Below are 72,089 nucleotides of genomic sequence, written 5' to 3'. Positions count from 1 at the left end.
GGAATCTAGTAATAGTCTGCAAAAGAGGTAGAAATTACATTATAAATCAACCAGAGGTCATCACATCAAGAACAAACTCCCTAGATGGGGGGTTGCTAAATGCTTGTTCATAGGGAATTGTCTAATTGTGGCCAAAATTCTCGTGGAAGTAGCAATTCTTGTGAACCCCCCCCCCCCCAAAAAAAAGTAACAACAACAAAAACAACCAATGAATATGGTCTTGAACTTGGGCACAATTTTGCTTAAAATCCATCAAGTAATCTGCGTCAAGTTATTACTATTTTTCAAAATGGAGCCGCGGACACCTTACCATCACATTAGCCCTTCAATCAGACCTAAAACAACATGTTAACACAGATAAATTCGACACAAATTGGAAATAAATTGGATATTAATCAAATAAACCAGCTTTAAGCATCAACTAATTGTTGTTTGTAATTCTTCATAAATACAGTGCTACCCTTCAGCCTCCTAATGTCAAAAAGCATTTGCCCCCTTTTTGATTTCCATTTTTTGTATGTTTGTCACACTTAAATGTTTCAGATCATCAAACAATTATTGTTTTTAATGTTATAAAGAAAAAATGTTTAACTGTCCAGTTTTCTCGATGTTATGATGCTTCTACTGCTGGTTTGTCATTATTAAATCAGACTTTGGTTGTCATGTTTTGCCATCGCAAACTCAAATGCTGGACTTTCACGATGAAAGCAATGCGTTTATTTACAGAGTAATCCACAACAATAAATCCCCCTGACTCCCGTGCCGTGTCTTCTCCCCAGTGTCCGTGCTCCGTAACTCCACTTCCAAGTGTCCGTGTACCCATGCTCGCTGCCCTCTCGTCTCCACACTCCTGCAGGGAAAACACAGAGGCAGCTGTTAGTACCTCACACTACAAACTCACGCTCACTGACTTCTAGCTGGGAAACTGACTGGAAGTCTCACGCAACGATCCAGCATCGAGGAGAGCTCAGCCACACTGCTAAGTAGCTCCCCCGACGAGGCTGATCAGCTGCAGGTGTGTATCATTGTCCTTGGGTGTGGTCAGCCACCTGGCAGGGTACACTCACCAGGCCTGATGGTGCCTGTAAACCGGCCTACCAGATACACCAGCACACATGCACACACACAAACCTACACACAGTCAAAGGAGCTTGCAAAGAAAAGCGTCTGGACTTCTTTAAGTTACTTGAAGACGTTTCACCTCTCATCCGAGAAGCTTCTTCAGTTCTAAGGTCAAATGGTGGAGAGTCCCAGATATAAACCTAGTGGGAGTATCCCCCCACAGAGGGACAAAGGACCCCCTGATGATCCTCTAATCGCCTGAGCCAAGGTGTGAAACTGGGTGTGGGTCCCAATCAGCCAGAGTTTCGGGTGTGTTCATTGTGAAACCTGGCCCCACCTTATCATGCGAATTCCTGAGGTCAGATGGCCCAGGATGTGAGTGGGCGTTAAGGCGTCTGGGAAGGGATCTCAAAACTGGATTATAGATGGCAGAGAGTTGGTGTCGTAAACCACCGCCTCTGTTCAAAGATGGTCGCTCACAGTGGACATAGATGGCTTCTTTCACTCCTCTTTCAAACCATCTGTCCTCTCTGTCCAAAATGTGAACATTCGCATCCTCGAAAGAGTGTCCTTTATCCTTAAGATGCAGATGGACTGCTGAGTCTTGTCCTGTGGAGGTGGCTCTTCTGTGTTGTGCCATGCGCTTGTGAAGTGGCTGTTTGGTCTCTCCAATGTAGAGGTCTGGGCATTCCTCGCTGCACTGTACAGCATACACCACATTGTTAAGTCTGTGTTTTGGAGTTTTGTCTTTCGGGTGAACCAGTTTTTGTCTGAGCGTGTTGCTGGGTCTGAAATACACTGGGATGTCGTGCTTGGAGAAAACTCTCCTGAGTTTCTCTGATACACCGGCTACATAGGGGATGACAATGTTGTTGCATCTGTCTTTCTTATCCTCCCTCGCTGGTGTCTGATCTTCTTTTCTGTGCCTCTTTGCTGACTTTAAGAATGCCCATTTAGGATAGCCGCACGTTTTGAGTGCTTCCTTTACATGTGTGTGTTCCTTCTTTTTTCCTTCAGGCTTAGAGGGAACATGTTCTGCCCGGTGGTGTAGGGTCCTAATTACTCCAAGTTTGTGTTCCAGAGGGTGATGGGAGTCGAACAGGAGGTACTGGTCCGTGTGTGTGGGCTTCCGGTAAACTTCGACGTTGAGGTTGCCATTCTTTTCAATGTGCACAGCGCAGTCCAGGAAAGGCAAACAGTTGTCCTTTGTGTCTTCCCTGGTGAAGTTGATGTTTTTATCCACAGCGTTAATGTGCGCAGTGAAGGATTCCACTTCTTGTGTCTTGATTTTGACCCAGGTGTCATCTACATATCTGTACCAGTGGCTGGGTACTCTTCCTTTGAAAGAGCCAAGAGCCTTCCTTTCCACTTCCTCCGTGTAAAGGTCGGCTACAATAGGTGACACAGGGGAGCCCATGGCACAGCCATGTTTTTGCCTGTAAAAGCCTTCGTTGTACTTGAAATATGTAGTGGTGAGGCAGAGGTCTAACAGTGTGCAAATCTGATCGGGTGTGAAGTTGGTCCTGTCCTCCAAGGAGCTGTCTTCTTGTAGTCGTTTTCTGACCGTCTCCACGGCCTCCGTGGTGGGTATGCAAGTGAAGAGAGAGACTACATCAAAGGACACCATGGTTTCATCTGGATCCAGGGTAAGTTTCTGGACCTAGTCGGTGAAGTCGGTGGAGTTCTTGATGTGGTGTGGGGTGTTCCCCACGAGAGGAGCAAGGATGGTAGCAAGGTGTTTAGCAATGTTATAAGTGGCTGAGTTTATGCTACTGACTATGGGTCTGAGTGGGACAGCTTCCTTGTGGATTTTAGGAAGTCCGTAAATGCAGGGTATGGCATCCCCTGGGTAAAGGCGGTGATATGTAAGGCGGTCAATAATTTTGTCCTTTTCAAAGTCTTGAAGGCAAGCTATAACTTTCTTTTTGTAGCTGCTTGTGGGGTCTCGCTTTAAGGCTTCGTAGGTATTGTTGTCACTGAGGAGAGTGGTGATCTTAGGATGGTAATCTGTAGTGTTTAGGACCACGGTGCATCTCCCCTTATCAGCTGGTAAAACAGTGATGTTGTGGTCTTTGCTCAGGGAAGCGACGGCCTTCTTTTCCTGTATTGTGAGGTTGGATGGAGGGACTTTGGCACTGGAGAGCGTGGCTGAGACTTTCATCCTGATTTGCTCTGCTTCTGTCTGTGATAATTTATTAATCCGTATGGCAGATTCTGTGGCTGTGATGAGGTCCACCATGGGCAACTGTTGTGGAGAAATGGCAAAATTGAGGGACCCACACCCAGTTTCACACCTTGGCTCAGGCGATTAGAGGATCATCAGGGGGTCCTTTGTCCCTCTGTGGGGGGATACTCCCACTAGGTTTATATCTGGGACTCTCCACCATTTGACCTTAGAACTGAAGAAGCTTCTCGGATGAGAGGTGAAACGTCTTCAAGTAACTTAAAGAAGTCCAGACGCTTTTCTTTGCAAGCTCCTTTGACTACGATGACCTGGATGACTGAGAACCTTCACAGACATATTGCCGTATATTTTGGGAGGAACACCCTTCAACTGGTGCGGGAGTATGAAAGGGAATCAAGGAAACTAGCGGATTATAGGAATCATCTCCGTTTCAACCTAAGATGTAGACAAAGCACAGTTGTTCCTAAGAGCCTGTGCCTTGGATCCACTGTCAGGGGATACAGAGCAGACTTGATTCTACAGAGAGCACAAAATCACCTTTTAAGTGAAAGGATAAGACAGGTCCATTTCACTATAGATGCCCTCCAGATCAAGATCAGCCAGACCCTGCAGGAACTGGAAACCCTTCTACCCTCTCCAATCTTAGAAGAGGTTTACAAGTTTGTAGACAAGGCTCAGCGGGCCCAACACTCTAAAGGAAAAGAAAGACAACACAGGAAATTTCACACCTTGCTTTCAAAAACACACACTCCTCATCCCGAACCTACACAACCCAGAGAAGAAAACACACCTGAAGTCAGTCAGGAGAAATGGGTTAAGAACTTTTCAGACAGGATTCTCACTGAACCTGAAAAGAGAGTATTAGCCAAAGGAGGCAAGCAGGAAAACCAGGGACAGCAGCACAATACACACTCATGCCATCACAAATAAACAAGTCCATAGACTGCTTATGAACCCTGGGTCCCTCAGGCCCTAGCTTCAACAGAGTTTGTGTACATTATTATTTTAGTGTGTTAAAGATTTTTGTTGTGTTTCTGGTCACATTTGGCTTCATTATTTGTTTACAGCACAGCTACAGTTCCATATGACTTCAAGTCAAAATGATGTTACGTGTCATGGGCCAGCAGCAGCTTTTATTATGTTTGAATATTGCTGTAATATGTGTGTTACGTCTCACTGTTACGTCCACAACTTTTAGAGCAGAATAACGACAAAAAGAAACAAGGGAGAGTGGATATGTAGTTATAAATCCAAAGTAGCTTCTGTTTTGCCCACACACGTTGATGATGATTTCACATCACTAAGCAGGGTTATCAAATGTGGACAGAATATTAGCAGAATCTTATCATTCTCATAAGATTCTGTTTTTGTGTCATTGAATACATGTTTGTGTGTGACTGTCAGAGCAAAGAAGTAGTGAGGAGGATGTGGAAAGTAAGAGGACAGTAGATTGTAGAAAAGCAGAAAGAACCAGGTGATCGAATGTTGGCAGATAGTTAAGCTCAGTGGAAAAACATGAATTATTTTTCACAAAATAAATAACATACTGATATGAATCGTAGTATTTTATGGGATTCTAAAAATGGCTGCCATGATGGCTGCCACTACACTGATGTGACACACTACAAACTCTTTGAATTAGGGTACACAATGCTCTGTGCTGAGTCCACACAATAAAAGATTGTTTGTCCGAATTCAAAAACTTTAATAACAAAGCTGCTCTTTTAGCAGTTTGCTTCTTGTCCACATGTATAGAGGGGCAGTATGATGGCCCTCCATACACCTGTATGTATGGAGTAATGCTGCTTTAAGTACTAGATGATTTGGTCGACTGCCTCTACTGCATGTGGTTCAGGGACTGAAAAAGTGTCTGATCAGCATAGCTGCATAAATCTAAAGGTTTTGATTTAACTCCCTGTTTTAACTGAAGATGGTTTTCTTTATTGTATTACTGATGATAAAGACACTTTGGTTTGGTTTCAGTCAATGCTAATGCAGAAAAGCATAATTTGCATTTCATACCATATTATGTGATATGAAACAACTAACACTGTTTGAAAGAACCAAGACAGAAGACAGTTTGGCTGCTGAATCCACACTGGAAGCAAGATTACAAGATTATCTGTTCTGCAAGAAATCTTTTAGTGTTTGCTAGGCTGCTGCAAGGGCATTTGAAGTTAAAGGCACTATAACTTGTTTACTCATACAAGAGCTGATTTCTCATTTCTCATTGGAATTAATTCTGAGAAAGGAACAAAGAACACTTCCATAGCAAATCCTCACTTTGCCATTGGTTTTGCCAGTTTTTTATCTTACACTACTTGATAACAGCTCTTTTCTAATAACATTAAAGATGCCCTTTAACTGCTTTTCAGCAGTAGTGCCCTACTAATTTAAGACATGTTACATATAGAGGAACTTTATTAATAATAATTTTAAAAAAGATACATTTAAAAAATACAACTTAATTCTCTTTTAAGACATGAGCAACCTGTCAGTGATGACCATTCATGCATCGCAACAATGATTGCACTGTGATAAGAATAGATGGTTATGGGGTCAACTTAACCGTGTGTCACAAATGAACAACACAGTTGCTCTAATGACAGTAAGCTTTTCCGAAATGCCTGGCAGATCTTTATTGTAAGAAATGGGATACATGAAGGACTGCGTAAAGAAGTAAGCTGTGGCTAAGAGGAGAGGGCAGCTGTCGCTAGCTAAATCCATTTTCCCACAGCTTTATCAGTGTCAGTGTTGTGATGTGGAAGGAGAAATATCAAACCACACTCTCACCACACCTAATATCCTGAATTACCAGCAAGCATCACCTACCGGCCCAGTTGGTGTGTTTCATGGGAAAAAACAAGATAATGTGTGTTGTTTTGTTTCCAGCCTATGCTAGAATTGTTTTTCAAGGTTGGGACAGAGAAATATGTGAAATTCTTGCAATGACAGGCCCGTTTTTCATGGGTGGTCTCGTAGGGTGTCTTGCATTGAAATCTGCTGCAATGACCCGGTTACTGCGTTCACCAGATATCAACACAATTTCGATCCGCTCCTCACGTGTTAACCTCTTCAACATGTCAATGGCTGTGGACAAAGAGAAACTTGTAAATAACTCATGAAAGAATAAAGTTACGTTGAAACCAAGCACACCATTGTTTTTCTTGTGACATTACCAATAAGTTTGATGTGTCACATGGCCCTCTTCCTATTGAAAAAAGAAAAGTTGTATCCAAGATGGCCGACTTCTAAATGGCCACCATGGTCACCACCCATCTTGAGGAGTTTGCCCCCTCACATATACTAATGTGCCACAAACAGGACTTTAATATCACCAACCATCCCATTTTATTACGGTGTATCCATATAAATGGCCCACCCTGTAGATTTTGTGTCTTCACCCTGAGTCCATCCTCTGTCAAGCAGCACCTGTGATTCTGCGGCTGCTTGCTGATGAGGTGACAGATAAGTAAATCTTTTCTTGGATCTTATCCCCTTCATCCTTACCCTATCACCTCTGCCTCCCACAGGACGCCAGCCTGCACTGACCAACTGGACAGCCCGGATTTGAGGCCAAAACTGCAATTTAATGGACCCCTGTGTGAATAAAGAGTGAAACAGAAGGAAGCATTGCTTTGGTTGTCAATAACAAAGGAGGCCTCTTTATTATCAGCCATTGATTATATGCGAGCCATCATCTGAGACCTGAGCCAATGCTTGTTCCACTTGCGTTAGCCCATTGCCCTGGATTGAATGATGAATTACAGATCAATACGAGCGGTTTGAAGAATATCCAATCAGAATGGCACAGAATGCAGATCCCCCCCTTAATTATTCTAATGTCATGGTAAGTATGGCTCTTTGCCCCCCTTTCCGTCTTAGCGAAGCCAGGTATGAACCGTTAGAAAGCTAAAAACTGTAAAGCACTGCTGCTGATAAATAAATAATTACCAAAGCCCAGTAAGGCGGAAATGGTTGTAATATTTATGATGCTGGTAAAAACATGTGAAATATCACCATTTCACTATGTGCAGCAGTCAGTTCATTTGGTTAAGTGATCAGTTTGAGATGAAATATCATGGCATGGGCGTGGGAGTCAGAGCTCACCAGGCTTACCTACCGTTGCATTTAAAATGCCCTGTCCTTCTTTATGCTATAAACTCATGAACTAAAGGGCCAATTACAAAGATTAAAAGTCGTAAAAGCACCCGGAACTGTCCTACCTCTCAAGGTTTAAGCAAAATTATGTTGACGGCGGTTGCAAAGGCCCTCATTAAAGCATGATAACATTAAGCTCCTGGATCCTTTCAAAACAGTTCAGGTGGCACTGCTCGTTTCCCTCCGTGCCCTCTCCTCCTCAAGGAGAGCCTCGGCCCCAAGCGTGTAAATGCAATTATCCAAATGACTGAGGTAACCTTTAACTCTTGCATAATCACGTTGTCGGTGTCCCATTTGTACAATTTGTCGCTGTTAATTACATATTTAAATTCTGCGCGCCCTTTGGATGCATGAAGCGACAGATACGGCCCTGATATCCACGTCTTTGTGTTTCGGAAGCAAACAAAAAATGGTTAAAGAGCTTCATCCAAAGCTTCCGTCCCTGCAGGCACGGTTTGAAACTGGTTCTTTCTCCTGCGGGTACACTCCAAAGAGAATAATTTCAATCTTTTATTCATGCTGTTTAATGTAACCCTTTAATCTGGGTGGAAGCCCAGGGGGCCTCTAATCCAGGAGTGCCAGCCTGTGTGAGTGTGTGTGCTGTATACCACTCTGGGTACATGAGCCCCTATTGTGGTGCCAATCAATCACACACTCATTACACCGGCGCTATAAATGCCAAGGCGTGCCAACAGTTATGCCCGAGGCCCCAGACAGCAGCTTTTCTTCTTCATGTTCCTGCCAGGCGTACCAGTGTGTGGGCATGATTGTCACCTTGCCAACTTGGCGATATGCTGTGTCTATATATGTCCTGAATGTGCCAATGCTTCATCATTTTGACGCATGGGTGCTGTCTGATGCTGTCATACAGCAGCGCTTTTAGGCTCTAAAAGCCTGCTGGGAATCCCAGTCGATGTTCCAACCACTTGCAATTATCCTCTCTCATTCTGGTGCCAGTAAATTCCTTGCACGAAAGAAGAAATGCATAATGTCCATAATGTGCATGATTGATGTTTTTATTGACAAAGGTTTGTTTCTGTAATTCAAAGGTAAAGGAAGGCCTCCAACATCAGAGGTGCCAGCACTTTTGTCTTAGCTGCACAGTTTTCACAGCTGGGATTTTCAAAGGGACATTTGCTTCATGGGCAAATTCAAAACCACTAAAACATCCTTTGCTTTTTGCTGTTTCTTCTTTATTGCAGTTGTTTTCAGATCCTCAGCAAAGTGCTAGGCACACATCACTGCAATTAACCTCCTCTGTCCTCGGTAGTACCAAGCTGCAAGCTGACCAGAGGCTGTTAGACAACAGGGTAGTGCAGGGAAGAGAGGAACAAAAGGCCAAATCACAGTAGAATTGTCTCTGTCAATGCAAAACACTCTGTTTAGTGATGATCTTTAACCTCTCCTCCTACTGTAAATCAATCAGTGTACTGTACACAGATGATGTTAAGAAATAAGATGGAGGGCTTTCAGGTAAAAACACATTTTTACTACCTTCCATAGGTAATTTTAAAGGGTCATTCTATGAAGTAATTTGCATTTTAGGGAGAAACAAAGAGGTTTTTTTGTTTTTTCAAAATATTCACTAATAGATAATTGTCCTCCTCACGTGATGGTACATGTGCTTTTATTATCGGCCTGGTTAGCCTTGTATTAATGAGGTTAACCAGACCATGAGTAAAAAAGCAAGATCAGACTGTTTAAAAATTCACTGAAAGCTGGACAAGAAACAGAGATATTTACTTTATTTGAATTTAATTTCACTGTTTAAAGAGGAAAAAAGGTTCAAAAATGAAAAGTGACATGTGATTTGGAGTATTATATTATTGGGTAATGTTAATGGGTCATTTTCTAATACTGATGGGAATTCTGGCTCTTTTTAGAGAACCGGCTCTTTCGGCTCGGCTAACTAAAAAGAGCTGGCTCTTTCGGCTCCCAACCGGCTCTTCAGGTTGTTTTGTTGCTTTAATTAATTTAATATCAACAAACATATAAAATTATGCACAAAAGGAATTACTAATGTAAAAAAAAAAAAACCCTGTGGTTTTATTTATATATGTTTATACATAAATATATACGGTGGCCATTAGAAACAAAGCACCTACAAACTCCAAAGCACGTACAGAGCTACCTAGATCACTTAAATTACACAATTGAAAGCATATGTGTATTGTTTGTGTATTTATACACAAACACTCAAATATATTCAAATAATAAAAAAAAAAGTTAATTCACCTGTTACTACCGCACACCAAATCAGGTCGTTGGTACTTCCTGGCTTGTGTAGCCACTAAGTAACAAGAGCTTAACACTAACCCTAGCATCCTGGAGCACTTCTGTTGTGTTTTGGTAGTTTATACGTGCTTTGTCTCTAGGGGCCACCGTAAATATACTTTGATTTTTTAACGCCACATAAAATGTAATAAATTAATTATAAGATACAAAAACCAACTCGCATCGTTCACTTCAAAGAGTCGGCTCTAAGAGCCATTTCGTTCGCAACTGACACATCACTATTTTCTAATAATATATGCAATAAATGTGAAAACATGGCACTTCTAGTAATTTATACAGAGTGTAAACTTAATGGGCAGCTGCTGTCATGCTACTGCAATAGTAAAACTGTGCCTAAAAGATTCATATATGTTAATCAGGGGTCCATCTACAGTTACAATAATCACTACTTACTGAATTCATTACCTTAATTTTTTTCAAGTTTTTGTGTAAAGCAATGTAGCGGTCACGAAGGATAGTAAAAGTTCTTTAATATGTAGGAGTTACATCAGTTTAAGTGAACTGTAAAATGAATTCAGATATTTTAATTTACAGTTTACACACAGACATCCACAGATTTTGACGTCTTTTTTTCATTTTTTAATTTATATTTTTACTCTCACATAATTTCCACCATCTTACTCAGTACGTCAACTGGTATCATTAACATGTAGCCTTTCAAAGACAGTATCAGTAGTGTACCTTCAGAAAAGTAGATTAAATTAGTTTAATATAATTTTGCTGCTTGGCTTTGTCATTTTATAATGCTTGACCAAGCTCACTTGAACTGTTCTGTAATAAAGCAACAGCAGAGACGTTTTTCATAAGCTGCTATGCATGTAGGCTATATTGTGGCATGTTTTAAGCTAGGTGAGCTAAAAATTTAAAGCTAACATTGAAGTGGATAAATGCACTAATTAACCCATTTCTTGCTGTTTTTGACCTGTTTTATTAGCAGAGGTGGAAAGTAACAAAGTACAAACATTTCAAGACAAAATAGTGTGAGATAACTTCATTCAGAGATGAAGGGAGGTGTAGGAAGACAGAGAGGACAGGAGAGAAAGAAGAGAGGTTAGATTCAAAGGTAAGGACTGCTCATCAACGCTTGATAAACTGCAAATTTATTTAAAGATTACATTCAATGTCATCATTTTATTCACATATTGCAGTACTGTGGTGAATTTACAGTAAAGCGCTGTGTTGGACTGGTGCACAGTGGTTGTGATGGTCAGTGTAGCAGAGAATTTGATTTTAAGCTGATGATGCTTAGATTCATTCACTGGATGCCAACTTTATACCAAGTTTATACAGCGTAGTATAAAGATAGTACATGCTATATTGTGCCAGTGCAGGCGATGGAAATTAGTCAGGAAAGCTCGAGTAAACTACGTACATATGGTTGAATTCAGTGTGTAAATCGGCAAAGAGCAGGACAGCTGATCACAGTCTGTACTCAAATAAAACTGAAGCTCAGATACTGAATCCCACTGCAACCCTTGACTGTACTCATTTTACTGTTCAGGTGTGAATGTGTGCATGTGTCCTAGATAACAGATTCAAGCTGAGTACATTCATTAGAGCTAAAATATAGATTTGAATCATATTTGCATTCTTATGTACTAATATTGTTGTTATATTAATATAGCTCAAGATTCAGTCGCCTTTGCACAAAAATTCTTGGTAGAATTGTCCCATAAATAGATACAGTTAAGGAAAGATTTGTGTTTTTGTCCCCTAATGGTCATAAAAAATGATCAGTTGTATGGTTTGTGATATATGAAAATGGAATCACATTGAATTTCCTTTTAAATTTAAGTAAAAACAAAAACAGCAACAGGTTTAATAGTGTTAAAACCATAAAAATTTCACTATATATATTGTTAAACAATTTTATCTGCTGAGGCATGAAATTGTATCACTGAACCACCGATCTTTGTTCAATTTATCTGCCTGAACAATGTATTTCACAAAAGGCTGCCTCAGTTTCTTTGCTGTTAATTGGACTGACAAAGTAGAAAGTGGAAAGTCAGAGAATGTGCAGGTTTGTAATACATAAAGGCTTAATAGCTTTTACCTTGAATGTTCAGCTATGGCAGAGTAAATGGTGTACCTTGATGGCAGCGATTTAAATGAAATAGGAAGGAGTCCAACTGTGCATTTGGGAGATAAGATCAATGCTGGAAAAAGAAAAAGACTGACAAAAACTCCCTTTAAAGCTACAATCAATACATACATTCCCATTAACACAATTTCCCTTTTTCCCCATTACAAGGTTGTGCTTCTTTCCTTTTTAGCCCCCAACCATGGAAAACGAGGTCAAGTCTGACTCATAATCTGCTATTTATTTTTTTATTTTTCTCCAAAGTTTATCCTCTTCCAGCTCTCCAAACCCAGCGGGAGCTGTTCAATTCTTTTTTTATTTCCTTCCCTCTTCTTGTGACCTGTAGCTTGTCACCCCCTGGAGGCGACTTTGGTCACCTCACGCACTCAGTGGTCAACTGTAAATCCCCCCCTTAGGAGTAGAAACACAGTAAGCTTAAGAGGATTATTCAAACACTTTTGTCTAAAACTGTTAGTCCTTACAGCTGCTAATAGAGGCTTGATTAAAAAGTCATCTTTTTTATGTACTGGTGAGAACAATACTCAGGCCTCAATTTCAGTGCTCTTCTTGAAGACTCAAAATAGAGACTATTTTGATTGAGGAACAGAATAAGACCAAATAATGATTATGCATTTAGCTTATTTATGATGTCTGTGTAGAGTGCTGTCTGAGCATGTCAGTCCAAGGCTCTGGTAACTGGGATCTGGTAACTGTTAAGGACATTTATTGTTTTAATCGTTTCAAAACACATCGTTTTAAAGGGAGCTGTTCTGATTTTAGACATAAAAATGTCTTTAGAGTGGTTGTGAAGTACTAGTCGACTACATATAAGCTTATTTGAGTAAGCTTTGATAGAGAGTGAGTAAGTAAAAAAAAAAAAAAAAAAAAAAGTTCAAGGCAACATTGGCCTCTTCTAATGTGACTGCACTGTAGTCAAGCGGCAATATGTTTTGTAAAGAAAAAAAACTGTTTGTGGAATGAAAGATATTTTTGTAATGAAATATTTATTCAACGTAATCTTTGCAAACATATGTGGTAAAGCGCGATAAAAACAAACTACACAAAAATTTCTGTTATTCAATTCCGGTTTTGAAAAATTGGGATGCAGTGTTAAACACATTTAACTTAAAGCTAAATGATTATTGCAGTATTTGCAATATGCTGCCTTTCAAAATAAGAGTTTGTAAAGAAAATACCTGCTTATTACAGCAAGACTATGTCAAACCACATGCAATCATTCCATAGCACAAACGGAGGCACCGAAGTACTAAGCAGCTTAAATCACATATCAAGCAATGATTTTTTTGAAAAAAATCTTGTCACATTCAGGGGAGGGACTCAAGCGCAGAGCAGAGTTCAATACAAGGAATGACGTTAGTTTACACAATCACCAAGTGCAAATATATACAGTGGGGGAATTGTGGGGTTCCAAGGAAGGGAATCTCATTCACACTCGCTCTCCTCTTCACTCACGTTCACACGGTGGCAGTTCACAAAGCTAGAGATTCACTAATGTGTCTCACACAGTCATCCAGCAATGAGACCGTCTGTGTCCCGGCCTTAAATATCCAACACATAATTGCAGGCTGATGAGGAGCAGGTGTGTGAGCCAAGGGCGGGAGCCTGCAATGAGCTCCGCCCCGGCGGAGAGGTGAGAGGAGAGAGTAAACAGAAACACATGTGGCCTTGTGGAGCCGGACGGGCAGACATGGGAACCATGACAAATCTTTTAAACCAGCAGTTCCCAACTTTTTCCATGGACCGGTTTGATGTCAGACAGTATAAGATGTCGCAAATAAATACAACAAAATAAAATGATACGAGCAAGACAAAAACTGCGGTATTTTGTAAATATTATAATACATGCGAATTCACTGTGTAATTGTGTAACTTTATTTGCAGCGTGCTCCTGAAATGCCCCAACAACATTGAGCATAACATCCTCCTCTCTGCCCCTTAATGCTCTCTGATTGCTATGGTAATGCTTAAATATTTCTTTCAAAATAAGACACACAACTACAACACAGGAAAAGACCCAGGGAAACCAAGTTAACAATAAAACCCCTGAAAACCATAAATTTCACACCCGAGCCTCAAATCTCGCAGCCCAGTACCAAACGACCGGTACCGGCTCCTCAGGCCTGGTGATGAACTAATCATTTGATTCAGGTGTCCTGCAGGTGATATCTAAAACCTGCAGGACACTGGCCCTTGAGGCCTGGAGCTGGACACAACTGGTGTTAGAGTGTTGCAAAACTAGCAAGTGCTGCAACACCTAAACAAGCCCATTCCCAACTATTGCGTTTTAACAGTTCAACGATATAAATAGTCTACATCTTGCAAAATGTTCATACATTTACATGCATGTTTATTTGTAAATTAACCTCTATAGAAACTAAAAGAACAAATGTCTTAGCATGATCAGACTTATGCACATGATCATGCCTAAAACCTTCTGACCCATAAACATTTAAAATTATTAACTGTAGAGGATTTTTTGGCATCTTTTATTGACACCTCTTTTATTATTGTACATGGACAAACCCGGGGAGTATAAAGAAGACCATTTCCCTGCCTAACAATGGCCCACTGACACCAGTGATTAGTGTATTTGTGTTGGTGACCAGCCCAGCACGGGCCTGAATGAACTACGGTGATCAGCAGAGATCAGCCAAAGAGCATGTGACTTAGCTAGCTATTAAAGCGAAGCAGCTGTTGATGAATAAAGTACTAACTAACCACAGCACAGACAGTTTAGCCTCAAAAACTCAAGGACCAGGTGATCTTCCCTGGAGTGCTTGTCATTTTGACCTTCCAACAGTCACAGAGATTGTTAGGATAAGCATGACTGCAGTGCTAAAAGGGATTCTGTAAGGCCATTTTGCTGTTGTGTTCCCCCCAGCACCCTGACACACAGGGACATTGTACAAGAATTCAATGACATGACTCTTTCCCCATTCAAGCCTTTAGGATCCTTCCTGATTGATATTATTGTCTCTAAGAACACCAGCTGTAAGTGTTTTATCATTTCAATTTTAGCGGTTTCACCTATCGTATTGTGTTTAACTGCAGCTGGGAAAGTGTCTCAGCTTTGCCAATGGAAAATTAGTTGAATTCCAATATTTCTAACATTCAGCACAAGACCGGCAAAACGGCTGATGTATCAAGGGTACAGACAATGTCAGCGAAGTTGTATTGGCGGCATCCCGCACGCTTGCCAAGTCTTAGCCCAGCTTTAATGGCTTTTCGCTCAATAACAATGAAGCGACAGAGAGTACCATAAAGACAGAATCAGCCAATCCTTTCTGAATCTTAATAAGGATGGGCGCATTTTAATACAAAACGGGCCTGCTTTCCATGACGAGCTCTCACGCGCTGCCAATCAAACAAGTTGCAAGTCATTTACAGCCTGGAAAGAGTTTGGGGAAAATAGCCCAGAGGAGTTCCAGTTACAGTACGCTTTGCTGAATGAGCGAGGGAGCAGAAAGGCTTTTCTAATTACAGACGCTGAGCAGCAAAATGTAGCCCAAACAAGTCTCTGCTGTAATCAAACCCAGAGCAGCCACGCCCAGCCACACCATGCAAGAACAATCAAAACATTCATGCGATTTTTCATGCTTTAGATGACATATCAGGCCGTGGACAATCACTCACTCACTGTATATCAGTGGAAGCCGGTGTTCACAGAGGGGAGGGTGCGTGTGGCCCTTGTTACTCAAGTTAAACTGTTCATACATTATTAGAGCAGTTGAACATTAGAAACAGCTTGCGTGCAAACTTCAGCCAAAGCGTTTGCACTTTAGCGGACATGTGGCATGCGAGATACATGCGCACGTATATACATACATATATATATATATATATAAATAGGATATGAAGAGAGTGCAGATATAGGCAAGCAGGTGCTGTGAGCAGAACAGCAGATGCCGCATTGCATGGCTCAGCCATGGGCCATTGGTATGGTATAAAATGGGTCAGTGGGTTGGAGGTTCACCCTGAAAGGAACCATATACTTTTTACACAGGCTAGCTGTCTGTATATATTTATTTATTATCTTCAGACTCTAGAGGTTGAGTTAGCTTCAACATCTAAGGGGTATTAAACATTCCCATGCAATGATGGGAGGGCATTCAAGTCACAGAGCTTGAATTCAACTCTAGTTTCTGTGCTTTCCTTGGGGTAATATATAATGCTGTGGCAAAGCAACTCTTAAGAGAGGAATCAATTATCAGACACATACTGTATCCTTTTGGGAAAAGACTCATTTGTCTGGGGGTTTGAATCTTCATTGAAGGTTTGCTTTGCCTGACGCATTTGTCATTTCCAAGAGATGAAATCACTCCTGACTCACTCTCAAATGATGCGACACTGTTTGGAAGCATCATTACAAAGAAATTATAAGCTGCAGCTTCCTATGTGTGCTTTTAAGTTGACACAATATAAGCAGTAGGCAAAAGTTTGATTGAAAGTTTTCATGCCTTCCAACATGATCAGGTTTCTGCTAAAAATGGTGCGGTGCATTGTATAGTAAACAGATAGAGTTTACCTCTGAGGATGGCTTTTCAATACGCTCCAACTCCGGCAGTTAAGTTCCTAGTTCTCAGAAGCAGCCACACCTCCCATTCATAGCTCTGCACATCTTTGACTGCCCTGCAATCTCGTCTATAAAGGTTCTGCTGTTGTGTTGATACCGCTTATTCCTTTACAGTGTATGTTGTGTAACAGTTGTCCTTTTTAAGAGGGGGGAAAATGCCCGGGATTTTAAGCATTAGATTTTAATATTTAGCTGTGATTTCTGAACCAGATTAAATGTCTGTTGCCTCCAACAACAGCAGTTTTGTATTTAAATTAATCTCGTCTACATGGACATCTTTGTGTCTTCCTGAACAACCTCTGTAGGATGGATGGTAGTAAATAATCTTAAAAAGACTATTAAATTAGACTAATTGGGGTGAGAATTTGATTTAAAGCACTGCTCCTGTACTCTCTTTGGTTTTAAAGCCAGCCCCCCAGCTTGTCCCTCTCAGCTGAATGCAGAGGGCAACAAATTGCGACCCATTTCCCCAGTGTTTGTGTTTCTGCAGCGAATTGCCTCATCTGTTAAAAATGGGTAGGTGATGCATCAAGAGGGATGAAACATTTATCGGAGGATGATTTTTCATTACGGCAAGGGGAATGCTTCCATCAATATTTCAATGGGCCTGCCCACAAGTGTGTGCAAGTGCTACCATGTGTGTTCCTGCACATTCTGTAGGCACAAACATCTTCACAAAGATAGGCAAAATTCTTATTTTCCTAAGAAAACCACCGCCAATAAACAAAAGCATGTGATTTTCAGAAACACACTGATATTTCCCTTTTATTTCTTCTGGGGTTGCTGATAATAGAGATGTCAGTGTCTCAGAGTACCCTTTGCGGTGACTCAGCCCGTGCCATGCTACTACACACTCACGTGCTCTCTTCTTCCTTATTCCTCCCTCTCTAAGATGTCTTTCAGAGTAGCAGCCCTCCCTTCATTTTGCTTCTAGATGGCTGTTGTAAGCTGTTCTCCTCCGAGCATTTTCCGCTGTCACACTTTTTCAGAGTTCGCGACGCTGGTTTTAGTCCTTTGTATGAAATATTCATAGAGGAAGAGAGGCAGCTTTGCCACGTGCTTTTCTGCCCACCACCCATATGAATTACATCCCTCTCTTCAGATGCACCTTAAATCCTCTTGACTCATTTTTTTCTCTCCCTGTCCTGCTTGCCCTCTCCTGTTGTTGTCCCTGTTGATTTGATCTGTGGGGACTCCTGAAAGCACAGACGTGGAAAAGAACAAAGACAAATTGCTAAATTACCCGTATGTTCTACTGTAAAGTACATAAAGTAATGCAAATACTAACTGTATGATTTTTTTTATCCTTGTTTGCATTGTGCATTTGCCATGTTTTCCTTATAGTAAAGCTTTATTAAATATTTTAAGGCACATGCTGCTTCAGCACAAGCTCGAACCTATGTCATTGCATTATGTTGGTATTGCAAATGTTGCAAACACCCAGCAACTACAACCCCAATTCCTTAAAAGTTGTAAAACTGTTAAATTAAAAAATATATAAATTTTAAAAAAAGATTTACAAATCTCATACAGCCATATATTGTTCATGACAGAACATAGCAAACATATGCAGGGCATCCATATTTACGGCACTTCACTTGTTCCACAGTTTTTATGCATTTTTCCAAAATGAATTAAATTCATTTTTCATCTTAAATTTCGACACACAATACTCCAAAATGACAACGTGAACAAAGTTTGCCTGAAATTCTTGCTAATTTATTGAAAATTGTACAAAAGTGTTCACCACCTTTTGCGACGACACTCACAACTGAGCTCAGCTGCTTCCTCTTTCCACTGATCATCTGTCAGATGTTTCTAAGACCTGATTCAGTTGGACATGATTTGGAAAGGCACATACCTGCCTGTATAAGGTGCCATAGTTTACAGAGTATGTCAGAGCACAGACAAACCCGTAAAGTCCAAGAACTTGTCTGTAGACCTCTGAAACAAGATTTCATTGAGGGACAGAAACATTTCTGCAACATTGACGGTCCCAATGAGCACAGTTGCCTCCATTATTCATATAATAATACAAGTTTGCAACCACCAGTACTCTTCCTAGAGCGGCCCAGCTAATCTGAGCGAGTTTGTCATTATGGGGTGTTGTAGTTTTGAAACAAAAATTAACTTTTAATTTCCATTTTGGAATAAAGCCTGTAAAATCAGTAAAATGTGAGACAAGTGAAGCGCCGCGACTCCTTTCAAGAAGCAATGTACATATCTTACTACTAGGTTATTTAACATATTCTCTGATTGCTTTTTGGTATTTAGATAAACTGAGAAAGTGCATGTTTCGCTACGGGTTAAACTGTATTGTTAAAAGTAAGGAGGGAGAAAAGACATGGAGAAGATGTGTTTTAACTTAGCATGCTTCACTCCTACACTGCTGTTCTCAGATTTCAGCCTCCAGTATGATCCAGCAGTGCTGTTTTGTCCTCGCATGCATATCATGTGGCAGAGTGAGCATTTGTGCTGAACTGCTACTGTACCATAACCTACATCAGTCAAAAAAAATGAAACCAGGAACCACAAATTGCTTCTACCTAATGTGTTAAATACATGCGAAGTTCCACCTATACTCTATACGTCTATCCTAACATACACTATGCCGCTTTCTAGAAGGATATGTAACATTGCTCATATTGTCAGTCTGTTAAAGTGATGGTATTCTGTTGCTCAGAATGTTCACTTTTATGTGAATATTTTTCACGGCTTCATTTGAACGTACCCATGACAGTGACAAGGAGAGCCACACCATATGTGCCATATTTGCCATATGCACAAGATTGGACAGTACATCGTTAAGGTTTGCCAAGTCTCTCAGTCTCACGCTCTCATGCTGCCCAAACAAATCTCATGCCAAATAAGAGGAGGCCTCAAAGGCTCTTTATTAAAGAAAAATGTTTTATACAAGTGCAGACAGACAGAATCAAATCTGAACATTTTTTAGCATTTCATCACATCGGTTCATTAACACTGACGCAGACTATGACTTCAACATTTGACATGGTAGAAGTGTTCCCTCTGACTATGTCAAATACCTACAAAATGAGACACATTTGGTACAGCAGCAGCATAAGCTCATTATAAATCAGGCAGAATGACATTCGCTGTTCACTCCTTTCTTACAAAGTGAGTCTTCTTAATAGAGTGAAGCTAGTGAGTTAGGTCATGCAAGTGACTCAAGCTGAACTGCACTCCATACACCCATAACATGCCCCACACTTCTCACATACCATATGCCATATATCATACACCGAAGTCATTAAAGTTTTTTTGTTTTCATTAAGTTTTGACTGCAGATCAGATTCACTTATGCTTTCCAGACTGAGTTTGTTCTCTTATTACTTTTAGAGTCATGTTTAATTGTTATTATAATGTGGTTGGTACAGTACACAGTACTGATATCTTAGTCACAGCGATGTAGACATCCCTGGTTCAGGAAGCATATGTGCCAAAGCATTCTGATGCTGATTGTGATGACAAATTTGACCAAATCATAAAAAACTATAACTAGGATGACTGATGTATATGTTTAGTCTGTTTCATTATTTTTGTAAGTATCAAATAGTTCATTTTTCTCTAAAGCCTGCTTAATACAAAAAATACACTTAGTTTAGTTTTTATTATAGTTTAAGTATCTCCCAGTCTACTTAATTAATATTGCTGCCAGGTTTCTCAACCCCTCCGCCACCCAACATCCACCTGTAGACTCTTACCATCATAAGTACATACTTATGTGGTGTTAGTCCAGTGTATCATATTTGCAGGGGAGTATCAAATGTCCTTTGAGCCTAGATGCCAAACTTGTAAGTGTATTCTGCTGCTGTGATAAATCAGTCATTTCAAGTGCAAGTTGTCTCGGTGTACTCGGGCCATTTTTGCTGTTTCTGCTGTTCTCAAAAATACTACCCAGGCACATGAGTGACATGCACATTCGTAGCTGAGCATGTCGATCTGATCATGTGACTACGTGCATTTCAGGCTCGTGTCATGCTGAAAGCGATACCTTACGTAGGCTGCGAGTGATGTTGCTCATGAGCGTGTGAGCAGACTGAGGGATGTGAGAGTTCAAGTATGGAGATGGTGGAACATATTTAGGGTGAACGTTGGAAAAAAAATAAGGGTGACGATGAAAAAGCTTGTGGGGGAGTTATGGAGCCCGAAGTGGCACGATGTGGGGGTTAAGCATACTGAGTACCAGAAAGATGAGGAGGGTGCATGAGAGATATGTTTATAGAGAAATATTTTAATTTATGGTGAGAGAGGTTTTGATGGGGATGGTAGGTGAAAGTCAGGGGCGGCTGGGCTGGAAGTTCTTCCTATGAGCATTGCTGCAATAATATTTACCTTAAACAAAGCACAGTGGGACAGCAGTGGCAGTGGGGAGCAGAGGAGAGACGTAAAGTCCTTCCATCTTCCTTCTCCCTTAGCCATTTTTTCCTTATTCGCTGCTTGTCAGATAAAGTGGGTCAGCATTACACATCAGCACAACCCGCTGGAGTGGAGGAAGGGTAGGATTTAAGAGACAGATGGGGGCGATGGGAACGAGGTAAGAGAGAGTGCAGAAAGGAAGACAGAGATGCTGCAAGCAGACAACGTTGACAAAGAGAGTAGCTGTAGGAAAGTGAGAGAGAGCAGGCATGGAGGAGGGGAGGAATGAAGAGATAAGCCAACAATTCATTTATCTTTATGTTTCAGTGGACCACTATGGTAGCTGCCAGCTTTAAGAAGCCCTTCACGATGGTGAAGGGCTTCATCATCGTGTTTAAAGCACTGTTCTCATCCTCCTCCCCTCTTCTCACTCTGGCTCCTGATTTAGATCCTCAGGTTTATGTAGTTTTGTTTTTCAGTGTGGGAAATGATGCTAGAGAAGAGGAAGAGGAGGTGAGCCAGGGGAGGGAGAGAGAGAGGGTGAGAGGGGCAGATGAAGAGACTGAGAGCAGGATTAGCTCAGCCATGTGTCAGCCTGTGCCTGTGAATGTATTTGCCCGTATCCAGTATCTCCAAACACATGTTTACCCACCTCGCAGGCATCCGAAAGCAACGACAGTAGACGTCTCTGCCTGCCTCACAGGCCAGCCTGACATCAGAGCAGGCCCGAATAGCCACTCACTGTTTGTTATTCTGGGCAGAGGAATCGCTGATCCAGATACGGGAGGGTGAAAACCCACCAGGGAATGCTTTGTACTGAAGCTAAATCCATATAACTCATCTTTTTATTAGAGGGGAAGAGAACAGGTACGGAGCTGGTTATATTAGTTTTAAACTGCCGCTTGACTTCAGAAAGAAATAGTTCTTTCGCATAATCCTCACAATTGAAACTGAGCACGTTTCACAGGAACTACTTTCTAGGAAATTGTGGACTTGAAGTATCAAGAGTAACAAGGACAGTGTTTATGAAAGAAGCAATTTACAGTCCTTAATTACAAAAATGTTAGCATATCCGGCACGCCGTGGAGTCGAGTTCTTGTAGGACCCACTATTTCAGATGCTTCAGCCTGCACACATTTGCTGCACATCTGCAAGCCACTTTGCAAATTTACGTCCAATTCACACTGCATCTGACTTAACCAATGCCTCATCTGTTGTCATCCATGCCTTTACTCTGGGTATCCATGTGGAAGAGCAGAGAGTTTGGAGAACACAGTCTTCCCACAAAATATGGTGGATGTGGATGAAAATAAAACGTCTTCTTTATGTTTAGTGGTACTGACTGAAACAAGGTTGCCATTAGCTTAATTTCATTGATCTAAAGGTGTTTCAAGACATTCTGAGCTAGTAAATCTTGAAGAAATTACAGATAGCAAATAGACTATCCAATGTGAGTGCTGAATTTATAGTCATGTCAGGACGGCATGGTGGAATGGGGGTCAGCAGTGTACAAATCTACCATCAGGCTAGAGCCTTTCTGTGTGGAGTTTGTATGTTTTCCCTGTGTCTGTAGGTTCTCTCGAGGTATTTCAGCACCCTAACAAAGCTCAAAGACATCCTGTTAGTTGGGTTAATTCGTTTTTCTAATTGTTAGGTGTGATTGGATGTCTGTCTCTCTGTGTTAGCCCTGTGACAGACTGGCAACCAGTTTGATACGCCTTTGATAAACATGCTTCAAACAAGTTCACCACTATAATAAGAGTTTCAGACAGAGAATGAATTGAGAAGCTGCATAGATTAAAGAGGCATTAATTTAAACTAGTGAAACATGCAAAGTACCCCAAGTATAAAAACATGGAGTTTGAAAAACATTTAATAATTTTTGTGGTGTTGATTTTGTAAAATCCACTGAAACCCACCGAGAGGGACGCATTTTGTACATTCTGTCTAGTTTCCCCTCCTCTCTGTTTTACGCCGCCTCACCTCTCCCACCCTCTGTTAAAGCATCTGCCAAGACAAGTGCGTCTCAGGCTGTCCAATCTGTGCAAACCTCAGTGAAGTACCTGTGACTCATGCCATCCAAACCCACCTTGGCCCCCTGTGAGCCTGCCAGATGAAAACATTGAGAATTTTCTCAGGTTTTTCAAAAAATGGGAAAAAAAACAACAACTACAAAGCAAAAAGGTCTTTTTGCTTTGTAGTTTGGCGGCAGTACACCTCGTCAAGATCCTCAATGACATCAAACGCTTGGCAGAGGGTTATCCAACCAGCTGGTGCAGATGGCTAAACTCAAGCGGGACATTCTAATGAGGAGCAGGTAGAGCATTAGTAGTCTGGGCAGAGTGGCAGCGCCCAGGAGACAGCAGAAACACACATATACATGCAGCTCTAACCAGCAATATGCAGAGAGGAGGTGTGGAGGTTTTGCATGCTTTAAGCAGCTAGGAAGGGAAACTGTGGTGGACTCTTGACAACTTACTTCATCCCTCAGACATACTCACATATTTACAGACGTGCACATCCATACATAACTATCTCATAGTCTAGTCTGGCAGCACAGCATGTCAGAGTTGAAACAGCATGAGACAGGCTCATATCTCTGTTACAGTGCTGGGAGCTTGAGGATTCTCTTGCTCTGGGGTGGAAAGTGGGGGTTAATGGGTTCATCAACTGAAGTCAACAGCAGGCTACTACTGCCACCTAGTGGGATTATTGGATGACAATCTACCCTGCTTTGAGATAATGGGGGTATGTAAACAGAGGGGGTGCATTATCTGGTGGATACTGCGAGGTGCAGTAGTGAGAAAAATGGTTTTTTTCTCATTTGGAGAATCAGTTCTGTTCATAACTCTTGCGGTGTTTGTAAGGCTTCATGTTGGATGAGATTCTTAAGGCTGGTATTCTATACAGTCTCACAGGTTAAATTTTCCTTTATAAGATGCAGAGGCATTTTTAATATATACATTTTAAATAATAAAAGGCAAATCAGAAGAAAATGTATTACTATTTAAATGTTAATACTAATGCAAATTCTGTTAAGAGGTCAAAAATAGTATACCCTATTTGGTGTTTTCAAAAAATCTTTTTACTAGGGTTAGGGTTTTTCATTAGGTGGTATTACCTGGCACCAGGTACTGTTTTAGTACCTACGCGGCCAGAATGCCAAGCAATCTGAGGCGCTTCTAAAATGAGATGTCAACAGACTGCATGGCACTTATTGGTTAGTCAGTGGCATGTTTTTAAATCTGATATTGGGTCTGTACATGTGACACTATGCTTTTTCATATTGTGAAACCTGCTGCAAAACAAACTGAGGTAGGCTAACTGTTTTTTAAAGGCTGCAAACTCCTCTGCAGGTTAGTGCAGGACAAACAGGTTTTCTGCAGGGGTGGGTTTAAAATAAAGAACATTGTGTGACTGGTGCACAGCGGCTGTGGTTTCATGGTCAGAGGTAGGTTACATCAAGTGTAGCAGAGACTCATACAAATTTTAGCTGATGATGCTTAGATCCATTCATCGAATTCCACCTTCATACCAACTGTATAGGGTACACTATAAAGACAGCATAAACAAGTACTGCCAGTGTTGGATGGAAATCACCCATGACAACCCGTGAAGCATCTGGTCACATCTGGTTGAATTCAGGTGTGTACATCCACAAAGAGCAGCAGGTCAGCTGATCACAGCCTGTACACTAAGAAACATACTGGAGCTCTCAATAGAAATTATTGTGAGTTATGATTCTTTTTCCCCACACTGAGCCATCACAACCAATTTTAGGGTTCCCCCACCTGCTGAATCCACTTTAACCCCTGACTGTTAAACCCCTCTACAGTGTAGGCAACAAAAACAGATATATTTTTTATTTCCCTTCTTTTTTTTTCAGATTCAAGCTGAATATAATTAGAATTTTAAAAAGTTAGACTAAAGCTTGTATTCCCACTCTTCTCTACTGATATTACTTTATCATTATGTTAATATAGCACAAGGCTTAGTTAGCTTTGCACAAAAATAGAAATGTCCTCCAAAGAGCTACTTTTTACTTCCCTACTTTCAGGAGATTTCAGAGTTTGTACTTTTTTTCTTTATCTTGAGTAAAGAAGTTGAATCAGTAATTCAGCTTTATTTTTTAGCAGTAGTATTTGTACTTCTACTTAAGTACAGATTGTCTGTACTTTTGCCAACTCTGGTAGCCAATCCCAGGTCTCCTCGACATCTGTCTGTAATGTCAATTTCGTTCCTTCCTCTTGCTGTGCTGTGTATCTGCCCCCTTGATTGTGACTTCCCTCTTTTATAAAGTGACTGAGCACTTGTTGATAATTTCCTTGATTAGGGAAATGTGAGTTTGAAGTGGTAACTTTTCAAAATAAAAGCATGCAACATTATATAAAAACATTCAACTATAAATGCAAACTAATAAAACAAACAGAATAAAACATTAAAACTGCTTCCACAACATGACAAAAAAAAGAGAAAAACTCCAACAGAGCTGTATTTTAAAGTATCTGTTCCTGTCAGAACCCCTTAGAATATATCTGTGAACGTATCCATCGATCCATGTATTTTCCAAAATGCCCCTAGGGCCTGGAGCCTATCCCAGCTATCCAAGACAGCATGCAATGTATAGATACGTTCACCAGGGTGGATCTACTGTGGTGCCATGTGCCACCCTAAAATAATCTGTTGCCAACCTGAGCACTACCCTAGTTTTGCAGTTTTGTTTATTAAAATAAGCTAGGATTGATGCTTTGAATTTTAAAACTGAATATGTTACATTATCTCACCTGGCTTTGATTTTGTCAGCCCATCTGATTTCCATGCCACCCTAAAAAAAAGAATCTAGATCCATCCCCTGATTGTGTGACGCTGCTGTGAATTCAAGTTGTTTTACATCAAGTGGCCAGCAGAGGTCAGCGTTGAGTAGTAAATGTAGTTTAGGAAGCCGGCAGCAGCAGGCTTTGGATAATGCTGATATCAAGTAAGTTTTAAGGAGGTTACAACTCAGTGGATGTGCTGCACAATCGCGTGTCTTCAGTTGTTTTGATTACAGATGGATTTCGTATTGCTGTCATTATAAGGCTGCCTCCTTACTTTAGACTTGAGTTAAAAGACCTGCCAAAAGAACAATTATGAACAAATGTTAATCTGTTTTCCATTTGCATTTGTAAAATGAAACAGGGTGACTATTCATTCTTAACAACTTATTTATCAGAAACAAAATTTAAACTGCTTTCAATCATAATTTTTCTTTTCACAATTTTAACTGAAATCTAGGACACTGTTTTTGTTTGTTTGTTTTTTAATCAACCTAACTGAGTTTTTCTTGTTTGACTTATTATATTTTTATTGCATTTATAGATAAATCACCAAACACTCCAATTCTGTCTGTGTTGTTGCATCTGAAGGTGTTGCATGATTTCAGTTTTAGTCTTTGACACACTTTCTGTAGTTTTCTGTCTTGTAGGCTGAGCATGTGCTCAGCATGGCTCACAGGTTGAGTTTTCTATCTGTTAATAATTACAGCCTTGTGTTCTGCCTTCACCAGGACTGGATTTATTGGCTAGCCAATACCACAAAAACCAAATCCTGCCACAGTAATCTGATCGATGTCGGGGCGGCCATATGTCAAAGCAGCTTATGATTAGCTGTCACTGTATGAAACCGTTGGCACAAGCCTGTGGATTTTTGTGAGGTCAGTGGATAAAATTATGGAAATGTTTATGAACATGATCACAAGTGGCCTCAGATGTTTATGGAGCGATTATTTTTCTTCATGTACAAACAGTGGTCAGTTTGGTTTGTGTGTTTTGTTTTGATATGTTGAATCTGAAGACCTCCCAGGGAAAATATTCTATTCAAGCACTCTCCAAATTAATGCAGTGTATAAAGATTTAAAATATATTCTGTGTACTTTACTGTTGTTTCCTTCTTTTTTATAAAAGAAGATTTCATTAAGATAGACTTAGAAAATAATTTTTTTCTTACTTGTGTTTAAACTATGGAAGGTTTCACTCTTAACCCATTTTTTGGTACAGAATAAAAATCAATGCAAATTATTTAATGAACATTTAAATTGTGGCCTTTTTTTATGTTAAGAAAAAGACTTAAGGGAAATCCATCACATAAAACTGAATAATGATCTTAGTCGCTAAACTGTGGCTTTTTATCCTCGACCCATGTCTTCTGTGGCCCATAAATTGGGTTGAGCTCAGTTACTGTCTGTCTAAGTTAAGTCAGCCAGAGAGAGCTGATGGGCTTTAGGAAACCATTCATTGTAGCAAAAGTACACTTTTCAGGCCTCATTGAAAGAGTGACCTGCTGAAATGATCTGAGGGCAGAGGATCTTCTCTACTTACAGCTCTCTGCTCCCTCACTTGTCTTTGTTATGCTTACCCCACCTTTTAAATTTAATTGAATGTGGATTTTTTTTTTAAAACTCCACTTGAAGTTTGTTTCTTTTAAGTAATTGTGTGTCTGGTTGAGTAAAATCTCTGCTTAAAAAATGAGCACATGTTAGCTATAACTTTATGGCTCTCTGCTAGCAGCGTTTAGCAGGAACAGCATATAGTGCACATAGAAATACATACTTTATCAATTTGATAAGTGAGAATATAGCAACTGTTTCTGGGTCCAAGCCTCCACAGCACTGGATGAGACTCTTACCTACATGGTGTAATGCTTTGTCCCTTGTTTTTTGAATAGCTATCAAAAACTATTCAGTTGCCATTTGAGGACTCTACAGCCTTTATAAGCACTTTAATGTGTAGCAAGCCTTTAAGGTACATTTTTAAAAGGCCATTCTAGACAGTGTTTCTGTTCTGATAGTGTAAAAACCACTGTCCATTAGGATTTCAGTGTGGACTGCAACCATCCATCTATTTTCTTTCAATCAGTTTTTTTTTCACCTTATCCAAATTATACAATAATAACTTCATATTATGGATACGATCAGAACTTTCCGTAACTTTAAAAAAATATCTGTCATTTGTAATTTAACCCTACATCTTCTCTATGCAACTGTTTATAATAGGCTAACCATGGTTTTGTAGCTAGCCACGACACAGCATGTCATTTAATGTTAACTAGCACAGTTTCGCTAACCTTACAAACTTCAGTGTTCATGAAAACACTTCACATACGTTTGCCTTTCTATCAATATCTTCAAATTCAAAGATGGAATGGAAATAACAAAAGAAGTTATCTTTTACTTGAAATTGTGTGTGTGATCTAAATCTTTGTTTCTAATAAAATTACACAAGTTAGTTAACTGATGCTATTTGCATTAGCTGGCTAAAAAAATAAAAGCGCTGTTATCTGAATGCATTTTTATCAGAAAACTAGTATTGATATGTGTAGCTAATGTTTTTATGTATTTTCGGACAAACTGTTTATTTCTGCTTTTTAGCAGTTTTGTGGCAGTTCCATACAATTTAGTAATTACTTGCATATATATGCATATATGGTTATGAATCGATTATATAAAACCCTGTATACGTGGGCACTTTAGCCTGCTTTTCTGCATCAGTATCTGCAGCGAGCACAAGGGGCCGTTTGTTCCTACCCTGCTCGGTGTGTGTGTTTGTGTGTTCCTTCATCCTGTCCAGCGTCGAGCCAAGGGCCCATCTGGCTCCAGTGAGGGCCACTTCTTCACGGTGCCTCAGCCTGATTCATGGGCAATGGACAGCTTCAGCTGCTATCCCACTTCCACCGTTTTGCAAAAAAAATAAAAAATAGTCTGCATACCTCCCAGTTCCCACTGCTCTCCCACTGACAGACAAACTCTGCAGAGATCCAATATTTCTTTGAGTAAGTAGAATCCTTCAAAAAAAAGTGTTGGCCAACATTTACATCTGCTTCTGTCCATCTGCTTTGCGAAATCCCCGCTTGTTCTTGACCTGGGAGTTCCAACGCACGGCCACCTTTGCCTTTTCCTCTCCTTTGCTTGCCCTCAAGGATTTCCAGTTTTACCTCAGTTGTCATAAAACCATTGTACAATGCCCTTATGGAAGAAAGAGTGTGCAAATTACAGCCAACTTTCCTCTCTGTGTTGTTTTTTCTTTCTCCCTTTCTTAATTTACCCTGCATCTTAATCGCTCGCTCTCTTTCTCTTGTCTTTTCAGCTTTCACACTCGTCACCATGACGTAACCACAAATGCAAGACTGCTAGTTTGTCCTCAGACTGCTGGCCAAACCTCATGGTATGGACTGTGTAGTTCGCGGGCGATTCTGTTGCACAATCCAGAGCCATGAGGCACTCGTAGTCTCAGATATGCACTCATAGGAACTCTCCCTGTCAATCACATCACAAGACCACAGAGTCCATGAAAAGACAAAAGGCAAAGAAATTGCATGAATTATGAATGGATATTGACGGCTGGATTGGATTCATATCCTCTGCTGATGTGGCAGTATGGTAACATATGACCTCTAACATGCTGCACAGGGAGATGCATTACCTCTGCATATAGCTTTACTACATACAGTCTGCTGTTCACCAAACACCCCAGGACAGATTTTTGCATTATTTTGACTGCAGTTTAGCATAATAATTTCCTGGTTACTTGCCTGGTAGCGTTCTTATGAATTTGAGGTTGAGGTATAAAACATATACAGTACTTTATCAGGGTTAATAATTGCTGACATTCTATGAACAAGTCAAGTTACTGATTTACTTTAAGGTGAATTTAATATTAAACTGAAAATAATCAACTCTTTTCAAAAAGCTCTTTTTTAAATTCAACATGTTACAATGTTATATTAAATAAACTGTTCTATTTTCTTACGAGCTCGGTGTAATTAGATCAATTGTCATGTTATTCCAGGTCAACTAATGGCTGAAGTCATGAGTTGAGTATTAAGGTGGGTAAACACCCTACAAATTTTTCTCCTGTTCCTAATATTTTCTATTAATACCCATAATGCACTGCATTAGCATTTCAACGTATCCAGAAAACCTGATTTCAGCTTCACATAAGAGCTTTGTTGTATGTCTCAGATGAGTCACATGGACTTGTCTCATAACATTACAATGATGCAAGTGTAGTGGTATCAACTTCAAATGCGCCACATACTCTACGGGTTTGCCAGTGGCTGCAGGCAATCTAGAACTTATTAAGAAGATCAAATGCACATTTTAAGTGCTTAAATGGTGCATATTTACCACCCCACTTCTGAAAAAAGGTAGCATATTGTGTGAAATGTCATTAAAAACAGAATGCGCTTTTTTTAGTTTGCCCACTTGAATGTTTTTAACTATGATAATCTTAGTTGTGATATTTAAAAAGTAAAATAGTTATATTAAGTGAATATTAGAAATCCACAAGCAAACATTTGGTAGAATTAAAAACATACAAGGACATGTTCAGTGGACAACACAGTTCTCTGAGGTGTAAGTCATCATAGGTGATGTTATATGTTGGAGAAAGGCTAAAGAGGATTATGATTTCCCACCCTCCCAACTCTGGATTTCTTCCTGTTAAAAGGGATTTTTTTCCTTACCACTCTTGCCAAAGCGCTTGCTCACAGGGTGACATATGATTGTTCGGGTTTTCTCTGATTTCTTTGTAGGGTCTCTGAGGGTTAAATCACAGTAGATATGAATTCTCTCATACAGTACACATTAGCTCTCCTTCACCTGCTTCCACTAGTTTTTCTTCAGCTGACCCTGTATGGATAGCAGATGTTAGGCCTTGTATCTTCTTTATCAGTACATCTGGTTACCCTTTCAGTATTAGTTAACCCTCTGAGGTCTAAGCCATCGTAATTGTTAACTTTACCCTAATCTTATATTTTAGAGAAGGGCAAAACTGAATTTTCTTTGGAGAAAAACATGCCAAAAGTTTTTGATGTGTGTTGGAGTGTTGTTTTTCTTTTTTTTACTGATTCGGGACTTGGAAGAAGAATCAGAATTTAGAGTTGGATAAGGGAAAATAGGCATCCTGTTGCCACGATGCTGGCTCCAGTAATTTGGCAATGGGGGTTTGGTTGCTGTCGCCATATCCGACACTCCACCTGGGCAGGGAGGTTTAGCTGAGGCTCACCCCCTCCTCTACAGAAAGGATGCAAGTTAAAAGGGCAAAAGGTGAATATATAAATACTTAAATAATTGAAATAATAAATAATACATTTAAACTTAACTTCCTCTTTCTTGTTTTCACAGGTTTGACTCTGCGGAGATTTCCCTTATATACTCGGGCAAGAGACAAATTCAGCTCATTCTATTAATTTCCTAATTCAAATGCATATCACAAAACTGCTGCTACTATGAAGGATTTTCACCATGGTAAGGATGTTGTGAAAACCTGCTGTTGTGACAGGCCTAATGTCCATCACACATCTTCAAGAGAAAATTGAAACCACCCTTTGCTTGCCTCTGTAACCGGACAGAATTCCCTTGTTGGCTTATGATGTGACTGTTAAAGGTTTATAGTTTGCTCTTCGGATTGAGCGGGTCATGGCTGTTAGTTTTACAAAGGGAAAATGTCCTTAGAAAATGTGTGCAGTAGCCACGGGTTTTTCTCTTGAGAAGCCTGCATACTTAATTTAGTTTTTCTACAGGTATCCTAAGGCAATACTCAGTAGTAAGTAACAAGACAATAGGTGCAGTTTACTGGATTATGGCTGACAGGAAGACTGTTGAATTTTCCGTGTTTCTGTCATCTTTATTGCAGTCGGTGTGGAGAATGTTAGCTGGCAGAGCTCGTTGCTGTGTGCAGATTCTTGCCCTGCATTCGCCAAGCCACTAAATAAGAGTCCCTCTGTGCTTTTAAAATTTTCTACTTTTTCCTCACCTGCTGTGAGCATCGTGTTGTCAGACAGCACTTCAGTCTGGCTTTGTTTGCTATAGCAACCAGATTACTACACGTTTTAGCACAAGCGATGTTTACAAGTGTAGTTGGGATTTTTATGAGCCAGGACATCATTCAGACTCCTTGGCAAGGTGGAGCCCAGCAAGAGAACTACAGCAATGTATGAGGGTGTGGGGAGCAGACAAGTGAACAGAGGAAGCCTCTCCCTCTCAAGGTGGGGTTTCTTGTATGATTTTAATACACCTTTTTCATGCCAGGACACATAACAAGACAAAGGACATCGGCAACTGATGACTACAATTCAATATTGACGCCTTGTTGGGACAATCAGGCTTTAATTTTATAAAACTATATTCTATAAATGTGTAAGTAGTAATATAACATACAAAGTACACTTATTTATATAATTTGGTAATGAAAAATCTTCATTAGCTTATTGCTTAGTCCCAGCTCGATTTAATTATTTGGTTCACAGTAGTTTAGTGCTTCTGCAGCAGTCGTGGTAACTATAATGACTGAGGAAGACACTGAGCAGACGGGGCTGTGCAGGTCACACTTTGGGCAGTACTGCTTGTGTCTCTTTGAAACAAACACATGGTCAAGTTCCCAAAACAAATCCAAAACTGTTGAGAATATAAGTTAACCGTCCTAATGTCCGGTGAGTTGACTGTTGAGGTGGCAAAAGTACAGACATTATGTACTTAAGTAGAAGTACAGATAGTGTGTAAAAGAAAGTGTAAAAGAATACTCCAGTAAATGTTGAAGTACAGATTCAACTTCTTTACTCAAGTAAAAGTGAAAAAGTACTGGTTCTGAAGTAAGAAAGTAAAAAGGAGCTCCTTGAAGGACAATTCTGCCACCTATTTTTATAAATGTAGTAATAAAATAATATTAGCAAATAGGAATACTGACTTTATTTAAGTCTAAATTTTAATTCTAATAAAGGTACTAAGCTTGAATCAGTTAGGCAAAAGATGAGCAGAGAAGAAAAGGAAAATTTTTAAAAAAGCCCTATTTTCTGTTGCCTACATTGCTTCTAAATAGGGAAATGAGTAGGGAAGAGGTTAAAGTGGGATTCAGGAGGTGGGGGGAACAATACTTTCTATTGAGAGCACCAGCAGACTTTCTAAATGTACAGGCTGTGATCAGCTGACCTGCTGCTCTTTGTGGATGTACACAACTGAATTAAACAAGATGTGAGCAGATGTTTTGTGAGTTGTCATGGGTGATTTCCTTCTTCTACAGTGGCAGTACCTGTTTATGTCTTTTTTCTAGATAGTATGAAGTTGGTATGAATGTGGAATTCGGTCAGTGGATCTAAGCGTCATCACCAGCTGGCGGCCATGCAGCTGGAGCATGCCTCACTCCTGGTGGGAAGAACTGTAGGACCGATCCGAGCATCAGGTGCAGCTGATCGTGAGTCTGGCAGCTCGGGTCAGTTCCTGGCCTACACTGCCGCCACTCCCACCCGCGACCCTCGACTGCACAGCAACTGCGGTCCATACTGGTCCGGCGCCCATGCCGGCCCCCAGGTTGAGGCCAGCCAGGACGCAGCCTGCCTCCGCAACCATCTCCACTCCTCAGGTGGACTGGCTGGTGCCCAGCAGGGGCCTTCACCCATTCCTGCTCCCCGGAGGAGGGCCGTTGAGCAACTGCCGGGCCCACCACCTGCTCACTCACCTCACCAGCCGTAGGTGGAGGACGAGGCACGCGAGGGACCTCATAAGCCGGAGACAGAGCTCGAGGGGCGCGAGGGTCCTGCCAAGCCTAAGTCGGCGTGCTGGCCAGACCAGCCTCACCTCCACTGCCAAGCCACCTGGGAGTCACTGCCACGACTGCTGCACCACCGCCGGTTGACACACGGGTGGCCCCCAGACACACCTCATCACCACCACCGGTGGATCCGCGGGCGGCCCTCTGAACCAACACGCCCCTGCCGCTAGGCCATGGGCTGGGGATGCCAACGGTCGGGGCTGATTCCCTCTCCTGCTCAAGGGGTCTGCAATCGTGCCTCGCCGGCTTTAAAATCTGTATTAGGTCCTGAGATTGTGTTGTTGTTGGCGTGTATGTTTGGCTGGTGACTGGAAAGCCTCAGGTGCGTGTGAAGAGCACCCAGTGAATAAAAGCAAGATGCTGAAAAGCATGAATGTGTGGAAGGGTCTGCCGTGTGTTCATTACATTATGTCACACAGTTTTTGCTCTTTCATCTCTTTTTGTGCCACATATCCTGGTTATTAATAATTGAATAGGACTGCCTTCCATGTGCTAATTTTCAGACTCAAATTGGTTTGATATTTGAAGGTCTGCAGTGATGAAATAATAATTCCATTCAAATCAGCTAAACCAAAATTAACTAGCCTTTTTTGAAAATGTAAGGAGTACAAAGTAGAGATATTAGTTTAAACATGTAGGGAGTAAAAGTAAAAAGTTGTGAGAAAAAAATACTTAATTAAAGTACAGATACATGAAAGTATCAGTATTTGTACTTCAGTACTTCCCACCTCTGGTTCACTGACCTACCTCTGCACCTACAAAAGGTGTCTTGTTTGCTTTGCCTCTGCAATCTAAGACACATATTTTTGCACTTTTACAACTGTGAGTGTTGTGAGTACTATGCATGTATGGTTGTAATTATGTGAGTGAAAACCGACTTGAGCCAAATGCCCCTGTCAAAGTTGGTTCCCCATCCAGTTCGTACGGTCTGCTACCAACACAGCTTTTAGCTTATAGCAATTACCCAGTAGCCACATTAGCTGTCTGTGAAGTTGTCAGTAGGGCTGTGGCTGGCAGCTATGGATAATATTAAAATAATAATGTTAATGTGCTCGAGCTAGGGAACTTTATGAGTCCTGCCCATCTGTAACGTTAATGGACAGTGTTATTTTGATAGGAGAACACAATTATTTGTCTCTAAAAAGTGTTGCACTTCTCAAGTACCCAAATTAAAAGTGAGAAAAGTGTACCAGCAACAGACAAAAACAGCATCATCCTACCCTACCCCAAAAAAATATGGTGCCAGGTCACCAGAGGCACAGTGCTACTGTCTTTTTTTGGGTTTTCCTTTTGCACTACCTGAGAGAATCTTAAAATATTACTCAGATACGTACCAGTATGTCAGTGCTATTGAGCATCAAGTAATTCCCTGGGTATTGGTGTCATAAGTTTGAAATTCTAGTGTTGTGACAACTCTAGATACATAAAAGAGGAAGAAAATAACCCAAAATAAAATGTATCAATATGTGTGGCAGATGCAAAATAATTTCATCCATTCAGCTAATTTACACAAAATGTTGTAACTAGTTTTTAGAAATATATTTTTGACGACAAACTATTTTTTCTTTCAAAAAATAAAACAAATAAAACCACCAAAGAGTTCTTCTAAAGCTTATTATCAAATTTGTTATAACCACTTTAATTTTTATTTTGAAACCAAAATGAAACAATAGGAATTTCTCATTTAACAGAGTTTATATGCTGTAAAGAATGACTTTAAAAAGTAATGCTTTTTTCAGTTTTTATGTTATGCTAAGCTAGTCTGCTGCTCGGTTTATTATCATTTTTAGCATGCTGACCTTAGAGTACCATCTATTGATAGCATAAAACATGTACATAGCTTCCAGGTTGGAAAGATTAAGCCAATGCAGAAGTCCTTTTAATCCTCATTCTACCTAAAGGCTGCCAGACAGTGATAGATGGTTGACCTCTGATAACACTTTCCTGGTGATTTCATGGTCTCAGTCAGTCACCAGTCCATTTGCCAAAATAGTTTTATTCACGGTATCAACTTGTTATTGACAAATTGTAAACTAATGACCAACTGGTTTAACACTCAGGCCACCACCTCCTTGTCATATCACATGTCATATATTTTTGTTTTTTTTAAACTAAGCGGGCAATGGTGAAAAAGTTGATCTCAAGACTCTAGAAAGACGCAGGTTTTTCTTTCTCCAACATAGTTTTTATGCCATTATTTTAATTTTCTTCCATCTGTTTCCTAGATGTTTTCCTTTTCCTCAGGATTGACCTAACAACTGACAAACGGGTAAGGAAACGATATCAGTGAGAAGTGCGTTCGAAAAAAAATGATGAACAGCTTTTAAGATGAGTAAAATAAGAAAGTCCACATGAGGACAGGGTTTGCCAACACAGATGTCTTCCTTGTAGTCCAGATGACTGTCAAGAGAGATTAGACAGAAATAAGTCCTGCCAGAGAGCCCATATTAACTTTGAGTGTTTTTTAGAGCTTGAATGTTTGTGCTAAATAACATTATCTAGCTGCACTAAAATCGTTTGTGGCATGTTATTATATCATGATATTAACGCTCTCTCTGACACAGAATAGATCTTCACGTTACTGCCCAGTTTCCAACAGCTTCTTCATCCAAAACAATACACACACACACACACACACACACACACACACACACACACACACACAGAAGACGTGACATTTTCTCTGGGCAAAGCAAGGCCCTAAAAGCAGCGCTAGTGCATAGCTAAAGAGTAGAACAGCACCATTATTGATGCAGTCACGTTGATCTTGTTTTGCTAGCCGTCATTTCCTAGAAATTCCTGCCTGACTTCATTCCCCTAGCTCTTCCTCTTTGATTTGTGTCTGCCAGTTGTCTTTTGCTTTTACAGAGAAACACATGTAAGCTACAGCGTACATACTGCACCTAGCTTCCACTGACACACAAGTGGTACTAGACACCCAAACACTCTCTCTTTCCCCAACATAATTATGTGATTCTATAAACGGGTCAATACAGTCCCAATTTTTGCTGTTCTCCCTCACTATCAAAACAGTCTCTTGGCTGCTGTGATACTGCACACAAAATGGGTCATTTGGGTGTCCAATATTCACCAGCTGTTGTCTTAAAAAGTAGCTGTTAGAGGTTTATAGTTTCATCCTCTGTATTAAACAGCATTTATTAACCAAATGGGGCACGTGGGCAAAGGGGCGGTCTGACATGTAGTTAATTTTGCTAAATGGTCTACTTTAACCCTAACCAAAGCCATTTTTCTAAACTCCTCCATGTAGCTTTGGTGCCTAAACCCTATGAAACTCGTGATTGCAAGCAAGCCTTTCTGGCGGAAAGCCCTGAAGGCAAACTTTCCCACTACTGCAATGCAGTCATGCCAGCTCATTCAAACTGTGGCAAACTATTGAAACAGTGTATACAGTTTTTACAGACTCTTAAAGTCTTCTCATCTCTATCCTTTAACCTCTTTTATTTGGGTTTTATATGCCCTTTTGGGTTTATTCTCTACCCACTCATTAGCATGGTTTATACCAACAGCAGCTTAAAGCTACAAAAGCTCTTAAAGGCAACTGTACATTATTTTTCTTAAACTTCAAGTAGGATTAGCAATAAGTGGGTTAGCTTATTAGCATTTGGCAGGTGAAAGGCTCCATAATTTTGTTGTACATGTATAATGACAACAAAGGGCTATTCTGTTCTATGCTATTTCCTACGAGTTAGAAGTTAAACAGCAGGCAGCCTGCAAGGTTTCTAAGTTGGTGTAAGAACACATATATATGAATGAACAGTAGAAGAACACTCGCCCAGCTTGGATGGGCACAGTAAAAATGGTAGTGGTCCAATTTGTCTCACAGAGAAACGTCCTCCTTCTGTTTTCTCTTATCTTGAGGTGATGATGGATCTGTTTGTCACATGCACATTTGTTTGAAAGAAGCTAGACGGGTGACAGGTGTCATCATAATGCGGAAATTCTGCAAAAACATCATAACAAGGGAGATGAGATTTAATATGAAGCTAGTATAATTAAAAAAACATTTGAAAGGAAACAAGCTAAATATCACCTTGACTGTCAAGTTACTGGCTCACTCCGACCTTCCCCCGAGATTACTGTCCATCAGCACAACCCTAATGGCGCTCTCGAACATGTGGTGCATGTAACAGAGGGTGTGTTTAACACAAGCCATGATTGGTTTAACCCTTACCAAGTAAGATCTGTGACTAAAATAACTAGCAATTGTTAAACTAGGGATTCTGACTTTGGACAGTTTCGTTAACAAAGTCAGCCATTAAGAAAATCAATAGTCAACTGTTGAAGATGAAGGAAACAGAGTGGATTGTTTAACAGAGGCTTATACATGTTTACAACACTGGCGCTTTGTGTTTTGCTGAAAAATCTAAGAACATTCTGACTTTAAAAAGTAATAATTATAGAAAGTTTGTTAAATCACACAAAATAAGATTGTCACTGTGCAATGATTGGATTTGCAAGTACTCAACAAACCAAACCAACCGATGCACAATTTTAGATGTGTTGGATATTTTACATAGGAAATGAGACAAATCAAGGAGATAAAATTTGTACCATCATGTCAGCTTTTTCAAGCGTAAAAACAGCTGTTTATGGCTTTCTTTTCTTTTCAACTCTTGGGTTTTGAAAAGTGCTCCAAAGTCCTGGAGTCATACAGTGAGCCTAAGATAGCCAGGCAAGATTAAGTAGATACATTCAATAGGAACAAGGATGCTAAAAAGGGGGGGGGGGGGGGGGGGGCGGAGACAACATTCAATAAATAATAATCTGCACACACAGTGATCTTTCATCCTCCTATTCCCGTCATCTCCTCCTCCTTCTCAGATGCCTTCCTTCTCCTGTGTCGATGTGTTTTTCCATCCGGAGGTTCATAGGTTAAGTTGTCCCCAGCATGTGTTAGCACTCAGGTCAGCAACAGTCAAAACCTGTGATGACAGAGTGTGTGAACGCTGGGGAGTGTCAGGGGTTAAGTGTGTGTACAGGTTGCATGGCGAGCTGGGGTATACACCCCAAAATACTTCTTTTCACCTGGTGTTCAGACAGGACAGGGTTGATAACAGGTTTTAACGAGTTTACATATGAACAAAATTTGAATCGAAGTTAAGAATGATCTAATTAGAGGATTTAAGATACCTGATTTTTCCTGACTTCTGGAATTTCTAACAATTTACAACCTTTCATGTAGATTTAATGTCAGTTTGTAATTTCTGTTAGTCCACTGCAGCTAACCTAATCTGTGGTGTAATTCATATTTTGGCTAACTGTAGTCTGGATTCTGAGTGCTTCCCTTCAAATACAATATTTATATTGAACAAATGCTACAAACATCTATGGTTTATAGCACAAATATATTGAAGCCCTTTTAGTGCAAATGCCAAGAATACAGCAACTCTTTACTGATGAAATTTATTATATTGAATTTCCAAAAAAAGGTTGGGACCCGCTGGTGTAGAATGTAATAAAAACAGAAAGCAATGATTTGCAAATCTCCTAAAACATATTTTATTCACAAAACAACATAGAAGAGAAGGGAAAAACAACTGAACACTGAACAGCAGTGACATGTCTTTAAAAAAAAGTTGGGACAGAATCATGTTTACCACTATGTAGCATTTCCTTATATTTTAACAACAGTCCATAAATGTCTGGGAAGTGAGTTGACTGTTGGAAGAGGAATGTTGTTCCACTGTTTTCAGGTATAGCATAGTAGCTGCTCAATATTCCGGGGTCCTCTTTTTAATTCTTAACTGCAAGCAGGCCAATTCAGCAACTACACTATGCTCACACATGCTGTTATAATAGATGCAGCATGCAGTTTACTCCTGTCTTGCTGAAATATGCAAGGCCTACCTTGAAAAAGTCATCCTGGATGGCACATTTCCATGCAATCGGAGATGCAGGCCTTTGAACTGAGTGCAGATAACAAGCCGGATACTCCCTATCCTCTTTAGTCCAGAGGATGTGGTGTCCATGTTGTCCAATAATTTTTCCAATTTGCCCTAGTCCATTTAAATGAGCTCAATGGCTCAATAAAAATTTTAAATAAGCTCAATGACTCATTCAAAATGGCCTCAAAAAATGGTGTTTCTGGATCATGTTGGCTTCATTTTTGCACAATACAGCATTTGTGGATAAAAATAGTAAACTTTGTTCACAGATAGTGATTTATCTAAGTGTTCCTGAGCCCATGCAGTGATTTCCACAACAGAATCATGACTGTATTCAATTACAGGTATCCAGTATTGATTTTCAGTGGCCCGGGTTCGAGTGCGACCCAGCCACATGTTTTCCCCCTCTGTCTCTCACTCCTTTCCTGTCACTATCAAAAAAATGCAAAAATGCCAAATAAATAAATAAATAATTTCTACTTTGAGCAATAAAGTTGCCTTTGCAAGATTAAATGGCCAGAACCTCATAGATGTGAAACAGAAATTCAGAAAGTTCCCCACAAATAATTGCATAGTTACTTTAAAAAAAGCAATACAATCAGATGAGTTGGGTCGCCTTTTGTAAAGAGACACACAGACAAGTTGTGCTTCTCAGTGCAGACTGACTCCGACTGATTGCAACATGTTGCCAATCAGTCTGCACTTATGAATTAGACAACGATTATTTGGAAACAATTGTTTGGAAACCGTTTGGCTCCCACCAGGTGACCTGTGCAATCGCTTAGCATTGGCCATCCTTAGGGTGTTGAGCATGCAACACCCTCAACCTCTGGGAAATCACCAATGACTGAGAATGTGTCACCAAATGCAAAAAAAAAAAAGAAAATTCATTGCATTCACTGAACAATCACAGATTTTACCTGTTAAACGAACAATGTCATCCTGGTTTTACTGTAGTATGACTGATAAATTTCTAAATGGATTTGAACAGACACCTTTACCACATTACCAGAGCCAGTTTAAATAACCTGACGTGCAAACCGGCACACGACCACACGTTTAACTTAAAGGTAATGCACCAGCACAACTATAAATGCTGTCCACTTGCATAGGTTACATCATAGACTTTCACTCTAGAAGTCTAAATCAGCTATAGCTGCATGATCAGCTAGCAATTGACAACGTAATCCATAAAGGAAAATATCAAACAATTCACAAATAAAAGCACCACCAAGAAACTGTTAATCAATGTCAAAATGTGTTTGTTTGCCTTGTCACAATCACTTACAAAGGAAGCTGAAGGTCTAACATTACTGACAGCTGCTCATGTGTTTGCTAAGCAAGAGTTTCAATGATGTTTCAGACAAAATACAAGTGCCAGTGTGATTAGTTCAGTTACCATTTGAAAAAGCAAAAACATTAAATCGTTACAGTAAAAGACTGGCCGAGATTGTTGTAGCTAAAAGAACTCTCAATGTCTAGATATGTGTACAAATGTGTACAAAGTCTACAATGCCTGTTTTTGACAAATATCAGAGGGAGACAGAGAAGGTTACTGTCTGTGGCAGATATCAGGACTTGTTCCCAGCACTAATGAACTGCATTGTTAACTGGTGCTTCCTCTTCCCCACAAATATTACTAGTAATTTCATTTTTTATTATTATTATTACTAGCAATTCTTAGTATTTTTTCAAGGCCATTGGGTCTCGCACTTTTAATAAAACATATATGTATTGCTCTTGTTGTTTTCAAGCTCAATTGTGTTCTGAACATTTATTTACAGATATGCACAGTGATAAACTGCACTAAAAATGTTATTTACAAACAGCAACATACACATAATACAGGCAATGTCGTACACGTTATATAACATGCCATTCATTCTGAGATCAGATACATATAAAATATACTTGTAAGGATTTGAGTGTTGTAAATATAATTCCCAGAAGTTATATAGATGTTGTATATATGATCCTGGTACCATAGACAGTTTACATAGGAAGTTTCGTTCAGATTGATCAACAGATTAACGTGTCTAAGAGGAGTCAGAGAACAGATAAGCTGCGAGAGTGTTATCATTATACTTGAATTGACAGATTTTTTTCTAGTGGTGCCACTTGTGCCACTGATTAATTTATACATCTATCGAAGGTTTGACTGTTTCTTTTACCTAAGCCATAGTCAAAGTCTTTCTGTGTGAAACTGGCCTCAGTACATCTGGTCTAAACCCACACAGACAGAAGGAGGCCATGCTAACACCAGCCAGCTGGTGATCACATTCAAACCAAAACCCCTCTGTGCTAACCACTGAGCTAGTGTGCCAACAGCTTTCTCTTTGACTATATGATCCTTTAAAAGTTACTCAAGAACCACGAAACACATGGTAGAGACAATCAGAAAGTGTCCACACACCAACACACACACACACACACACACACACACACACACACACACACACACACACACGCTTAACATAGTGAGAATGACAGAAGCAGCTGCTGGCATGATCTGGAGGTCATGTTAGATCACAACACTGAGGTAAAAAACAAATTCTTTAACCCGGGGGGGTTGTCTCAGATCTGAGTTACTGGATCACATGGTGATACAACGCTGCAAGTGTTTGCCTCAGTTTGTGGGTCTCTTTGAGAGTAACAACGAAAGAGAGTGTGTGTGATTGGGTTTAGTAAAAAGTTTTATCTGAAGGACGGCACCAGGAAAGATTTTAGCACTATAGATAACTGTGCTGCAACCAAGAGAAAACAATCCAGGCCAGGAGTCAGTGAGAACAATAAGATCATCATAAAATGTGTCTGTGGTACGATAAATACACTTGCAGCACTAACCAGTTTCACGCTGTGGAAAAGAAAGGAGCATTAAAAAGAAGACGGAAAAAAATAATAATTTGAGGGGAAAAATCAGGTTATTTCATTTGGATTTCTTTGAATACGGCAGCTTGTGTCGAGCAAAAAAGACCCGTCCAAAAATTTATCATTATCTGGCAGTATGAAATGTCATTAAAATAGTTCCATGTAACTACACTCTGGGGTGTATTAAAGAAATAATAGCCTTTTCAGAGCAGGGGGCAGCAGTTCATTAATAAAAGTAATGTCTTAGTTTAGGAACTGTGCAGGTGTGATTTGTCTTCATCTTTAATGGTACGCACTGATTAAGAAAGCAAACAGTGTGTGCGTGTGAGAGAGAGTCCAAATGTGGCTACACGCATGCACGCGCATCTGTGTGTACCCGCAGTAGTGTTGGTGCGCGCCGCAGGTGATTAGACCCTTTTCCAGAATATGTGTGCATGGTTGTGTTTCTGTGTGGGTCTCAGTGTGTTGGCAAACAGAGCTGACAAGACTATGAGTGATCCTTAACGTTGTTATTGACTCAGACTTTATTTATAGAGTGTGTGGTCCTGCTGCATGAGCTGCACACAGCGCCGCCCCTCCGAGGCCCACGAGCAGACACGATTAATCAGAAGAATGTTATAATTAGGGTTAATACCCTCAGGCTGCATGAAAACACACGCACACACAGAAACAACACTATAAGTGAACATGAACATAATGTATGAATGCATGTGGTCCACAAACACACACATATACACACGCACACATACACAGAGGGGGCCCTGTGTATGTAAGCAGGCCGGATGGGTTGCAGAGGTTTTCGGAGCGGCTGGGCCGGCGTGCTGTTTGTCCAGAAACGCTTTGAGGCTTGTTCTCTTCATCGGAGAGGTTGTTAAACAAAAGTGAGTTTGTTACAGTAGCGGGGGGCCAGCGGGGGGGTATTAATACACACCAATGCAGATGTCTGAGCATTTACAGCCATCCGTGAGAAAGCCTGTTGTGTTCAGTGTCAAATCCAATGTCTGGTGATCCCCATTTGGCCGGGCCTATTTTGGTTGGAGGGTTCACATGAGCCCCCTTGAAAAGTACACATTTGTCTCCGAGTGCGCTAGTATTCTTCCGCCAGTGAATTACAGTCACTCTCTTTTTTTTTTATAGCTGTGGCAAAAAATAAACACAAAGACTCCCATTTAGCAGAACAACAAAAAAGAGACGAAAACAAGCAGCTATTTTTGGAAGTTTTATTTCATTATAAATAGGAGTGATAATGCGCTCGTACACATGACATTATGTCATATCGCTTTGTCAAATAATACAAAAAAAATATATCAAATGAATGAAAGGACTGCTTCATTCTAATATAGACAGAAGGACAAAGCAGGAGTGCTCGTGACGACACTCTGCTATTCACAATTTCACGGATAAAGGATTTTAGTTCTTTTGCTTTTTTTTTAATGACGTTGCTGACACACAGGACGCTCGTGACAATAAATATGTCTGGAATGCATCGGAAAACTAATCAGCATTTCCTGCTTTTGTAAGACGGAAGTTTAAAAAAAAACGTTTCAAACAACACAAAGTAATAAAAAAATACAATTTTGGCTTTGTCATTCCTTCGTTTGCTCTATATACTGGCTTTCCCTTCACTCAGTCCTTTCAAGGCCCTGAAGCCCTAACAAATGTGGTCCCCTCAGAGTGCTCTTTTAGCTATATTAGCAGTGTTTCCTATTTGTTTTGGACCCGAAAGCCTTCAAAGGCACATGTGTTGCTCCTTTGCAGAGTCCCAAACTCGATCCAGAGAATGACTTCAAGAGGCACATTTGATTTTCTTATTGTTTTAATGCTGAGGTTGACTCTAAGTTATGTGATATTGCACTTCTGGTCAGCTGGGAGAGTGGCTGTCTTTAGTCTAAACTCTTTTGCTTTCTTGCTTTCTCAAGTGTCTCCTGGTCGTGACTTGTGACCCGCTGGATTTTTCTTGCCAGGAGAAGATCTTTAGAGGTTTTTTTTTAACACTGTGATCGATCTAGCTTGTCGTCCCCCCTCCCGTTCCGCACGCCTTTTTTTAAAGCCACTTCTCTGCCACCCTCTTCTACTGCGCTCTCATCTGTCACTTTCCTTAAAGTCACCCTTTGACCTCTTTAAAGTTTCTCTTTAAAACGACAAAAGGCCTCACCGTCTGAGACATCAATGAGACAGAAAGGAGGGAGAGAAGGCAGAGGGGGAGGGAGGCGGGAGGAATGTTTGAATTAACTTTCTCTGCCGTACAGCTGTGGTGTACATTAGACTTTCTGACACAATAAAAACCCACGGATTCGTTAGTTCGAGTTTGTTTTCCTTCTCTCTGGAATTTCTTTCCATGTGTGGGATGCTGAGATGTCAAATAAATGCAACAAAATCAACAAAGCCATTTTCTTCCCCCATACAATTTAAGGATTAATTTGGGAATCTTCTAGGCGCTCATGTGGTGCAGATACGTAAACATGGTAGTCTGTGATGATAGGTCGGGGTTCTCTGTCTTTACAGGCAGAGCTGGCCGTACAACTTCATCCTCGTAACACAGCAAATGGTCCGAACTCAGCGAGCACTGGAGGCTCCGCCGTTCATCTAAAATAGCAATGTTTGTGGTTCATAAAGAGTTTTTGCTCCCGTATTCTTTCTTGTGGTCCCTTCTTTTTGTTTTTTTGTCCATTCATCCTCCAAAGAGAATTAAGTAACATCCTGTAGTAGACAGTAAATGGTAAAACAAATTTGGTCCAGATATTCAAATATTTCTGTCACTACGTACACTCTCTCTCTCTCCCTCACACACACACACACACACACGCACACACACACACACACACACACACACACGCACACTCTTGTGGGGCCTTCAGTGAATCTTGAAGCTGCTCATCAGGTGATTTCAGGCCTCAGATAAGGAAGGGTACCTGTAAAAGAAAAGAAAAGAAACAAAGGATGAAACAGTTGTTGAATTATTACCTGGAAAAAGTGAATTTAAAAAAACAAATGAAGTGGAAATACAATAAAAGAGATATATGGCTGCAATAAATTTTGGGCATGTGTTTTTACGTCCAGTTCTGCCAACATATGGCTGTTGTTAGCATCGCATGTGACAACAGTGGTTTGTGGTGTTGGGTCAGCGCAGAGAGATGTGAGAAGTGTAGGTATGTGCAGAGGGAAACTAAACTATAAACTAATTATTAAAGTGAAATTTAATGGAAGAATTTACATGTAGATCATGTATTTAAGCACCAATATTATTATTATTATTATTATTATTATTATTATTATTAATAATAATAATAATAATAATAATAAATGGCCTGTATTTGTATAGCGCTTTTCTAATCCCTAAGGACCCCAAAGCACTTTACACATTCAGTCATCCACCCATTCACGCACCCATTCACACACTGGTGATGGCTAGCTACATTGTAGCCACAGCCGCCCTGGGGCGCACTGACAGAGGCGAATAATAATATAATTATTATTATAATAGTAATAATAATAATAATAATAATAATAATAGCATGCTGGTTTAAATTCTTCTTCCGACTCCCAGAAACGACATTTTGTAATTAGCAGAATTTTTTTTTATTTGTGTTGCACTTATTTATTGAGTGTGATGTACAAACAGGGCAGAGAATCCCAGAGCACCTCGCAATAATGTTACAATATGTGGTTATTAATGTGACACAGAGACGTTGTAATACTCAATACACTACAAGACTTATTAAATATATATCCCAATATCTTAGAAACTATAAAAAAGGCCTTAGAATTGTCACTTTAATGTCTTTAATTTTGTATACATACATAAACCAAATGGTCCATTTATTAGCTCTCAGATTATTTTTCCAGTGTTCTGATCTTTTTAGTAGTTTTTTCTTTTCTTCTGTAAGCCTGTCAACTGTCCTTGCCATTCACTCACACTCACTCATCGGACGAGCGTGCCCACAGAGAATTATAAAGTAGTGATTCTGATAAGTCGAATTGTTTGGAGAGGCTATTTAGAGCCGCTGCAAGTTTCATTGAAAACACTGATATGTGCCGGCAGCGGAATCAGGTAGCTATGTTGCAATACCAGTATTTCAGCATTATATGTATCTATATGAAAATCAAAAATGTCTAATTGGCCGCAGCTTTTTGTTATAATAGAATTTTATCATTAATTTTTGTCATTGATTAGCACCTGTGTGTATAGGCTCCTCTATAACCGAGTATGTATGTTAAAAACCAAACGCTAAGGAACAAACTGGCTTTGTTTTTGAGGGCCGATTACATATGAAAGATATAATGGAAATAAGACTTAATGAACAGAGCACAGAAAACAGTAGCTCTGAAGATTTTTGAGAAATGTCATCGGTTCAACAAACAAAGACGTTTTTATGGGTCGATGAGCGCCCTGGGTCTCCGTGACTTGTTTGTTATGGAACAGTTTTCAGACTAATTCTGATTGGAGGCCTTTCCTAATACACAGTAAGAGATATTTTATGTGAGATGTGTCCATTTTTTCCCAAAGTGAGCTGTAACTGGCACCACAGCCTAACAGGTAAAGAAAATGACAGGTGACCTTTGCAAAAAGCACCACAGAAATGTCTGCTTAGCAACAGAGACATTACATAAATAAAACCAAACAAGTGCTTCATGGATTACCGCTGTAATTTCCGTGAGGCGGTCCAGTGAGAGCTAACGTGTTGTCAAAATGTGCAACAGTGTGTGGACCAGTTTTTTCATACTGCTCTGGAACCTGGAGCAGCACTGTTCAACACTGCTTCCCCAGCTGACCTCAGTCCTAGCACCTGTTTCTAATCGCCGCCCTGCCAGAGGCTATTAGGATCCGTCCACCCCCAGAAAGGACCTTTCCTCTGCAGATCCAAACCCAACCACACACCGGCTATCCAGTCACACTGATTAATCACATCAAGATGGACTGCTCAGCCTTGTATCGCTGCCGAGGTGCGTGTGTGTGTGTGTGGGGGGGGGGGTTGCATTTGGAGGTCTGTGTGTATGTAAGCGCACAGAGCTACATGTTAGCGGTTCATCATGTGTGTCGCACTAATTCTTTATTCTGTCCGCTTTAAGATATCAGACCGAGATATTTCATTAGACATTTGCTGCTATCGGATATTAAGTTAGATATTCATTTGATACCCGCCGCCCCACAGAGCTACACAGAGTCAGACTTGTTGGACCGTTGCCATGCTCTTTGAAGGACCCAGTTGTATTGAGGTTGCCACAAGGTCAATGGATGAATCTGATTGGTCAACCCCCTGTGGAGCAAAATTGGAAACGGCGGCCGCTGTAATCACGCTGTGACAGAAAACGATGTTGCCTTCCAAAGTTAGAGGGAGATGTGTTTGAAGTTGATTTTAACCCTTCAGGTAACAGTAATGCGAAGTGAAAAGACCCTCACTCCAGGTATTCTCTGAGGACTAACAGTCTGAGGAGGGCTCCGCTGCTGCTGTCCTTTACCCTGATGCAAGCTGACTCTGCAGTGTACTTCACCGCAGAGTTCAGTCTCAGCACCGGCCCAATCTCCTCTTAGATGGAATCAGATCTGCACAATTAACCCCAACACTTGAAACTGCATAACTGGACCCGCAAAATGTTAACAAGCAGTGCTACAGCTACCTGCGTCCTGTATGTACAAGAGCGTTTTTTTTCCATTTGTGGAAGGAAAGGAACCAATCTGTGGTTACAGGGTAGACCTGAGACCACTGAACTACCAGCGTGCTCCATAATCATACACTGTAACGCCTGATTTGGCTCAAATGTTTTCATATGTAAGTAAAAGGCCACAATAAAACCAGTCAGCAGTTTGGACAAGAAAACTGGAGAGTTACTGAAAGCCATACTCTAGATTCAAAGTAAACACAACTCTGTGGTTTTTGTTGTTCTTTAGTTACATGATCTCAAAGTCCTAAGAAAAGCATAGACATGAAAATACACCATATTTTACTGCAGGATACTGTATTTTTCATTCCTCTGTATTTATTTATTCATACTTTTCTGACTCTGCATGTTTTAATGCTGTACACACGAAACACAAAATCACTTTATAAAATACAACTAATTTCTAAGATTTTACAAAGTATTTAAAGTCTGATCTGTCAATGTATGCATCTATAATCTTAAAATACTGCTTACTTTTACGCCTTTATTAGACAATTAAGCAGGGAAGAAAAGACTGCTGCACCGGTGCTCACAATCAGGGTTTTGGAAATACAGGCTTTTTATTTGTAATAGAGTCAAGACTGAATACTTTTTCCATAACACATAAGTGTGTCTGTCTTTGTGTTATTGTTATCTTTTTTTTTTACGCAATTGCATTAAAAAAAACTGCAAAAACAGGAACCATGTCTAAATAATGGCATTTTAATGCATTATTAACTAAAAGGTAGGAATAAAAAAGGTGAAGTTTATTGACCTTACTTTGTCCGTACTGGCTGTACTGGTAGGATGCCACATGGTCGACGGTGTAGCCCGGTGAGCTGTAGGATGGGGGGCAGTAGGACTGGGAGCTTGGCAGTGAGGGCAGAGCTGACATGGAGGGAACGCTGGTGAGACCCTCCAAGCCCTTGATGTGATCCATCCGCTGGCTGCAGCTGGCAGCCATGCCGGCCGGCGGCTCGAGGCCGCCTGTCAGTGGAGAGATGGCGTAATCACTTTGGGGCTGATGCGGCACACCGCCTGGGTTCAGAAGACCCATCACCTGATTAGAAAAATGCAAAGAAGAGGAGAGGAATGAAAATCAGATTAGTTATGTGTTCATTTTTAAATACGAGTACTGAGACCGCCTCTAACGTTGGTAGGATCTGAATTCAATTCAATTCAATTTTATTTATATAGCGCCAAATCACAACAACAGTCATCTCAAGGCACTTTATATTGGAAGGTAGACCCTACAATAATACATACAGAGAAAAACCCAACAATCATATCACCCCCTACGAGGAAGCACTTAGGCGACAGTGGGGGAAAAAAACTCCCTTTTAACAGGAAGAAACCGCCAGCAGAACCAGGCTCAGGGAGGGGCGGCCATAATGAAATGTTAGTGTGGCAGATTATTCATCTTGGTAATAAGCGGAAGACCATATATGTGTCACCTCCCAGTGGTTTGCTCAGATAGGTGTAATCATTGGAACATAATGCGTTATCAGCATGGCAAACTTTAAAATGTCAAAGTGATTTTCAAACTTTCAGTGATTAGCACCTTAACCCCTATTTTCTAATACCAAAGGGGTGGAAGACATGTTTTCTTTTTCTTTTATTGTTTCCGATAAACCACTATAACAGCTTAAATATCTGTAGTTTCTCGAGTACAAAACACCACAGACACTAAGACCAACACCAACCCAAAGTAAGGAAATCCCCCTGTCGCATACATCAAAAGGCTGCCAGCGAGCCTGTCTCATACTGAGATAGCACCAGAAAGGAAGAATTAAGCAATTTGTTTCTGATCTTTGGCTCTACTTATTCTAAAATTCCTTTTTGACACTGCTCCAAAACCCATGGCATAAGATAACAACTTATCTCCAAGAGAGATATGCTGACAAAGACAACACAAAAGAAAGGTCTGTGTGAGCTCAGCTCCGTTCAAACCCTCCGAATAGATTTCCAGGTTCAGATCTCCGTTAGCTCTTGACCTGGTCTTTATTAGCGACCAGATAATCAAATTTGGGGGGAATAGTCCTTGGCCAGCAAAGAATGGAAAAGAGCTGCGGGGCGAAGTGTTTCAACTGGCTTCAAAACAGACCTGATATCACGACTCTCTTCGCTCACTCTTTGAATTTACCTGTTTGTTAACAAAATCCATGGTAAACCATAAATAAGGAATAGACTGACCTTATCACTTATGAAATTAACTCTAACTGAACCTGCTACCTCTAAATGTATCATATCCCACCTCCTTCTCAACCACGCAAAGGCCTCAAGGCTCTTCCAGTTGTCCTAATCAGAAGCAGGTACACCACTCTGCGTCCTCCTGGTCCTCTAAGTGACATATTATTCTACATTCACATACACACATGGTCCTGCTTAAATCATTTCCCAAGTAGGGGAGGTGAGTGGAGGAGTCCAAGTTGATTTTGAGAGGGGAGTTGTGTTTCCTCCTGTGCCTGGTAACATTTTCCTAAAGAATTAACCTGCATTTGAAAAGTTCGATTTAAGCACACAGAGATCGGGGAGACAACACGGCCAAATCAAACCACAACGAGCAGGAATACCTGCCCCGTGAGTGAATGAATTCTACTCTGATGACTTTCATGCTTTTGCTGTTTTAACCAAACTTCTAGCTACCATCCTTCCCCTTTCTCCCTACCTCACTAGGGGGCTGCCCCATCCAGGGTGTTTTATTTTGGAGCGCTGCCGTTGCCAGCGGCCTAAATCAGGGTTTAGTAGGGAAGAATGTCAGGATGGGGGAAATGTCTAAGATGGGGCATTCCTTCCCGTCCGTACGAAATATATACAAATAAAATTAGAACCTTTGCTTTCGCGCGGAAGAATGTTGAAGCAAACATTTTAAGAATGCAATCATGAGAAGGCTTCCTTGCAGCTGTAGTTTAAGGTTCGGTGCGTGCACATGCACACATGACCACGCTGTCTACGTGTGCACAGTATTTTATTTTGTGCACGTCTTATCTACGCAGGAGAACGGCTAAACATCTAAAAGTACGTGTGATGTATGCAAAACTAAAAGCTCTTCCACATGCTCCCTCAGTTTACCTGCGTATATTCAGATCATTTTACTATCAATGCTGAGATCAGCCAAATATTAGCACTGATCTATTTACTGATGTCAGTGGCTGATATTTCTTTGCTGTATCGCATCCTTCTTGTTCTGGCTAAATGTTAAAATATATTAGAATCAAGAGCTAAAAAGTTTTAAAAAGTTCAGTATTCTTTAACGGTTGACGTGTCTTTGTTTCCTTGGCACGGAGCTGGAAATTATAATAATAATAAATATAATCTAAACTAAAAGATAAAATAACGGCCAAATTATTATTTTGAACATTGGTGTCCGTGTCAGCCCAGAATTACATAATTTGTGCATTCCTAGCAAAATTACTGTGAGTCATTTGCGAATAAATTGGCTTTAGTTCCTTGCATGATGTATTTGAAAATCCTAAAAAATGCAGTAATAAATCCTCCAATCTAAACACAAGATTGAAGAGTTAACTTAGACATGCCACTTGACCATGACATGTAATATTTGTGTAAAAGATGTTGCAAAATCCTTAAGTGATCCTCTGAATGTTATGGAGTTGATCAATTATCTACACCGTGTGTGTGTGTGTGTGTGTGTGTGTGTGTGTGTGTGTGTGTGTGTGTGTGTGTGTGCGTGTGTGTGTGTGTGTGTGTGTGTGTGTGTGTGTAATTATGTGAATCTGCGTGTATATCTTTGCGAGTGTCTCCATCTTCACACTGCTGTGGCCTGTTCTCTGAGCCTCCACCAGGCTAAAATCTCATTTTATGCCTGTTAGGCTCTCTGACTCCTCTGTCTCCTCTGCTGCGCCCTCTGTCTAGATGCAGAGACCTTGGGACTTCATGCCCGATAATTGACTGTAATTGTCTTTTTACTTCTCATTTGTCACACGTTCACTTGTCCTCTGTGCTTCTTGAGTCTTCGCACTTATCTCCCTCAGCAGCAAGTGACCCATCAGCCACTGAGCGGAGAGCCTTGAAGCTATGGTGCAAACTGGAATCAGAAAGAAGTAACGCTGCTTTTTTATGTTTTTGCAACTTGGTTGAGACTTTTAAAGCTCACGTCACATGCTTCTCAACTTGAGTTCAACTCTTTGAAGTCATGTTCAGATTTAATTCTCCCCAGATACAGTATGTAACACGATCTCCATCTCCCAACCTAAAAACATCAAGTCAGAAGAAGCACCTTCTTAATTATGCTGTTTCCCTTGAACTAACCCATGACAGCGCAGACCCATTTTTACTGTCAGGAAAACTATGGAGGGTCAAAGTTCAAACTTTAACAGGAACTTTTTTCAATGTGTAAAGGGGCGGTGACACCGTGGGTTCTTATGGGTTAATTTAATCCCAAACTAAATGTCACTATGTGTAATTTAATATAAGAGTCAAGGTTTTTATTTTCCCTAAATATGATAAAGTATAATGAGCACGAGTGAAGCAGTCTTACCTCACTGATTAGTTTGTTCCTTATTCTCTAAAAACAAAATCAGGAATCCAAGAACGTCGGTGCTTTTTACACTGCTTGATATAAGTTCTTGTTTAATGTCAGTAATTAATCACCACACATACCTCCAAATATTTCTACCTTGTGTCTCACCTGTGGAGAGAGCCCATTCCCTATGGAAGCATTCATGGGATTGGTTGGTGCTCCAGGGCTCACAAAGCTGTCTGAGTAGCCTGAGAAGGAGTGGCGTCCGGAGGCGAGGCAGTAAGCAGAGCCTCCTTCTCCTTGTCCGCCGGAGGCCTGGTGGCCCGAGGAGGGAGGCAGAGGCTGGGGGCGGTGCACCGTGCTGGGTGGCTCTGACACTACTGGAAGCAGGAAAGATGGAGTTAGAGTAAACATTGTTTGGGAGAAGTGATTTGGATGCCTGAAAGTGAAATTAAAACTATAACATATCCTCCAGGCAGACTTCAGAGATCTATACTGAATTTTCACTTAAGTAAAAGCAAAACTGATGCTGTCAATATAACCTTCCACGTGAAAAATGCCAGAATAAAAGATATGTAAAGTATGTTTTTAATACCAACATAATATATAGGAATTTTGGAAAACAACATTTTTTATATATTAATTTGAAAAAGAACAACCCAACACCAAGAGCACTGCATTCAAAATTTAACAATACCTTGGGCTATGGATGAGGGGGGGTAGCTGCTGTCAGAGAGCTGGTAGGGCTGGATGCTGGACATGGCTGATGGTGGGAAACCCCCTGGAATGAGGTGATTAAATGCCATCAGTTGATTGGCTCCAGCTTGCTTCCTCCATCTTGCTCGCCTGTTGCTGAACCACACCTAGAAGACATCACAATGATGATGCTCAGTCAGTGTGTGTGTGTGTGTGTGTGTGTGTGTGTGTGTGTGTGTGCTTCCCTAATGATTGCAGTTTGGTATTTAGCCCTGCAATCTTACACAACCCATCTACTACAGTAGAATCTACCTTATAAAGGTAATAATGTAACACCTTTACAAGCTGTTGTGATGATTACAAATATTTTGAATGGTACAAACACAAACATATTCACAAATACACGGAGAAACATTTTCAGGGTGTGAAGTTGAAAACGAAGGTGGGAAGCAATGTGAGAGAAAAAGTCTGTGTGTGCGTGTATAACACGGCTGGTTGAGCTGACATACTGTGCCCATATGGACGGAGCTCATGCTGGGAGTGTTTACACTTCACATATGGAGCCCATGGAGGAGAATTTACTGGACTTCACATTAGAAATAGGAAAGTACAGATTGGGCCCCTGGGAGCAAAGGGTAAGTTTGTGCTATTGTATGGAGCAAAGAGAGATCAGCAGGTTGCCTTTAAATGGTTAGAGTGTGTATAAAGCCACAAAGTTTACGTCTGTTTCAGAGGGATGTTTAATGTATGGCAATGTTAGGTCGTGGCTTTCATGGTTCTGTAGGGTTGAAAAGCTGAAAAAGAGAGAGAATTTTTTTTTTGTAGATCCTGACCGTGCACGCATGTGCCTGCTCATACCTGCACCCTGGCCTCCGTGAGCTTGGCCCTCTGAGCGAGCTCCTCTCTGGTGTAGATGTCAGGGTAGTGTGTTCTTTCAAAGGCCCGCTCCAGTTCTTCCAGTTGCTCTGCAGTGAAGGTGGTCCGACTGCGCCGCTGCTTCCTTTTCAGCGGCAGATCAGGCTCTGACTCTACATCTGAACCCTCATCTGAGTGACTGGCTGCTCAGACATAGGAGAAAATAAAAGAAGACAGCCTTAAGAACAGGTCCATTAGTCTTACCTTATGACACATTGAAAGCCGAATTATGGTCTCTCTAGAAAACATAAAGTGAACACCTGAATTCCTGTTGCTGCACAAACCAACTGAGATTAAAGTCTAAAAACCTTTATTTATGATAAGGAAGAGATATCACCTTCAGCAGGATTGGGAAATGCTCACTTATTTGCCATCTGTTGTCCTTTGTTTATGTTGCTTATAGAAAATGTGTGTGTGTGTGTGTGTGTGTTGGGGGGGTTCAACTTCTTTACACACCCACACAATCACACACACAAACAGCCAAACAGACCTCCATTCAGAAGGAATATTCCAAGCCTAAGGAATAATCCCATCGGACATGATTCCCAGAGCACCACAGGGGGACCGGTGTACTAAAAGCCACACAAAAGGCTAATTTGGATCCAGGGGCCATTCTTCGAGTGTGTGAGGGTGTGAGTGTATGGACAGTAGCCTGAATGGCCAGAAGCAAGCTGACTCGATGAAAGGCAAACTGTCTTTTCAGTCAGGTGATTGCCGCTTTATGATCCAAAGGGACGCTATGCAGCAACTGCTGTTAACAATGTCTCCTTTTTCCTGTCAGTCGACATGCACAAAACTACAATTCCACAAGTCCCTCAGATACAAGTCAGTGAAGTGCCTGCTGTAAACTAGGCTGTGTGATTTTATAATGGTGACAAAACATTGGATGACATGTGTTGATCTGATTAAAACTAACCCATAAAAAGACTTATAATTAGAACAGGGCTGGATATAGCACTTATAACACTGATATTGGGAGGAAAATGTGAATGTGTATCATGCCTGGTTGTGTGACGTAATTCACTGAACAACAGATAGATTACTCACTGACTCATTCAATGAATAATCTGCCTGTTTGAAATGTATTATTGCAAAAGCATCCCCAGATTTTTTTCAGTAAAAGCTTCATGACTACAAAGTCAAAATGGATGAGAAACATTTAGAGAATCCAGTTTTCATCGGTCAAAAGTAACAATTTTATGAATGAAAAGAGAAGAGTGAGCATATATAACAATGACCGTGTGAGTCACAATCTATCGAAGTTAATGCAGTTGGAAATGAAGCACGATAAATCTAACATCAGTTTTACTCACTGTAGTAGCAGGTGTCTTATTAAGTCAACATGCCAACCTGTGAAAAATGGGACCAGATAATTCTTTTATAAATAAAGTTACTCCTTGACTAAACATGTTGGAGAACTTTTTCAAAATTAATCATTTACTTTAAATATACTATCATGTTTCCTTGTTATTTTTGTTGTGGCAAAAAGACTATAGACTGTGTGGAAGTATTTCTGTCTTCATCTGACTGCTTGGTCCGCAGCTGGAAACTAGTTAAATGTATCCAATCATACAGTTGTGTCAGTCAGGTCAGCCAGTAAGAGAGCAGAGAAGATGGGCGTCACACTGTCAAAGTATTCAGATTACTTTGTGATAATAATATTGTTAGTTGCTAATTAGCTCTACTTCATATTCTTTAGCAGAGAAGCAGAGTCCTGGAAATACAACAGGTAGCTTTTAGCTAAAGCTCTCATTCTGGGATCGAGGAGACGCTACCAAAATTAACTCACTATGGAATTAGATCAAATCAATAAACTCAGAGGTAAATCGACTACAGGGTACACGTTCTTTGGACAAAACTGAATGCAAAGGGTTACTTTCCTCAATACTTTTTAACAAAATCATTGAATTCAACAGGTGTTTTTAGTTGTTTGGTTTTTTTTAAGTAATCCTGCCCAGCACTGTTGATCGAAAACAAACATTAAACCTTATGAACTGCAAATCCTCCCATTAGAGAAGCTCTGATCACTGAACTGTTTGCCATTCCTGCTTAATATGTTACACAATTTTATTTCTAAAAATGTATGCAAATTTTTGCTTTTTCACCCACTGTGATCTTCAGGCTGACTGAGCCTGGTGATATCATGTGTCTTGACAGCTTTTGTGTGTTTTTACTTTTCCTCACTGTCTCAGATTAGTATTAATTCCATTGTGAGCTGCGCTCTATAAGCCAGCAGTTTGGGGTTTTTTTAACACACTTACTTCAAACACTTCATTGGCTCCCTTCTAAGTTCACCAAGGCCAAAGCGCCCACTTTTTGTGTTACACTTAATTAATTCCCCCTCAGCACAGGGGAAGTTTTGTGTGCAACACTGTATTAGTTCCCCCCTCAGAAGCAACAATAAAATACAAGAGAATCCAAATAGCTCAGGGCCCCTCATGTGAAACTGATCCTCTCTGCCCCCCTTTGGCGATTTTCTCTTCACAACACCAATAGCAGTGGGAGTCAACTTAACATGCATTAGGAGCAAATTGGTAAAGAAACATTCAAGCATGAGGGAGGCAATAAGTAAAATATTTTCAAAGAGGCAGCAAGAGAAATGGAGACATTGCCTTAAGCTGCTGCTGAATATTTCTGCAATTTTGTTCTCTATGATTTCCAGCTCTTCTTCAGTCTGCCTGTGAGTTTAGAAATTCGCCATCGTAAAAAGACTGCAGCACTTCTCAAAGACACGATCGTTCGAAACTGCGGCAACTGTGGTTTCAGATAACAGCCGTTTTTGGAACTTCTTACATTTGCTCGTCACAGTTTTGGAGGCGAAACCTCTCTGGATTTGAGGGCCAACTTTTTTATATGACTAGAGGACTTTGTGCTTCAGATGGCGAGGAAGGAATTCGGGGTGTGGGGTATGTGGCACTTTGGAGTTTTTTTGGACAGGACGGCTGAAAAACAAGAGACGAGGCCTTCTTTTAGCCTCCCCCCTCCAGTTCTTGCGTGGAGGAGGGCCACAAGGAATGCCCCCAACACCACCACCTCCCCCACTCCACCCCAGCATGCACGTTCCTCGGCATTTCACAGGGATTTGGGTTTTGGGAAAGCTGAGGCAGCCCGGGAAAATCCTTAATCACTTTGGAATTACCTATCGGTTATGAGCGCTACCGGGGTTTCAAGAACTTTTCAAAAGAAGCGACAGTGTGGCACCTCTTAAGTCTCGGGAATCTAGTCGAGATACAATCCTGCAGAGAGGACCAAAGCTGGCTCGTTTCATTTCGATTCGTTGGATTGTAGTATCAGTTGATCTTAAGATCCAACGAGATAACTGTGTTGGTCAGTGCAACAAAACAATAGCAGCACCATGTAGTGACAGGTGAAAAAAAGTGCTGAGAAAACATCAGACTTGAGCATTTTTCACAGCAGCGTAACACACACTTTTTCGGACCTCCTTAAACAAGCACCACCTTCTCCTCCCTCTTCTCTCTCAGTCGCTCTCCCTCCTTCTCACCCTCTCTCGCACCCTCTCTTTGTCTCCCATCTCTCTCTCTCTCTCTGTCTTTTCCACCCATATTTCTCCCTCTGACTCTCGGGCTCTTTGTTGCTCCACAGAGTTGAGGTCTTTGCCGGCAATTTCCACGCTCCATCTGTGGAATCCGTCATGGCTCCCTCAGCCCTTCACAGTGGAGGGCTGTCACCTGCCCTACGGGGGAGCTTGGAAAGGGCTGGGGAGGGGCATGAAAAGGCTTCTCAGAGGGCTGGAGGGGTTGGGGTGGGATAGATGGGGGTATAGCCGGGGGCATTCTAACCCCCCCACCCCCCAAAGAACACCCCTTCTTCCAGAGGGAACTGTAAGAGCACCTGAGGGGGTGAGAAGGGAAGTGGAGGCAACAGGGGCTGTTGCTGTGCTTGTAAATGTACCCATGGGGATAGTCTGTCTGGGCATCTGTGTTTGCTTGGTTGTTGTTGGTAGACGCAAAGTACATCCACAGTTTTGTCTTTTAATACGGTGTGCCCTTTCGAACAATTTCCCCAGATTTTATTTTTATGTGTTCTAAAAGATCCAAACCTCTTCTGTCTCTTCCCACAGGTCTCCTTTGTTTTAAGCAACAGTGCAGCTGGTTGTCAGATGTCATTTGAAATCAAAATGGAGCCTCTCTCTTAAGATGGAAATCAACTGTGTGAGGTTTGTTTATGACATGTCTTTGGAAAAGACTTTAAACTGAGTTTACTGTGAATGTTAGTGGTGAAAAACAACAATGTGAACACATTTGGGAGAAGACACTCGTGGCATATTGTCATTGTGAACTTAAACTTTACTTGATTGCTGTTTCTTTCACAATAACATTATATGTATAAATGTTTTCTGACTGGTAAATAAATGGTTTGCATTGTCTGGATGGTTATTGTCAAGTTAAAACAGATTTTTTTTGTAAACAAACATTAAACATTAGATATCTATTTACAGTAAAATGTCAGTTATGGCCGCTCTGCTGTCATTGTAACTGTTATTTATTTATGTATTTAATCATTTCGGTCAGGTTGGGGTGTTAAAAAGCCCATTCCAAACATTAACTCTGCAGGCTAAAAAATTACCAGGACACTCATCATATTAAAATATGACACCAAGGTTTCCTGCTGCACTTACATATGAGGATTTAAGCCTAAGACTGGTCCCATTAAAACACCATCAGGTAGTATTAGATGCACAGGGAAAGAGGACGGGCTCACTGACCAGTAATAAATCCTTTATAGCAAAACTACAACATTTGGTTATAGGCATAGTGTATCTAAAATGTTATGTTTGCCGATGTCATCAGAATGTAATTGTTCTTGATGCGTATCATCTGTGATAAAATTCATAAAGCAAATTTTTTTCACACACTAATGACATCTGACAATGACATAATTACTACAGTTTGTAAACTTTGCTACGTTTTGTTAGCAATAAAATTTGCATTAACGTTATAAATTTAATGAACGACAGTCAGTGCCTTTTATACTGTTATTTGGGATGGTTAGTGCAAATCGACTTTTGTGTCTAGAAATAAAGTCTTTGTGGCAATCAATTATTACAAATGTTTTGCATGTAAATATATATTTACAACAATAATTTAAAGAATCAGAAGTCAGTATTACATTATCTTTTAGTTTGCCTTTCAAATAATTAAAACGGTTTCCAAAAGCAGATTTGAATTCCTGCATTTTTTGTTTTTTACTTAAGGTATACTTCATGTTAAATATACCAATTCTATAATTGTCATAAAACCCACAACACCTAGGTGATAAAGGCTGACTGTGAGAGACGTGTTCGTCATAAAAGAAAGAAAAAATCTCAAATTTAAAATGTATTTCTTGGCACTTTTTACGATCTGAAATCAAACACATCCCTTAAATGCTAAAAATGTAATGTCATGCAAATTAAAGTGGCAGGTGATGGCAGTTCATGTGTTGTTGTAGGCAGAGCTGTGCCAAGAACGATGCCAGTCACCCAACCACCACTAAAGCTCTCTACACCCTGCAGCTCGGTTAAAGAGCTCTTAAACACACACATACACACACACACACACATGTACGCTCCTCATTCTAAGCTTTTAAAGCTACGTTAATCAAGCTTGTCAGCCCTGAGGCGTCCCTAATTCAGTGTCCAGTATTACTCGCCCTTCTCACATGGCTTAAAAGAGCCGATCAAGTCCACCATGATCTTTGTAATTACAAAATAAAATACCGGAGCAACATCACTACATAGTGTACCCTACCTTTCCTACTCACGGAGGAAGCAAGGAAAGGTTAGATGGTGAGAAACCTTTCCCCTGCTTCCCGGATCTTTTCCAACCTTGTAAACCTGTGGTTTTGGAGTGCCCCATTTGCCGTCATCGCCTCGCTATCCCTAAGATCTGATCATATCGCTTTGGCACCGTCAAATAGCCTTAGCCAATCAAATTATCCACTCTAACTCTCATATCACTCCCTGTACATATGCATATGCTATATCTTGAAATGCAGTATTTATAGCCCCTGTAAACACTTGACTTCTCTCTGTATAGTTTTGCTCCACCTCGGCTTAAAGGCTACAGGCATGCGGTCCCAGCTCTTGTCAGTTCATCAAAATCTGAGAAAATACGAGCCTTAAAAGGGTAAAATTATCTGAGCAGTAGAAGTCCTGGAAAAGTAGCCTCTGCGAGCTTGTCTGGGAGCTGGGGAGCATTAAGCCGCAAAATAAGAGAGGAGCAGTTGGAGTGGGAGGGAGTGTGGGTGGGAAGGGGTTAGAGGAGAAAAGAAAACTGTTTAATTTAACCAAACTGAAGCCCTGAGAGGCACACGGGGCACAGCACTCCGGGCCAAAACAACTTTTTCAGAGCCAAAAAAAGAAGGAAAAAAAACCCCAAAATGGCTCCCATCGTGCAACGCCATCCCAGAGAAGAGGAGAAAAAGGAGGAGAAGAGAGGGATTTAGCTGAAACACACTACTGGAAAGACTTCAGCATTGCTGGATTTCTAGGAGGGAGGGGGGATAGTCAGATGGGGACACAAAGGCTTAAATATGTCCACAGAGACATCACACAGTACACACTGAGCATACACGCCTGTGTGCGTGAGAGACGGAGAGAGAAGGAGCTGATGGGGATGTGTCCAATGTGGATTTTGGGACTTGGGGGAATTGACTGACCATATGTGGGCTATTTACACCCCTCTTTGGACATCCCAATAGCTCTTCTGGGGCTTTGGTTAACAGTGAGGGTAAATTGAGCTTCTGACACATTGCACCCCCCACCCATCACCCTCACCAAAAAAAAAAAAAACCCACAAAACAAAAGGCAGAGGAGACAAACGCAGCATTTATTTGGGCGGGCCGACCATGCTGCTCCTATTCAGCGGCAGGGGGACTAAGTGACTGGCCGACTGCATTAAACAGTATATAGAAGTCAAGGCAGGCAGATGCTGGGATGGATAATGGCTTTACTGACAGCTTATGGACCCATCTGCGACTCTTTCTGATGGGTTGAGAAAAACTGTGCATGTGTGCATGTGTGTATTTTTTGTATGCGGGTAGTCAAGAGGGAGGGGTGGCAGGAGAATGATCTCACTTGACTTGCTAAGAGGAGGTTTCAACCTTCACAGATGCCCTGTAAATGAGCCAGAGCTGTGTGTGTGTGTGTGTGTGTGTGTGTGTGTGTGTGTGTGTGTGTGTGTGTGTGTGTGTGTGTGTGTGTGTGTGTGTGTGTGTGTGTGTGTGTGTGTGTGTTGGCTAAAATGTGAATATACAGATAAATGGCACACGAGGACAAACAGTCATCAATCACTGCCTTGTTATGTGCAGAAAAATGGAATAAAGGGAGATGCTGTCAGTCAACACTTACGGGAGCTGTTGTGGATGTCAAGGGGGGGATCAGGAAGTGGCTACCTGTCATTTATGGCTAAATGTGTTTCTAACCCCGTTTCCTGTGTAACGTTAGGGGGGAGCGACCCTCCACAGCCCGCTGACCCTGCAGTTCCTTCTCTGTCTTTTAACTTTTGAAAATGTCTCTCAGCTCCAGTCAATGGGGACGTAAGCTGGCCTCACAGCCATATGCAATTTTTTTTTATTAATTTTGTTTTGCTGACAAGGAAGTATCTTCATCGCTGCACAAGCAGACCACAAGAACTATTTTTCTTCTACAGAAATTAGGCAAAGAAACAATCCATGGACATGTGTTACTGTTGTTTTTGTATTTTAATTCAAGTATAAAAAACATGAATAATAAAATCTAGTGAGATTATGGATTAGAAGCAACAGGCTGCATAATTGTGCACTGATTCATTTTTTATGGGAGAACGTGGACATGAGTTTCCAACTTTTTACCTCAGATAGTAAATATTACAGAGGAACTCTGGGTTTGGCAGTGAATCCCTGTATGAACAAGGACATACCTGTAATCAGGTTATTTATGTAGAATCAAGATTTTGTTATTTTCCTGATTCAAATGGGTTAAAAATTAACTGCGTTTTCATTTTAAACATTAATATCAGTGTAGAATTTCATAATCAGTATTTTCCTAAAAAGCTATTTTGACTATAGAATTCTGTGTTTATGATAACTTCTAAATTCTTGGGATATAGCCAAAGAAAAAACACATTTTTTCTCTGCATCAAATGCCAATATTATTTCAGAAAATCAACTTAATTGAGAAAAAACTTTTTAACTCTTTTTTTCTTTTTGTTTAGCTCTTCATGACACTATTCAGGGTTTCTGGAAGCAAAGTTGTTAGACTCGGCAGTGGTAACCAGCATGAGAGACATAATTTATTTAACACTCTATCTTATTCATCTTATTTACCCTCTATCACACACATTGCTAACTGTGTGGTGGCTCAGATAGGGCAGCGGGGCTGTGTCAGGCTTAGAGGGAGACAGAGAGATAAAAGAGGTTTTATTTGTCCTTTCCAGCACAAAGAGAAGATGTGTAAATACATTTACTTAACCCTTGTTCACGTACAGCCGTGAATGAATTAGCCTACCTTAATTAGTGGACAGTGATGTCAGCTAAACAGGTCAAACAGAAGTCATAACATTTACCTGGGTCTTTATTCCTGTTGTTGTTTATGTGAGAGACAATAGTTTAATAAGGTACACTAGCTAACTGAACGGCTGTAACTTTTTCTTAATTATAAAATTGTAAAACACTGGCAGACACTCTTTGAGCACAAATTCGGCACTATCGAATCTACCGATAGACCAGACGGTAAGACATCATCTAACAAGGCCGATACTGGCCAGTACTGGTTTTAAATATGCAAATATCAGTGCATTTCTACAGACCGTGGTAGAACGTGTTGATTTCCAGCACAAGTTGCATTTGAGCAACATTTATGATGAAAAGAAATTAACCATATATAAGCTGTCTGAGTGAATGTACCACTGTGTAGAACTGAAGTTTTTAAAGCCTTCCTCATACTCTTTGAACAGGCAAAGATTCAAAGATACAAAGTGATGAAACTAAATCCCTGACAGGCCCGAAGCAGGCCACAGGGCGTATACGGGACAATACTGATAAATCTGTTCAACGATTCTGTGTCGAGTTGTTCAAGTTTAAGAGTTTTCCTAAAACATATTCCCACAGGGCACGACCGCAGCCTTAACACAATTTTAAAGCCTCTTTTCCAACACAAACACAAAAGCTCATGGGCTAATTAGTTAACAAAGCTGTGAAGAAGAAGTCAAGCTTCATCAGTCAGGTGATTGACAGCTGCCTGTCCCTCCATCAGCAGCATATACTGGCCTCTGCCATCTTTGACACTCAACCCTTAACCCCATAACGCGCACATGCACAGACTCACACACATTAAAAAACATCCAATCTCCCAAACAGACAGATATATATATGAGAGGGACAGACATGCACTCACATTCCTCCTTATTTTCTCAGAGATGCACACTAACACACTCATGCACATTAAAAAACAACCTCTCTACCCCTTTCACCCCCCCAGCTGTTGTGCCTATAGTGCATACTTGCAGCAGATAAAGAGGGGCCTTATTCTAAGGCGAGCCATTCTACTTGACCTTCGCTGGGCCTTTTCACTCTTTCACTCCCTTCAAATCGTCTTTGGGGCTTGCTCACTCTCAGCTCAATGTGGCTAGTCCATCACGGGTGAAGGCTGGGGCGCTACCGCGGGTCTTGAAGGGGGAATACCCCAAATAAACCCCATCACACACCACTGCCCCTTCCCCCTTATACACATACATGCGCACACACTCAAAAGCCCCGCCCTTTTAAGAAATCACCCTGACTTCAAAGTTGGTGTGCATTCATTAATTGCCCTTTGAATTGATATCAGAGTGTCACAATAAGAGTGTGAAAGGAAAAAGAGGCTTTAATGAAGCATAGAGCAGCCATTCATTTGCAGATAACTATGTTTTCATGCTTGGATAGTCATCATGCATGGGCTTATTAGAAAAAACTCACGAGAGAGGGAGGAGTACGGGGCAAGGAGAAGAGAGGAGAAGAGAGACAGAGAGAGCCCCGGGGCAGAAGAGAGTGATTTGGTGCTCGACCACTTGGCCCTCGTGCCCCCCTTTGCCCTCGTGCCCAGGGACTCACTGAGTGACACATTCATTCTTTCAGTGGACAGACAGAGCCCTCTTCACCAGACACTTGGCTCAGGCCACTAACAGCTAATAGCTACAGGATCTATCGAGATCTTATTGGTTCTGTGTTTGTCAGATCTGATGACAAAACAGCAACTGGTAAGTTATTAGGGCAGTTACTTTAATTACAATTTCATTTACTTTTTTTTTATAATTGAAGTCTTTATTTGTTTTTAACATTTCACAACTACAATTTCATTTACTGATTATTTCGCAGTTATGATTAATGACTTTGGTCTGTGAAATATCAGAACATGTGCGTTACAAATTTTAGAAAAATCCAAGGTCACATCTGTCTTATTTGTATCTATACCCAGACACACAAATATGTTTAATATACAGTTAAACAAAATAGAGGAAAGCATCAGACGCTCACATCGGTGAAGCTAAAAAGAGAGAATCTGAGGTATGTTTACAGACTGACTGGCTTGTTGTTTCAGCTTAGCAGCTTAGTGAAAAGTACAATAAGTTTTCAACTTTGAGATTTTATTTGACCCTTTTTGTAACAGCCAGAAATAAGAAAGAAATTAGTCTATTACGTAAGGTAGCACACACCCACTTCCTTAAGTGTTCTGACGTGCATAGGCATGAACTGAAATAGATAGTTTAAATAATCTTTAGATAATAACTATAGTTTATATACAAAAGTTCAAGTTAAAAGTCTGCCTGAGCTAAAGCCTTAGGCTTATGTCCTCTCGACCCATCCTCTGCCTCCCCTTCAGCTCCTTCACTTTTTTCCTTCACTCCTTCCCCCTCGATCTGTTGTTTTCTCCAGTCATGGCATTGGTCCAGGGTCTGCCCATGTATCACATTTGCAGCACGCCATCTTCACCCCAAGTGGCAGAGAAACCCCGAGTCCCTCCTTCACCCGCATTATTTACACAAACAAAGTCCTGCTCCGTTTCTGTGACAAAGCCAGCTAAATCTTTATGGCTCTTTCATGTATTGTCTGCTCACGGTTCTCTTTTGTCCCTCGGCCATTGGCCCAGGCCACGGATACAATGAGGCCGGCAGAATGGAGGCAGATTGAAGGAATGCGCCTCAATAAACCTAATTATGACATGATGACTGCGCTCACCATGGTAGGGGTTTTTCAAAGATCCCGGGCTTATTCAATTAGCCCTTTCCAGGATCCCCTTTCACCAAATAAAGTTATCCCTTTGACTGTTTGCATTGCAGAGTGGAATGTGTGTGTGTATGCATGCATGTTGTGTACGCGCACACACGGCCAGCCTAAATGGAAATGTATTGGCCCTCAACAAGGCTCCACTGTATTATCTGGCTAATTTCACCTAACTAAGTATGGACTCCAAAAGATATACTGTGAAAATGTGCAGCAGGGGAGGGAGGAGGTGGGGGCACTGTGACTGTTTTAATCATTAACTTTGTCTCCAGGGTTAATTACTATGAGGCTGAGAGGTTGGTGCAGCCCAGTGACAGGTCTGCATGGCCAACTTTACTATCAAGGATGTATTTATTCTGAAAGAGAAGAGGCATTATGATTTCGGGGAACCTTTCTTTTAGTTTCAATTTCCTTGTTGCATGGGAATTTGGAAGAAAATGTTTACCTTAGTGTTTAAGCCCTTATATAATTAGTTTAGAACCAGGCTGCTTATATATTTCACCTTTTAAAATTAGGTCTAAATCCTTCATTGTGACTATGACTACCAATAGGGGATTAACGCAATAAAGCTACCTTTTTCAACAAATGTGACTTTTTGTTGAAACATGGGGGTTTTTTTTAAAGGACAAAACGCGGTTGGCAGTGATGGTGTTATTGCCACCGCTTTATGTCAGTTCACTGAGATCGAAGACACTATGTGCTGCTCCAGTTTAAACAGCTGGGCAGCCGCGACATTTACAAATGGGAACTTTTAAAATCAGGCTTGAAATTGCAATAAATCCATACACAATCACCCCACAAACGGTTAATACAGAGCTTGATTAGAAAACTTTAGAGAGTGGACTGACTTTCCTTTGTGCGCTCCGGAGGATGCGGCTCAGATATGAAACGAGCTCAGCGCCGCGGGCTGAGGGACAGAGACAGAGAGGAGTAGGAAACAGAGGGAGAGGGGCGGTGTTGCTCTCCAGATGAAAGTGAGATGAAATAAAAGGGTCGATTTAATCTGCTTGAAGAGATTTGGGGAGCAAGTGGGGGTAGAAGAGGAGGTGGGGGCGGTGGGGAGTGGGGTGCGGAGGGTTTTCGGAGCTGTGCGCAGCGCAGGACGGGTGGCCGGGGGGTGCACCATTGTGAAGCTGCGCTCCGGGCCAGATCGGGGTTCTCCGGGGAGAACATTGGTCCCCATTCACCGCAAACACTCTTTAATACACTCCCTCCATCATTAAATGTGACATAGCACAATATCGACATCATTTAGAAGACATTATTGATGTTCGAGGGGGCAAGGCCGGCACTCCTCAAAGAATCGATAATGGATGGCGTATTACAGGCTGGACACGGAATTCATGCGTCGAGGAGGAGAAGGCCACTTTGTACTGTTGACCAATTACATTCTGAACATTATGACAAACGCGGTGATTACGCTTCATCAAATACTGCTTAATGGGACAATGTTGCTTTAAGCGCGTGGGGTTGCACACAGCAAGAAACTTCTTCAAAGTTTACTGTAGTCAGACCAAAAGAAACAAAAGTTTAAAGAAATAATTTAAACACAAAAATTGTAACTAAGCATCTTTACGTCTTCATTTTTAATGCGCTTTTATTTTGGTTTACGGGTTTACTAGCTCCATCTTGCTGCGTGCCACTTGTTAGCTTACTTTCAAAGTGGCTAACCGACTGTAAATGTTTAATGTACACTTTCAGCGCACACGCGAGCGGCAGCGTGCGCGCGCGGGTTCTGGGAGCGAGCGCGCAACTTCGGGCGATACGTGAGCGGATTTCAGAGGCCTTAATTGTCATTCTGAATGGCAGCCGGCTCCTTTTAGCCGACCCCAAAAGGAAACATTTTGTAGGTGAAAACGGCCATTTTCTCTCGGTGAACGGGCCCTCTAAACCGCGCCGGAGCGCTCCCTGAATAATTCATCCTTCATTGCGGCCTCATAATGTGCGTCGTTGGGCTTTTCTGTGCAGAAGCTCTCCTCTCTCCCCCCACATTTTTTTCTTTCTCGGGCTGAATTATAAGCAGGTTGCCTTCTACTTCTTTTGCGCCGGCCAAAGCTGTTTCCAAGCTGGCCTTTTGTCCTCGTGCAGCCCAAGCGTGAGCCCCAAATAGACTCTCACGCCTTTGTCTCCCAAGTTCATCCCTGAGCGTCCCGTTGTGCGCGCGAGGCGTGCCTTTGTGAGGAGATGGAAACCGTTGAACAAATGTTTGATCAACTCATCTGGGGGACATTTTGTCTCCTCAAACCAGAGACCTTTATCTGTCCTCCCCCGACGCAGACAGCGAGCGAGTGCTTAGAGGGAAACAGTGGGTTAAATGTTGACATTTGGCGGCTTAAACTGATTTAATAAGTGGTAGGAAAGGCAATGGAAACTGTCGTACTTTTGTAATAAGCAACGCATTCTAGCATTTGGTGCCAAACGGCTGATAGATAGTAATAGCTTGATTATGAAAGCAGCCGGTAAATAAAGGTTTCGTTATAATGCCGCCAGTTCCATAGAAAGATGGGGATAAATGGAGCGGACATCCATCATTCGTAGTGTTTCTCTCCTGAATTATATGCCTCGTTTCAATTTAACCGACCCTCTGAGCGATAGTTAAAATTATAATGAATTTTTCCAGGAAGAAAATGTTTAAAGTGATTTCACCGAGTAAAGGCTGACACGCACATTACCACATTACAGGCCTTTTTAGGAGTGAAGCTGCATATGCGCAGTAATAGTTGGGAAGGTACCAAATAAAACGAATTTCCACTCTAATGACGCAGCTTAAAGGTAAAGTGATGACATTGCAAATGAGGTAGTTAACTGGACCTTATGCAGCTATGAAGTAATGATACCCCAAACCTCAAACGTCACTAATCTCCAATTAGGCTTCTGTCTGAGTGCGACTGCAGGCAGGGGAATATGCCATGTTTCATTCACTTAACAACTACTTAAAAAAAAGTAATAAAAGTAATTAACTTCCAATTTAAAAAAAAAATTCAAAAAGAAAAAAAACTATCTATTTATTAATTATTTTCATAACACTCGAATTTCTCCGCAGATTGTGAGACTTTTCCAACAGGTGCTTACTTTTCTTCTTTATTTATTTAATGTTTATAGTCGACAGCATTTTGCAGCACCAATAAAGATCGATTGGTTACATTATTAAAAAAAAGATCAAATTACTGCATAACTCCAATTATGTTTCTATATTGCATGAAGACACTGCTCTTACAAGTGCTGCGTGGATTTATGACGCTCCATAAGTACACAGGAGTTTTTGAAATATGTGCATAATAATATGCAGTTACTGTAACGCGGCTATTGAGCCCCACATTGCTTTTAAACCACACACACACACACACACACACACACACACACACACACACACACACACACACACACACACATTCTTACTTTTTTCCCGCACAGAGCCATCACCTGCTGTTTGATTTACGGTACGGCCTCATGGGAAAAGCATTAGCGAAGAGATATGGTCGATAAAGAATTCCTAACAAAGCTCCACGCACACACTTTCTCCACCCACACACAGCAACTTTACAGCGAGCAGCAGCTTCACAGACAAGGCCAGTTCACCACCAAATGAAGCAATGTTATTTTACACACAGCTCAACAGGTTGGAGGTGTGGAGGCTGTTGTGGAGATCATGATAGCGTATGCCCCCTTTAATTACAACAACACAGAATATAGGCGGGTGTTTCCACTTTCACTACACTGATAGGCAACTTCCCATCTTGAAATGACTGCAGCAAACTGAGACCGTATCTGATCAAACGGGATTCTGCTGAGCTCTAATGTTTCTAATCAAGCTCACTGATATGAAAAAAGATAAGTCGTTTCACTTATTTTCTTTCGCAAGAACAAAAACAATAACAGCTGGGAGAGTTCACTCACATCTGTCTCCTAAGATGCCTTCAATGCTGTGTTTGGCCCTCCGCTCGTTGTCCTCCAACTCTTTCTTCTCAATTTCATCTTCATCCTCTTCTTCGTCGCCTTTTCCCCCAAACTTACTCCGCATTATGCGACTGATGGCGCTCACTGTGAAAGTACGTTAAGATAAAGGAAAGCAGTTAGTAAAAATAATTAAATAATTACAGTAACTATTTTTAAGTCTGGAAGTAAAATTAATGTATGATATGAATTGTTTTAAGAAGTGGAATAAATGAATAACTAATAGTTAAAGTATCAAAAACAACAATCTGGAATAAATTGGTTTGTCAGAAATCTTAAAAAGTTGAAAAGTTGCCGTTTATTTATTGTTTTATTTTCCAAATTCAAAATATTTTTATCAGGATGTAGATTTAGTAATTAAATGTTGGGGGAAAATACAAATAAAAACAACTGATAATAATAAAGTAAAATTTTTGAAAAAGTGTAGCTAGTAGGCACACTCTGTTCTTTTCTGACTTTTTATTTTTATTTTTTACCTGACGGAACGTTGTTGCGGTCACAAATCCCATCCTTCAGTAATTTATCCCGAATCTCCCAGCTAAACATACCCGGGTTTTCCCGCTTGTATTCTTCTATTCTCCTCTCTACGTCCGGCGATGTCCCCTGCTTCAAAGGTCAGAAAAGTCGCTGTGTTTATTCACTTGTTGTGGCCCTTGGGGCACAAGGCACATGACTCTATTATCACTAAAAATCAACAGGTTATTAAAATGAATCTACGTCAAACACCCTTACACGAATTTGGATCAAAGAGACTCCGGTCCCTACCTTGGGTTTGCTGCCTCCGATGGCCCCGGGTCTGATGGAGCCGGTCTCCTGGTACCGGCAGAGGATTTTGGACACGCAGCCGTGGGAGACACGGAGCTGTCGGGAGATGACACACGGCCTGATTCCATGGTGGGCCATCTCTACGATCTTATGGCGGATGTGGTTGGGCAAAGGTCTGCCATTTATGAAAACTCCTCCGAGCTGGTTGACTCGGCCTTGACCCAGCGGTGTAGACACTGGATTGAATCAAAATATTACGAGAACTGGTCACCACAGAGAGGGCAAGTTTAGCAAAGACGCAAAAATAATATATAAATAATATATAATATAGCATTAATTATATAGGCTATAAACAGCAAAAAAAAAAAAGGGAGGCGACAAATGCTCCACTTGACAAAGAATAGAGCTGATTATGTTATCGGAGTGGGGCAAATATTTATGAAAATTAAAATGGCCTAAAGTTTTTTAAAGGATAAATTTGAACAAAAAAGTACAAAAATGTGAAAACATTGTTAAAAATAATTAATAAAACCTAATACAAATGTTAAATATCTGTCAATTGAGATGTGGGGCTATTTTATAGGTATATAACCTCTAATTCCTGTCTTGGAGCTGAGCTTTGGGACATGACTGTATAAAAACAATAGTGCCTTTTTGCTAACTAGCTCTCAAACGCAGAAAATCTTCAGCCACTAATGCGTCCTTTTACCTTCCAGAGGGAAGCCGCTGCGGGGATAGTTCTGGGTCAGCGAGGGTCGCATCATCCTGGGTATTGACCCCGCCAACGCAGTCATACCACCGACACCCCAACGACTGCAGGAACCTCCTCCTCCAGCTCCTCTAGCACCGACCGAGCGGCAGGTGGACGTTGTTACAAAGGTTTCCCCGTCGACTGTGAGAATTTTCCCCGAAATTTATCCTGTGTAGCTTCGGAGAAAGGTTAGCCGTGCTCGTGCTAAAGCCAAGCACCGTCCCGGGACAACCACGAGCCTCTGATGAGGCAAATTTGACGAGGAAAAAAGGCAGAGCGTGATTTGGGGGTCGTTAAAAGAGTATGTTTCTCATTCTGTTGGTTTTAATCGCCGGTATTGAGGTTTTCTGAGAAACGCGGGTGCTAAGGCGGTGTAGCCCGGGAGAAATATGTTGTTGTTGTTTGTTGACACCGGTTCAAAGTGAGAGCAGCCCGTCAAAAGTAGCGGAGCTCTTCTGTCTCCCCTGGTCAGCGCTCCCGGCTTTGATTGGTAGAGCGTCTGCACTCAGTAGGCAGCGAGGCGCGCGGATTGGCTGAGACTGAAAACTTTCGTCCTATCACAGACTGTCACAATTCCACTCGGACTGGACAGGACAGGGCTTCAATTCACCAAATCCAAAGCTACGACAGAAACATCTCCAGATTCACTCTTGTGTTGAGTGAACTGCTGAGTGAAAAGTGAGGCAACAAAAGATGATTGACGAGGAATAATTATTTTTGTTAAAATTAGCAGGTCACAGAACTATTTTTCACAGAACTACACACTCGGTCCTGAAAAAAGTGCGTCTATTAATTTTTTTTGCCTTGTCAAGTGAAAAATATCCAAACATTATTTTAATGCCAAAAATTAATAATAAAGACTTGATGTGCTACAAACTTTAATATTTAGGACTGCACTAAAATCATAAGGCCCCCCACTGCAGCTTAGCCCGCTGAATCTCAGATATGTGTAAGCTTTTCTTGTGAAACATTTGCGTCCTAACGATTACTCCACAAATTCCTGACAGCCTGATGTGTTGCATTGTAGAAAGATTCTTCTGATTTAACTGGTTTGGCACCAAAAACATAATAATTTTTTTTTCTCGACCCAGTTTTAATGATAAATAACAGGGTCTGTATACTGGGTCTGTCCAGACATACATTTTTCTGTCATCTCTGTTTTCGACTACATTTTATGGTGAATTTTGCTTCAGAAAAAGCTTCAGTCTGACGCAAAACATATGAGTTCAGCGTTTTCAGAACTTTGAGTACCAGTTATTAAAGCAAAGCTACAAGACAACTGTGCGTAATATCGTCTCCAGTGTGTTTTACGCACGTCATGGCTCATGACCTCCAATTTGTTCCCACCCCATGCCCTCACATATGACTCAAATGGTGCTAAAAAAGTGTGCACCTCTAGGAATTTACTGTGGTTTTCAGACTGCAGCACCGACCAGCAGAGAACAGTCTGAAAGGGGACGTGCGCCACAGCAGGACACGACGCCAGGGCGGCCGTAAAGCTAGTCTAGCTCTGAGGCACTTTAGAGCTGTATACCCCC

The 72,089-nt window shown here is 40.9% G+C and overlaps 1 protein-coding gene across 8 annotated transcripts; it reads right to left on the bottom strand.

Annotated features, from left to right (window-relative positions):
• Nucleotides 1-43,315: 43,315 nt before the first annotated feature.
• On the bottom strand, nt 43,316-70,996 carry pax3b (paired box 3b). 8 transcript variants are annotated; one of them, XM_014409508.4, is made up of 9 exons: nt 70,510-70,996; nt 69,801-70,036; nt 69,512-69,641; nt 68,979-69,122; nt 53,784-53,983; nt 52,927-53,092; nt 52,398-52,609; nt 48,525-48,809; nt 43,316-45,021 (listed from the first exon to the last, which is right to left on the bottom strand). In XM_014409508.4, exons 1-9 carry the CDS (start codon nt 70,592-70,594, stop codon nt 45,004-45,006), a joined length of 1,476 nt encoding a protein of 491 aa, XP_014264994.2. In that variant the 5' UTR covers nt 70,595-70,996; the 3' UTR covers nt 43,316-45,003. The 8 variants fall into 8 exon arrangements, with proteins under 8 accessions (XP_014264994.2, XP_014264991.2, XP_014264986.2 ...); XM_014409505.4 differs by having other exon boundaries at nt 48,530-48,809; XM_014409500.4 differs by having other exon boundaries at nt 52,398-52,606.
• Between the last annotated feature and the right edge of the window lie 1,093 nt (nt 70,997-72,089).

Source organism: Maylandia zebra, linkage group LG14 (assembly GCF_041146795.1).
Source record: "Maylandia zebra isolate NMK-2024a linkage group LG14, Mzebra_GT3a, whole genome shotgun sequence".
In the NCBI taxonomy this organism is placed as follows: domain Eukaryota; kingdom Metazoa; phylum Chordata; class Actinopteri; order Cichliformes; family Cichlidae; genus Maylandia; species Maylandia zebra.
The sequence above is the reverse complement of the archived record's forward strand: the minus strand, read 5'-3'. Positions and strand labels throughout refer to the sequence as shown.

Bases quoted from the DNA above. Each gene is read 5' to 3' on its own strand.
- pax3b (XM_014409505.4), bottom strand. From the start codon at position 70,594: ATGACTGCGTTGGCGGGGTCAATACCCAGGATGATGCGACCCTCGCTG. The intron at 70,037-70,509 runs GTAAAAGGACGC...GATTCAATCCAG, and splicing joins CAGCGGCTTCCCTCTGGAAG to TGTCTACACCGCTGGGTCAA. The intron at 45,022-48,529 runs GTAAGGTCAATA...TTTCTTTTACAG, and splicing joins GTACAGCCAGTACGGACAAA to GTACCCTTCCTTATCTGAGG.